The sequence below is a fragment of the Anastrepha ludens genome, chromosome 3, assembly GCF_028408465.1.
Source record: "Anastrepha ludens isolate Willacy chromosome 3, idAnaLude1.1, whole genome shotgun sequence".
NCBI classification, from domain to species: Eukaryota; Metazoa; Arthropoda; class Insecta; order Diptera; family Tephritidae; genus Anastrepha; species Anastrepha ludens.
Genome location: NC_071499.1, coordinates 7719296 through 7791384, shown reverse-complemented (window position 1 = coordinate 7791384; position 72089 = coordinate 7719296).

Sequence of the window (72089 nt, the reverse complement as noted above, 5' to 3'; positions counted from 1 at the left end):
GGTATGTAAACGCTGAATAACTTTGTCATTTACCAACCGATCGACTTCAACATACATGTTTTCGATATGTCAATTCAGTACAATTTCAACCATGGATCGCTTTACATCGAAACAAGGACCTGAAATAGTGACGCTATACATCGAAAATAGTCGTTCTATTCTTCTAACTCAACACGCATATCGCAAAAAGTATCTCAGCAAACAGGCACCGTCTGACAATACTATTCGTCGTTTGGTGTCGAGCACGGGACAGTAGGCGATCCTCAACATGCCGTTCATCAACGACCAAGACGTTCCAATGAACTTGTTGAAGCAGTGAGGGAGAGCGTTGCCCAGGAGCCAAAAGTGTCGTATCGTCGTCGCGCTCAGCATTTTGGCGTCAGTAAACCACAATGCGGTGCATTTACACGGATGATTTAAATTTGTTTCCGTATAAAGTGCAATTGACACAAAGAATATTGCCGACCGACCATTCACGTCGCTTGGAATACGGCCAAACAGTCGCTCGAATGGTTGACACTGAACCCAATTTTTGGAAGCAAATGCTAATGACTGACGAGACACATTTTAACCTCACTGGCAGCGTGAATAAACAAAATTGCCGCATTTGTGGAACTGAGAATCCACACGAGATCCATGAAAGGCCATTGCATGACCGGAAAGTAACTGTTTGGGCCGACATTTGCGCCAAAACAATCATTGGGCCATATTTTTACCGAGAAAATGAAACGGTCGATGGAAACCGATATCGATGGAAATGGGCTCATTATGTCTGCCCGCAAATGCGTGAGAAAGGTTTAGACGGTTACTGGTTTCAACAAAATCACCTGACTTAGCCCCACCGAACTTCTTTTTGTGGGGTTATCTAAAAAGTAAGGTATACGCCAACAAGCCGCAGACTATTGACCAGCTTAAGGCTAACATTCGTCCCGAAATCGACGCTATAAAACCCGAAAAGCTTGACAAGGTGATGACAAACGCAGAAAAAAGATCGCAGTTTGTGAGTGCTAAAAAAGTGGCCACTTGATTGATATTGTATTAAAAAAAAAATATTAATAAATTCTAAATAACCAAACCAAATAAAAATACCTCACTTATACAAATCAGTTGTTTTTTTTCAAAGTTATTCAATGTTTTCATACCTACATAAAGGATGGCGACATAAAAGTTGGAGAAATTTGCGATCTTATTGAGTTACCCTGTGTATGAATGGGGTGCACCACCTTTGTTAGTTGTTTGGCCGAGCTCCTTCGCCAATTTGTGGAGGGCGTCTTGATGTTATTCCACAAATAGAGGTACCTACAGTTTAATGTCCCCTACGAACAGAAGATGATTTCTTGTGAGAATCCTTTTCGTGACAGAAATAAACGTGGAGGTTTGCCATTGCCTACTAAGGGTCGACTGGTATTAGAAAAAAGAAAACCATTTTATCATTTGGTGAGCGGGCTTCGAACCCGGTTCTTACTGAATGGCAGCCACGTAGTCCCTATGCAAATCATACTACCACAAGGCTGCTTATATTAACGCATTAAGGACCTTTTAATAGCCAAAGTAGGCTTAGAGAATACCTCCAATACAAACCGCACTGCACTTTTCATCAATTCATTTACATTTTTGCAATATGCAGCCTTTTCGAAAACACTACACATCCACACAGACACACACACACATATATTCCAATTTGTATGCAGAATTACGCGTATACAAGTTGACATGTTGCTGGCGGCACGCGTTGTTCACGATGCACGACAACAGTGGGTTATGAAGCGTGCGCAGTGCCAACAACTAGCAACCATCAGCCACCGACCGCTTGCCGCGTATGCCCCGCTGCTTATCTATAATATGCGTGCATGCATACGTGAGCATGTGTTGCCACAAGCTGTTGCATATGAATTTGACAATGATTGTATGATTGTCCTCTTTTGTTCTACACACACACACACACATACGCATGTGCAGATGGCTGTGCGCGCTCGCATATTTTCTTTGCTGTCAACATTGCGTATTGTACATGCAATGATTTAATTTTGTTCGTAATTGTGCTGCGGCAGGCAACAACCAAATAACCACATACATACACACACTCATACATACATTCATACATACATTCATACATACATTTACACATACATACATTTGTACTCACGCAGCCAGCAGTGGCAGTTGGTTGTTGGTTGTTGGCAGCTCAAAGTGTTGCTGTGGTATTTTGCATTATTTCTTTCGGTTTGCTGTCGCTGTATTAATGTATGTATGTATGTGTGCATATTCGTAGCCACAAGCTCCTTCTTCATCTTTATATGTATGTAGTTTCCAGTCTTTGGAGAATGGCTGTTGGTATGCAGTTTGTTTTTTCTGCTGATTTTAATTCACTTATTATTCAAATCATATAATTTCATTTGACGACTCCTTTGTGTCAGCAGGAAAAAAACACATAGGTACACATATGGCCATTAAAATAGGTACCCTCCACGTTCATAATACGGAAAATGCAGGCTTTTCCATATATACTTAGTCCTGCCATAAATTCTGTGACAACTTTTACAATGCATACCGCAAGAACGAATTTGGAGAACAAAATTGTGTTATTTTTGGTTGTGTTCGTATGCATTGTCTATTCAGTTTCGTGGTAAATTTCGCTTAGTAACAATAGAGTGGGGAACTAAGGATGATAGCATTGCAGTGATTGCAATAAAACGTGTGGTAAAAGTGCGGCATCAACGTCACTGTTGACGGTTATATTTTCGAGGTTGTACGAGACTTCGTTTATTTAGGAACCAGCATTAACACCGATAATAAAATCCAACCTAGAATTTCTCTTTCCAACAAGCGCTATTTTGGACTAAGTAAGAAATTGAGTAAGTCCTCTCTCGACGAACAAATCCAACACTCTACAAGGCTCTCCTCATGTCCGTCCTAACGTTTGGCGCAGAAGCTTGGACGATGACAACATCCGTTGAAGCGACGCTTGAAGTGTTTGAGAGAAAGTTTCAGCGGAAGATTTTAGGACCTTTGCACGTTGGCGACGGCAAATATCGCAGGTGATGAAACGATGAGCTGTATTACGACGTCATAAACATAGCGCAGCGAATAAAGATCCAGCGACTACGTTGGCTGGGTGATGTCGTCCGAATGGATGCAAACGCTCCGACTTGGAAAGTATTCGATGCGATACCAGCTGGTGGTAGCAGCGGAAAAGGAAGGCCTCCTCTGCGTTGGAAAGATCAGGTGGAGAAGGACTTGGCTTCACTTGGTGTGTCTAACTGGCGCCGGTTAGCACGAGAAAGAAACGACTGACGCGCTTTGTTAAACTCGACCAAAATTACGTAAGGGGTTATCGCGCCAATTAAAAAGAAGAAGAGAAAAGTGCAAGTGAGATTTACGAATTGCTGAAAAAACGGAATATATGAATATAATGCTTGTTTTCCGCACGATCAAACGTCTGAAGTGACAGAAAAATAAGTGCGTTTCGAATCAGTGGAGCCATAAAAGCCCTTCAAGAAAGAATTCGCAGAAATCTCCTTAGAAAGCAGAAAATCATGTCCAGGGAAATGAATGTATCGACCAAATTCATGTCAAGACTGTTTAGAGAAGATCTCCGTAGCTCAACTGGTAATCTTTTGACAACGCACCTGAAGAAAATTAGACTCGACAGATGCAGCTTCTTCGGTGGCACGCGGTCAACGGCCATTAAAATATTATTCACAGATGAGATAATTGTGACTGTTGAAGAAGTTTTCATTAAACAAAATGCTAAAACTTCTAAAAACGCAAAAAATGTTGTTCCAAGGATTCAACGTGGCCACCATCCACCTTCTGTAATGGTTTGTCTGGAAAGTGTCTTTAAAGGCGTCACATCTCTTTATTTCTGCAAAAAAGGAGTTAAGATCGGAGCAAGAGTATACCAGGAGAATGTTTTAGAAAGCATGGTGAAGCAGTTGAGCAATAATCTCTTCAATGGAGAGCGTTGGATCTTCCAGGAAGATTTCGCTACAGCCCATTAATCAAAAACTACCCAGCAGTGACTAAAAATCAATAATTATGGGTTCATAGCTGCAGAAGATTGGCCGTCTGGAAGTACAGATCAGAACCCAATGGACTACAATTTGTGACCAGAATTGGAGAACATACCCTGTCGAAGACCGCACAGAAATTTGGAGAGTCTCAAAGAATTTTTAGTTCGAGCAGCGACGGCAATACCTATGGAAACCGGTGACCATTTTGAATGAAAGTTTAATATTTTTTTTAAGTATTTACATGAATAAACAAAACTAACTTCATTAAAAAAATGTTATAATTTCATATCTATAACGGTTTTAAGTTGTAACAGAACTTAACAAATACAATTCAAGGATCTTTATAACTTAAACTAGTGATAGCAGCAACCCTGAAAAACCACAAAACGCAAGGCCCTGATGGAATCCCATCGGAGGTGTTATAAGACATCGCAGTTGAACGCCCTCATGTACTTCTCAACATCTACAATGCCTGATTATCTGTAGGAACTTTTCCAAAAACCGGAAAGAGGTTAAAGCTAGTTCTCATTAGCTAAGGTAAAGGAGACCCTGATACCCCTTCAGCGTACCGCCCTTGTGCAGGCTTGACACGGCAGGGAAGATGCTAGAAAGAATGCTGCAACCACGAATAGCAGCCGCGATAAGTGAATCGGGAGGCCACTCGGATAGGCAATACTGTTTTATGCCGCAAGGTCTACAATTGGAGCAATCGATGATGTTGTGCAGATTATAGGACAAACAAGGAGCATAAGCCACTTTTACCGACGAATTGTGCTCCTGGCCACAATCGACGTAAGAAATGCGTTGAACAGCGCAAAGTGGGTGACAGGCGCACTGGAGAAGCGGTTCCAAACACCTTGACATTTGATGAAGATGATCTGCAGCTACTTTAAGGGCGGGGGGTAGGGTCACAAAATCGAAATTTTTTTTCTTCACTCATCTTATAGTAAATCATTTCAAGAATGTTGTGTCAAAATTTTAAGTGGATCGGAGCAGAACTCTCAAAGTTATAGCCTTTGTAGGCACTTTACCTCGAATGCGGAGCATCGATAATTTCTCAGAGTCATTTTTTCAGACGCATTTTTCCCGAAACGACTTCTTAAAAGTCGGTGCCAATCACAACTCCGAAACTATTCAACCGATTCTTTTCAAATTTGGCACACATGACGTTTGCATTACGTCATACTTTAACTGAAAAATTCGACTTTTTTGGTGTCTGATGATTCTACGACGAATGCCGATTGGCACCGCAGAGCACCTCTCGAAAAACATATCTCCAAAAATACTCTGTCATGGGCTTATTTGTCAATATTTTATTATTAATATTTTTTAAAAACTTATTGAAAAGATGTACAATAACATGCAACTGATTTTATTAAAGTATCTTAAGCCATATTTCTGTAAAAAATTCAAAAAAAAAGTGTTTTTTTTTTAGCGCTAAACCCTACCACCCCCTTAAAGATCGTGCACTTATCTATGATACAAGAAGAAGACAATGGATAAAAGCGTGCTGGACAAGACTTAATTTCAGGCCCTGACCTAGGAAACATCAGTTATGACAACATCCTCACCTTCCATATGCCCGCCGATTGTTATATTGTAAGATGCGCGGATGCTATTGCGACAGTTATTACTGAACGTGACGTATAGTAGACTTACACAAACCTTGATAAGGATCAAGACATAGCTCGACTAGCACGATTTTAGCTTGGTTACCGAAAAAACATAACCCATCCCACTTACGAGAGCGCGCATACCTCTGGAAGTAACAATGTCAGAGAATATAACGACTTCAAAGGTGCTGAAATATCTGCGCATCAGGCTCGACAATACTTTAGGCAGACTTATTGGGCTCAAATTCAAAACGCGGCTGAAAAATCAGCCAAAACAATCTCAGCGCTATCAAGATTAATAGCTAACATTGGAGACCCCATCGCAAGCAGGCGGTAGCTGCTCTTGGATACGACGGTAACTATCATATTTTATACTTAGAGCTGAGTGTCACCGCCAAAGCTCAAAGAACTGCTGCCCTCCGTGTTATTTCAGCCATGCATGCCATTGAATGATCCTTAGAAGGTACACGACTAAGCCCAGTAGAGATGCCTGGTAGATTCAATAGACGAGCACAACTCTCTCCATATCTCTTTCTTGGTGACCCTATTTGCTTCTTGTACTGTCTCCGACTAGTTCTGTACAATTCCCAATTACGTATCTGGTAGCTGAGGTTAAAGTTACATCGATATTCTTCTCTGAATTTCAAGAGCTCACTACCCGCCCAAGGAGGATGAGTTTTTTTGCTATATTTTATAGAACACGACGTTTTGTAGGCCCTAATAAATGTTTGCTCTAAGGTTATAATCCTGCTCTCAAGGTTTTCTGCGCGAGTAATTTGGCTGTTCGGAACTCTTCCTATCCTATTATTTACTTAAGGGCGTTCAAAACCAAATTTTTTGACCGTCCAAGTGACTCAGCGATAAACTTGTTCGATTTTGTTTTGTTTTCGAAGATTGACAATAGGCCTCCGCTCCTCAACGTTGCAATGCTGCGGACGACCAATATCTGAAAGATATCTTTGTTAATTATTAGTTATTAAATGAATTATTTAATTCGCTACTTTTTTTCCTTGTTTCTCATTCACTCCACTTGGGAGCATAGGGCCTCGATAAGACTCAGTCTTGCGTTGGTTTCGTTAATCTATTTTTCTTTCTGACAGCGTAGGTGATTAGCCTACCAGTCCTAAATAGTGGGAATGCCCACCTGTCGTTGCTTAGGATCAACGCCTTCTTACTGCTTGGAGCGCCATCTGTGTTTCACATTTTTCTGTCAGAAGGATCACACAGATGGTTTATGACTTCGCTAAATTTTGGTGTGTCTGCGCTATTACTGCGATTGCCGTTTCCTTCTTGCTGGCGCCACTTATACAATTTAGATTACATTAAATATTTTCCACTTAATTAGTTAAAATTTAAGAGTTATTCGCAAAATACCTATTTTAGTGGCCGCGAAAAATTACACTTTATGAGAATAACCGAATCCTTCAACCAATAACACAACTTAATATAACGGGTCTTTTCTAAATTCACAACGAAGCAATGTTGCCATTTGTAAATGTGAATTTTAAAAAAACTTTAAATTTTTCCGAGCCGCGTAAGGAAATCGAGAGCGTACCTATTTTAATGACAGTACGTGTACATTATAACTCAATCATGCATATACATAAATACATACAACACAATATACCATATTTCACACAGAGCTAATAAAGTAATGAAGAAGACAGAATTAGCACAGCGTGGCTGACGTGCAGCGTAAATGGAATTCCGTGATTATTTCCACAACAATTTATTTCTCATATTATTTGTGAAAAATGGCATGTCGCCACACTGATGATGCACGTTTCCAACCGATTTTAATAAGGAATGAAAAATGTGCACAAATCTGGTCACAAATACAATGTTGTCATACAATTTTGTCAAAAGTAACCATCCATGGCTCCATATTTCCATTCCCACCCGAGGCGAAATGCGTTTTCGCTGTGCTTTAATTATTATTCATTATGCGTTGCCGTTAGTTCTTCATCGCTCACTCGGTCGCTGCCTACAGTAGCATTACCTCACTGCATCTTTCCAGTTTATGTCGCGCCTTTCTCGAGGTCATTTATGGCATCCATAAGACTGCTTATAATGCCGGCGACATGTGGCGGTATAATGAATTCGCCTGCACGAAAGTGCGGAAGTTCGAGTTCAATATATTTAATTGTGTCACTCTTTGTCATTCTGCCTGTCGTTCATTACGCCTAGCCAATCTGGCTGATTGTCGCGTTGCCGCTTCCTGGGGTGCAGTTCCTCATCATTCACTCAGCTTATCATACTGCTGGTGCGAATGGTGTTGTTACAATAACAATACCAGTTATTAGCGATGCTCATTGTCACTTCCGGGCTTGTTTGGCTGCTGCTCGGCGGCAGCAACGCTCTTTCCTACTTAGAGGGGCGCATATATGTATTGATAAGCTTCTCTGTGACAGTCTGTCAGATGCCAGAAATCACACATTTCTGTCAAATCTTGCATATTTCGTTAAAGAAAGTAGTACAGGTAGAATGCAGCAGGATATAATTTAATTGTAATTTTTAGAAACTTTTATTCTTACAATTTGCTTCCAGGCCTGAGCGACAAAAAGTTAAGGGAATGTACAATAAAAATAATGTTATAATAATATTAGTTGATAGGTAGGTGAAATGGTTGAAGTCCCAGTCTGGTACGTGTCAGGCGTTTTGATACCATTATGAGACCTCCATCTGGCAGATATCTAAGCCAGCCAGAGTTGTTGATGTAACGGAGAAGATTGATGGGGCTTTGGAGGAGCAGCGACTTTAACTTAGCTTCCAATGAAGTCTGGAGTCAAGCATCACTGCAAGATACCTAACTTCCGATGATAGCGGGAGGACGTGGTTGTTTAATTTGAGAAGTCTAAAGGGTGGAGGTTTATATTTTCTGGTAAATAGGGAGAGTGCAGAGAACTACATGTGTGGGCATCACTGGTGCATGTAGAACATGCCCCACTGCTGCTTTCAAAGTCATTCTGCACTTACTTCCCGTGGATCTTCAAGCTAAATTCATTGCTACTCAGTGTGCTATTGGTTGCAGGTTGAAGTAGTTTGGCCTCTGGAGACAACTTCCTGTAGGACATAGTAGCATCTTGAAGCAGATCTCCCTTCCTTCTTTGTACTTCGTATTAATCTCTTTATCCGCAAACTGGGTTTTGTGGGGTGTGCTACGGCTAACTTCCCGAGCAGGCAAGATTGGAAAGACGGGAGAGTCGGCACGGATATAGGTGCATCTGTTTTCACTGACGGATCCAAGATGGAATCTGGAGTGGGAACGGGGGTTTTCTCTAAATCAACCAATATTTCAGTCTCCTTTAAACTGCCAGAAACAAGCAGTGATTTTCAAGCAGATGTCTTCGCGATCCTGCAAGCATGCAAAATGCTCCAGCCTAGATCCCTTTTCTCTCCTCCACTACATCAACAACACCGGATGGCTGTAGATGGTTTTCTCATCCCTAAAATTTTTCGCTAGTAGTGGTCCACATTATGGTATCAAAACGACACGTAAATGCTACGTGAAGTATACTTGGGGTACTCTTGCCATCTACAGCTTCGTATTGTCAAAGTTGACTCTGAGGCCGCAACTGGAAGCCCAGAGACTGAGTATAGCCAGAGATCTTTCCAAAATCTCAGCCATGACTGAGGGAAACGGTCCCGATACCATTGGCGGATGCTAATACCTTAACCCCTTAACCCCATTTAAACGAATTTAGGTTTAAATGTGTGTCGATTCATCCCGATGAGGTTTGGGTCAGTCACCATGATGCTTAATCAAAACAAGAGGCTAAAGAGTTGTGTGAACCTGTTTTTTTGCTCTGAAACGAGTTCGTGTCCAAAGATCGGCCGAGAAGGTGTTAGCATCAGTTTTTTGGGATGCGAAATGAATTTTGTTTGGGGATGACTTGCAAATTGGTAAAACAATAAATTCTAAATATTATTGTAACCTTTAGACCAGTTGAAGGAAAAAAATCGTGACAAGAGCATGATGACAATGACTGAAATCCATAAATTAAAGTTCGAATTGGCGACTTTCACCTGTTTCAATCAGATCTAAGAAAATTCATGCGTTCAGAATCGTTTTTCAGCAAATGATTAGGTCATAACAGCTGTGGAAGCGTGTTTTGCAGTCCTCCCAAGTTATGCTTTGCAGTGACAATAAATTAAGCTCAAGGACAAATACTTAACACTTATCCTGTATTCAAAAAAAGTAACGTACGTGACATAAGTGGGTCAATTTTGCCCAATGGACGAATAGATAGAATAGGATAGATTTTGATTTTATTTCAAGGTTTAAAGAATTTTTTTATTTAATAAATTCTAGAATTCAACATTTTTTATTTAAAAAATTAAAAAATTCAGTTAAGTAAGTACAAAAAGGTGTTCTTATGGCGATTTTAAGCAACAACTACATAAGATAGATGTTTCAGAATGAGTCTTACAAATAAAGTTTTCGCATCTTCCGCATTTACGTACTATTTGATCGACTTGGACAAATAAAACAACGACCAGGTTTTAGATTTGTAGGTTTCGGAGTCTTTTCAGTAGTTTCTGTTGTTTTTTGAGTGTTTATAATTTTTTTTTCCTGTTTCCTATTTATTATTTCCTGTAAAATAAGTTCATTTCCGAGCTCTTCTAGGAACAAACGACGCTTAATTTTTTTATTCTTGTTCCATTCAGTGTTTATATCTCTCAAAATTACAAAAGCATTGCATGCACTTATATCCAACATATTGTAAAACAAGGACTGTGGCCATCGATTTGTCCTTCGCTTGCAGGTGTATGCCTTAATAACTTGGTCTAGTATATCGACCCCGGATTTGGTTTTGTTGTAAAAATCTATGATTTCTGGCTTTTCAGTGTTGGGATTGATTTCAACATTATTGTGGAGAGTACTGAGTAGATATACAGCTCGATTCTTTTTAGGCACATATCCAACTATTGTGGGTTTGTTCTTGTTATCAAAAAAGAAGTGTGAATAATTTTATTCTTTCGAACCGTACCAACTAGGGTTATCTTACGTTTCAAAAGTTCAATCCCCAACTCGTGAGATGTAAAAAAAATATCGCACGTGATATTACGACCTTGTATATCCTTCACTAGATCGAGTACAACACGACGCCCCTGTTCTTTCTCAGGCTTACAATTTCGATCTTTACCTCTATACACCTGCGGCGACCATGCAAAACTTGTTTGGCTATCACACAAGGCCCAAATTTTAATTCCGTATTTTCCAGGCTTCGATGGGATATATTGTTTGAAAGGACAACGTCCGCGAAATGTAACCAATTATTCATCGACTATGGTGAATTCTCCAGGATTATACATCTTTTGTATGTTACATTCCCAGTGATTCCAAACATCCCTGATTGGTGCCAGTTTATCTCGCGCTCGCCTCTCATTCCGGTCAGATTTCTTGTCGAACCTCAGGACTCTGGAGATATTCTGAAATCTGTGTAAAGTCATTGTTGATCTGAAAATCGGACGGCCCTCAGAATCATCCCACAAACTTTCGAGTGCTTCTCCATGTGATCGAAATACACCTGCTAGGAGCAAACGTCCAAAATATGCTTCCAAACTAATACTATCTATTTCGACCCAATTATTTTCAAACACTGATTGACCTGAAATAAATCCCCAGGTATTACTTTACATGCAGGTACATACTTCTACTTATATAATTATGGCTTTGAATTGCAAGTGAGTACCTTCCATAATAGTCATTTCAATGATTATTTTCACCACATCGGGCGGCATAAATAACATAAATGTAGATTTTATACCATCGGTCCGAGCAATGGCATACCGTGTAGTACCGGGTGCGGTGGTAATAACATTTTCTGCAGCCCGCCTGCCAGCTCCGCTTGCAACTGATTGGTTATACCACATATATTTTCCATCCTTAGACGGAAAAGCTCCTGAAACATTATGCTGAAGGACAGAATTGTCCTCTTCGTCTGTTTCATCTGATAATTTTGGGATCGTAAAGGGATTCCACTTCTGATATCTGGTCTTCTTCATCATCACTTTCGGTATCGTTTAGTGCTTCATCATCCAAATCGGAGTTCTCTAGAAGGGCTTCAATTTCTTCTCTATTCATATTCATACACATGTACATACATACATACATACATGTCAGTCACCCGCGAGGTTCATTGATATTGTCCGTAATGTACACGGGCATATGTACTTACAAACATATGAGTACACTACTGCTTTTACTAGTGGGCAATTTTGACCCACTTATACAATATATGTAACTATTTCTGCCCAGCCTATCCTGTAGATGACACATTTAAACGAAAACTTTTTTCAAGTTCAATTTTATTAAATAATAAAAGTCGAGAAGTTTCACCAGATTATATGAAGCATAAAAAAAGATATGCAACTTTTAAAGTCGTTTGGGCAATTTTGACCCACTTATACAGGATAAGTGTTAAACGCGTTTTTCTCAAAATGGTGGTTTCAAAGTCGTTGACCAACCTTACTCGAAAGCGGCTTAACCGATTAGTCTCAAATTTTAACACGAGCTTCTTAAATATATTTTTTAGTAATAAATCAAAGATTTTTTCTTACCAATAATTTTTTTTATAAACAATTTAAGGCCGAAATTTTAGTTAAAAATCAATTTGTTTTTTGAGAAACCGCCATTTTGTCAGAAAAATGTATTTTGCTTATTCCTTCGATTAATACTAGATTTAACATTACTTTAACGAAATCTGTACGGTTTTTTAATTTCAGAGGATCCAGTTCAGAGATATAGTGGTCTCTGCAAAACGTCTTCCAGTTCATAAACACTCAAAACGATCGTATTTACTTGACCGAAGGCTCATACGAGAATTTGAGGCCTACGTATGGCCACTCGAAGCAATTTCCCATCGCAAGTAATGGTTTGGGCCGCAGTGACCGCTGATGGACGCTCTCCAATCGTTTTTATCGAGCCTAGTGTCAAAGTGAATGCGACTTATTATCAAGAAAATGTTTTAGAAGCTGCTTTAGAGCCGTGGACACGCAAACATTTTGGTCGTAGACCATGGACGTTCCAACAGGACTCGGCACCGTCTCATAAAGCTCGTGTGAACCAAGAATGGTTAAAAAATCATGTTCCACACTTCATTTTGTCCACTCAATGGCTTTCGAATTCGCCAGACGCAAATCCGATGGACTATTCCATCTGGCCCATTTTGGAGAGCGTTGAAAAAAGTGATTATACGAGAATGTGCCAAAATACCTCAAGATCGCATTCGTGCAGCACGCAACTAATTTTTTGACCGTTTGAAGGCTATAGTCAAGGCAAAAGGTGGTCATATTGAATATATGTTAAAATTGTATCGTATCGTTCACCCTGTATATATGTTTTTCAGTTACTACGCTGATTATTTATGCATTAGCAAGATACAATTTTTAGAATATCACTTCCAAGATTTAGCATTAAACAGGTTCACCCATGGACTCAGAGGAGAAAGATTGAATTCATGTTGTTTTGCAATATAAGGAAAACTACGCAAATCACCATTAAAAATATCAAGCTTTACGAAAGAAATGTCAAACTTGGATAGCCACTTTTTTGCTTCCATATCTAAAAACTTAATTAGCAACCCTCGTAGAGATGCACGCAATTTAGGCTCACAGTTATAACTTAATTGTTATCCTCGGCACTGGCTACACATCCCTACATACATACATACATACATACCTACATACATACATACACATGTACAAAAAGAAAGAACTGCGCTCAAACCCAGTAACTTTTCAAAAACTATCGGTTGACAACATCCATTAAAATACTGTCGTGAGCAGCAGCTGCAGAACACACAAAAAATTACCACTAATAGTTAAAACGAAATGGAGGGTAAGGGCGGTAACGCATAACAGAAGGTGCAAAATGAAAATCATCCAATCAAATGTAACCAAAATGTCAACAGTTATTAACTCTCTACAGCAGCAGAAGAAGAGACTAAGAGACGACCAACGGCACGAGAAAATATGCCGTTTGAAATGCAGTGTAAATGTTGTATGCAAGAATCATATAATAGAAGGCAGGTGGTGGAATGAGGGGGCTACATAACTATGCCGAGTTTATGTCTAAATTTGTGTGAAGATATGTATGTATACATGAGCACGCTGCTACAGGCATATACACGTACAAGCATACACATGCAAATATGGATAAGCCCTGCAGGGAAAAGTAACAGCAGTAAAAAAAACCTTGATCTTATTCACTATTGCTGAGAGACGCTGAAGACGTTCAACTTCACACCTTTTTTGATGCCGGGGAAAGCGCGAATGCAGCCGTTTTCTACTTGCGCGTGTCAAAGGGAAACGACGCCACGCTTAGTCTGGTGGCTGGCAAGTCCAAAGTCGCGTCGCTAAAGCCAACGATACCCAGACTAGAGCGGCAGGCATACGTATTGACATAATATCCAAATATTCGTGGACAGACTCAAAAACGATGCTAAGATGGTTGAGAATATACTAAAAATGTTCACCAATTCGTGATGTCTAGAATAGACGGAATTCTAGAGGTATCAAACGTAAGCCAATGGCGGTGGGTTTCTTCGAGATATAATCCCGATGGCTAGGTACAAAAACAACTGCACGACATTGCTACCAATTGTGGTCTACCGGACCAAATTTTTTAAAGTCGAGCGCGGAAGTTTGGCCGCAGTGCGACACACGGCGATTCGGAAATTAAACTTTTTGTTCTACATATGAAAAAAGAGCACATGAACAACCTGACGCTGAACGTGGAGCACTTTTCCAGCTGGAGTATTGGCCTGAGGCTACATTTTTATTATACGTGAACCGATTACGCTCAGTTGTGGTAGCAAGGTAACAGAGAACAGCCATCGACTTTGACATGATTCAGGAAGCTCTATGTCTTCTTCTCAAGTATGGCAAATCCCTTGATTATTGTGAAGAGAACAGGTGCCTGAAACGTGGTAAGATAATAGAAAGATCTAGCAAACTTTTTACTTTAAATGTGTACTTAGACACAGATGGCATAATAAGATGCAAAAGAAGATGTTATAGTGATGCCGAACTTTCATCATATCACCTTTTTAATAGTGCGCTGGACTCACGTAAATTTCCATCACTAGATGCATGAGTCTGTAATCAATCAAATTCGTGATATATGCGTTATAAATCCACTGAGGGTGCTGTATAAAAATGTAAAACTGATAGCTCCATTCCTCAGTCGCCCCAAATGACAGCGCTGCCCGCCACGAGAGACTCTTCACGTATGTAGGTATCGACTATTTTGACTCTTTGCCTGTCATCCTGGGAAGAAGGCGAGAAAAGAGGTGGGACGTTCTATTTACATGGTTAACGCTTTGTGCTACATCAGACATCCCGTGCCATGGCGATACGAAATATTGTATCACGACGCGGTTATCCCAGGCATTTTCAAGGCATCTGAAAAAACAATTTGCGAGAGTCTAAAAAATCTCGACTTGACTGGTATCATCTCATCCTTCGATAGTGAGTGATCCGATTGCGTGAAATGGAGATTTAGTTCACCCCCATATGAGATACTATCTTCAACGAGTTTCAGCGATGAAAGCCCGCAGAGTGCATTGAATGAAGTAGAATTTATCCTGAACGCACGGCTGCTTACCTTCGTTTCTTTCGAAAATTGTGATGACGAGGATTTGACTCCCAATGACTTGCTGATTGGGGCATCGGATAGCTACGCGCCAATTTACAGCGATGACGATAATCTGCGTTTACGTTGTCAATTGCCCCAACAATTCGCTGACCGCTTCCGACAGTCATCTCTCGACACACGAAGTGGTTCAAAAAATAACGCCCAGTACATATTGGCGATGGCATGGTAATTGCAGACCAAGACCTGCCGAGGAATTCTTGGACTTGTAAATGTGGTAAAAGCGACAGTGATTGCATTAAAAAGTGTGGTAAAAACGATTTGCTGGAAAAACTTAATATTTCGAAAATGTTTGTTTACCGTACAATAACAGAAGTGACAGATAGAAAAAGTAGTGTTCATCCTCGCCTGATTCGTACCAATGCAGCCATAAAAGCCGCTCGAGAGAGAATTTGCAGAAATCCCCTTAGAAAGCAGAAATTCTTATCCAGAGAAATGAATGCATCGACCTATTGATGAAGACTAATTAGAGACGATATCCACATGAAAAGCCTTCCATCGCTCAACTGGTCATCTGTTGACAACGCGCCTGAAAAAATTAGACTCGAGAGGCAAGCAGCTTCTTCGGTGGCATAAAGTCAACGGCCATGAAAATATTCTTTTCACAGATAAGAAAATTTTCACTGTTGAAGAAGCTTTTTTAAGTAATCCACAAAATCTGAAGACGTAAAAAATGTTGTTCCAAGGGTTCAGCGTGGCTACCATCCCGCCTCCGTAATGGTATGGTGGGGAGTGTCTTGTAAAGCCATTACATCTCTTCAATTCTGCGAAAAAAAAGGTCAAGACTGGGGCCAAAGTGACCAGGAGGATGTCTTAGAAGGCATGGTGAGAGTACTCCTCAACACTCTCCTCAATAAGGGGCGTTGGATCTTTCAGCCAGATACCGCTCCAGCCCATTAGGCAAAAACCACGCAGCAGTGGCTTAAAATCAATATTTCTGGGTTCATAGCCGAGAAGATTGACCACCTGAAAGTCCACATCTGAGTCCATTGGACTACAGTTTGTGGTCAGAATCGGAGAAAATGCTCTGTTGAAGATCCCACAGAAATTTGGAGAGTCTCAAACAATCTTTGTTTCGAGCAGCGATGTGAATTTCTATGGAATAGCTGGCCAATAGCTGAATGGCCTAATCGTTTGAAGGCTTGTGTAAAAGCAAATGGTGACCATTTTGAATGAAAAGTAATTTATGTTTTATATTTACATGATTAATTAACTTTAATAAAAAACATTATAATTTGATATCTTGATATCTATAACGAACTTAGGTTAGATTAGGTTAGCCTGGTTGGCTATAAGCCACGCATAGACCTTTTGGTCCCTAGCGATACCAGATGGAGAATAACGATGGATAACGAACTTAACTCGTAACAGAACTTATGGTAGGACTGAGTACATAACTCATAAATCCCGTCTGGTATTGCTATGGACCGAATCGGCCTATGCGTGACTGCAAGTCAAACAGCTCAACCTAACCTAAACTAACCTAACCTAAATACCAATATCTGAACTAGAATGTTTCCATACTCGTTAGACTTTTCCCTGCAGGGCGATTACAAGTGCCTTTGGATGTGTATGTGTTTGTGTGTATATGAGATTCCGGCACTGAAAATTTCTCATTTAGTTGAAAACACCAGTCGAGTGGAATTCGCCGTATCATTGTGCGCTTTCACCTAGGCGACTGCTCCAGAGAACTAAGTAACTAACTGGTTGACATAGTGACTGGCCAAGCAACTCACCTACACGGGAACATAACTGGTCATGACCAGCGCTTACCATGCAGGCCTACTACTAAGCTATTATACAACCATTTGTCGTTCGGTCGGTCAACCAGAACTTAAGGCCATTTCATGGAACTTGCAGTACTACAACCAGCAACAGACAACAGCATAACGGAAGATAGCTGCTTTATTTGAAAATATGTACATAAGATGGTGTCGGCGTGTATACAAAACATGGTGAGCGATTAAGAGAAAGTGGGGATGTGGTACTTTGGGAGGAAATAATGCAAAACAATAGGCTCGAAAAGTTGAAGTTTGTGTGGTTCTTTTTTGTTTTTGCTTTATGTGTAGAATTAGAAGTGAAAGCAGTTGCTGACTGCTACTGAATTTCAAGCAAGCGAAGGAAAATGAATAAAGTTGCAAGTGGCAATGAACGAGATGTACTATGCACTTATACATATGCAAACTCGAATATTTACATGCAACTGAAGGCGCCTCAGTTGTGGATTTAGAAGTAAAGTCGAGTGACGCCTGTCATTTGCTTTTATTACGAAAGAGTTGCAGTTGAAGGGAAGTAAGGATTCGTTGCAAGGAAATGTTTGCAACTGCCGTACACTTGTACTCGTACACGCAAATGCGCATAAATAAAGATGTGCCTGCTTACTTGAAATACTTATGTGCATAGTCGTATATACCGACATAACTATTTGAGCAGGAATGGATACATGAACATTAGGGTGGCTTATTTATGCAGGATAAAGCATTTTTATAGAAATGTTCCTGTGGCTCAAAAGTGTAAAAGTGACCTGCGAATTCGTTTATTGGTGAAATGAAAGACGCATTGCCAGATAAGGGAATGTAAAGACATTTGATATGGGGAATTACATGCACAGGCAAGCAGGCTCTTCATGGCGAGTTATGTTACCTGAATTGGCTGTGAGCTTGGGCCATTGGTGCATAGATGAGCATCAAAGGAAAGCTAATATCTGTGACCGCAAGCCGTAAACGCTTTAGTGCACTTAAGAGAGATAGTTTTCTTCTTCTTCCTCTTGATTGGCGCGATAACCGCTTAAGCGATTTCGGTTGAGTTTAATAAAGCGCGCTAATTCTTTCTTCCTCGTGCTATCCGGCGCCAGTTGGGTTTACCAAGTAAAGCCAAGTCCTTCTCCGCCTGATCTCTCCAATACAGAGGAGGTCTTTTTCTTCCTTTGCTACCACCAGCTGGTACCGCAACGAATATTTTCAGAGCCGGAGCGTTTGTATCTATTCGGACGAAATGACCCAGCCAGCGTATCCGCTGGATCTTTATTCGCTGCGCAATGTCTATGTTGTCGTAAAACTCATACAGCTCATCGTTGCATCGCCTGCGATATTCGCCGTTGCCAACGTTCAAAGGTCTAAAAATCGTGCGCAGAATCTTTCTCTCAAACACTACAAGTGTCGTTTCATCCGATGTTGTCATCGTCCAAGCTTCTGCGCCGTACATTAGGACGGGCATGATGAGAGCCTTGTATAGTGTTAGTTTTGCTCGTCGAGAGAGGACTTTACTGATCAGTTGCCTACTTATTCCAAAGCAGCACTGGTTGGCTGGATCTTTATTCGGGGCCTATGTTTATGGCGTCATAAAGCTTATAGAGTTCATTGTTATTGCGCGATACTCACCGATACTCACTTCCACAGAATCTCTCTAACGCTGCAAGGGATGTTGTCATCGTCCGAGCTTCTGTCTCATACGATAGGGCGATCATGATGAAAGCCTTATAAAGTGTTAATTGTTTTGAAAGTTAAGGTTTACTAAAGAGTTATTGAAGATGTGTTGACTGGTATTCAGTAGATTGTTCACCGAAGAACCAGACCATCCAATATCTATGTAAAATCTCACACCAAATTTGAAAATGCACTTATATTTTTTTGACTGCTTGTAGTTTTCGAGATGTCGCCAAATAACCATTTTGGATTAAAGTAGAAAAGGGTTGTTATTTTTTTTTTCCACTGCATGAGAACTATCGATATGGATAACTATGCTGCGACAGCTCAAAATAGTAAACTGTGTTGACATTTCGATTCAGTGTAAGGTTCGGCAAGTCATCATGAATCGTTTAACGCCAGAACAACGCTTTCAAACTGAGGAAATTTTCTTTGAAAAAAAAACATCTGTTCGCGATGTGCATAGGCGACGTGTTGAAGAAGACGCTGAAATGTCGATTCATCACCGTTCTCAACTTGTTGAGCTTTGTCCTTCGACTACTTGAAAAAAATTACGTTAGGCTGAAGCGCTTTTAAAATACAGCTCATGCAAGAACTGAAGCCAAATAAACATCGTTTGCGTCGTATTTTTGCTGACTGGGTTCGTTTAGATTTATTGTTTAGATTTATTGGAAAAAGTAATCACAAACTGGAATTTATCAGTGAACGAACAGCGACCGAGGAAATTCATTGTTCCAGTTTTTTCGACGCTTGCTCGCCCTATAATGATTTTAGTTCATCGATGTATTCTTGTCCTGTTCGCGGCTTAGTTAAATTTTGTTGCCAGGTTGAATCTTTAAAGCCAATGATAATAACGCAAATACGGCTAATATCTCTAAACGTGGAGTGCGTTTATGGTAATATATGTAAAACTTTCCACTGTAAACGTCTGTCTAACAAAAATCTATTATTGAACAAGAATTAGTGAAATGTACTAAACGCCGCACTAATTCCAAATTGCGTTTACTCAATGCTTTCAGTTGAATGCCAATATCTCCGTAAGTCTTCCTCTAATTGCTTGAAGTTTTCACACAAATCTATGAGGGCATTAAGATTTAGAAAAATGCAAAACACACTAGAACTGCCCAAGGTTAGAAATACAAATACCAATCCTCTTATCGGAGAAATGCATTAACAAATGAAAACGAGTGATATATCAAATTATAGGTAATTAAATTTGTTATCTTTTTTATTCTTTATTTTTATTTGAGTTTTTGAAGTGATTTTATAATACATAAGAACTGAATCACACCATCTTTGATTTTTTTTCAGTTTACTGTTTATTTTACTAGTGTTAGTGTTAGCGCTAAATTTCTAGCAACCAGCACTATTTGGTGGCAGGCAAATCAATCGTAAATTTATTGAATTTTGCATGCCTGCCTTAAATCAGCATCTTCACATGGAATTTTCGACAAAGCCACTCAAAAAGTCACTCACCTTTACGTTCTTACTTATTCTATACCGGTTTCACTATTATCATCATCATTATTGTTAGCTTAACCAACCGGTTCCGGTCTTGGCTTGCTGTAATATTTGCCTCCAGTTCGTTTTATCCCTCGCTTGAGTTCCCCAACAACGTATTCCAAATAGCTCAGCATCCAAAACTACGCTATCCAATCACCAAAGTTTTGGTTTTCTCTTGCCTCTATTTCTTCTGCACGTAGCCAGTCGGATTTTCTTTGGTGGGTATGTTTCGTCTGCCCTTATAATGTGACCAATCCGGGTATTTATAAAGCCTTTGAAGCTCCTGATTGAATTTTATTCTACGAATATTGTTTTCGCTAACAGCACCAAATAATTTTTGTAGGGTTTTACGCTCAATGGTCACCTGTTTATTGCCTCGTCTGGTGTGCTTCAGTATAGCAATTAAACCATGTGCTGTGTTTTAGTGATGTATTTTATTCAAATATAAAAAAAAATGTTCTGATGTACCTACGATTGTCAAAATCTCAGTCATCAATTCCAACCTCTTATTCTACTAATAATGATCTGAGTGTTATCATTACCGTTATTTATATAAAGTCTTTGAAAGGATAGATTCGTATAGACTATATCGTCCCCTTAGTATAACAATAGCCTATGTGCTCATAGGCTATTATTTTTTTATTGAATTTTTGGATTCTCCATCGTCGATTTTATATGTGGTCAAAATTTTGTCAAATTCTAGTTCCACAAAGTGGGTCAAAACGTCAGTCAAAAAATAATAAATATTTACAGACATAACGAGATTTGAGTAAAAGCTACTTTCGACAAAAAGTTTGAAATTCATTTTCTCAAAACATCAAAAAATTTATAGGCTATTTTAATACTAAGGGGACGATATTAAGCTACTGCACAATAGAATGATAATCGCCCATGCCTTAGAAATCGTAGCATTAATTGGTTCTCAAGAATCTGATTTTCGAACTTTCATATCATCGAAGTTTCTTATTAGGAATATTAAATAGAGTTTTATTCAAGAGGGAAGGAATATCAATAGTTCCAGTAAGGATACTAATAATAAATGAACTTTGTAGAATCGATAGATCTTATGTTATCAAGTGCTTTTAAGTCTATCAGTTAACACCGAGAGCGGCACGATGGTAAAGGTTCTGAAAAGTTTAAAGATTAAAGTGCAAAATGTGGAAAAACTTGTTGAACTCTTTCAGATGGATTAGAGAAACATTTTTGGTATTGTCTTCATACAAAATCGGCATACTCTAACAAAAGCAGAGTACAATGTTTTGAGAGTGAGTGGGTTGGTAAATATAGAAATATTTTGTAGTGCGAATGCTAGCATCAAATATTGCCGTGTTATGACATTTTTAACCTGACTAGCGAAATTCAACCTAGAATCAAAAATAAAGACCCTAAATAAAGCTTTTAGGAGAAGCTCGGTTGCAGTAATCAGTTCAAAAAATTTTACAATAGTAAAATAAGTGCAAGCTTTAAGTGGCTGAAAAATCGCGATGTTTTTAAACACATTGGTTTTGCCTATTATGAAAGTCTAAGCAAGTATTTTTTTAATGGTTAAATAAATATTATAAAATAATTGAAAACTCATTCGGCTTCCATCAAAATATGTAGAAAAGGAAAAATAATTTCATATTTAAATTCAACCCTTCCTCTTCATGCTGCGCACTGTTTAATCTCCGCTTGTAGATTATCAGGCAAATATCTCAAGATTGCACCAAAAAATGTTGGCTGATATGATGCAGTGCTCATGGATCAAAACCATTAAACCATAAAAATTTCAACGCTGGCTATTCATGGATTGGAAAAATAGATGGCCCACCCTCATGTACGTATATACTCATATATGGTGGAAATCGCAGACATACTTCATACCAGAGTCTTTGCAACACGTTGCATGTTGTAGAGCAAGAATTTAAAGTAACAAATGCACTACACATGTCCTTTTTACTATTTACAACAAGGAAAACAAACGAGAAGCATAGCATGTGTGTGATATACGGCTTTAATTTTCTTATAGTAAATGTGTGCACGTACCTGTGCGTGTGTGTTGGTGCATTCAAATCTAAGTTCAAATTAGTACTACTCAACATCAGGCGACAACTCGGTTTGAATTTTGGAGAGGTGAACTCCACACATGAGCAATTAGTCGAAAATGTGGCTGGCATATAACGCAAAAATGCTTAAATATATATTTACTGTCAGGCTTTGCCTTTCCGCAGCGCTATGTGGCCACACTAATCATTTCTGCCGTCTACGTGTTATACCTTAGAGAGCAGCGAGTTGAAATTAAATCAATTATGCAAGTATTATCACTTAAATGGTCGGTAGGGAGGCCTGCGAAGGGGAAGAGTGCAAATACAAAAGGTCGTGTGATGCAAAGCAATCTATTGCCGGTGCTTGAGAGGTAAGCACTAAAATAATATATAGGTGTGAGTAGCAAAAGTAACAAAAAAAAGGGCAAAAAAAGCAAAAAATAAAAAAATATGAAAAGCGTTATACTAGCGAGAGTTCGTACGAATTTTAACTGATACTGTTGTTTTTAGAGTCGGTTGTCAGTAACAAACAAGATTGATCATAGGCAATGAAAAAAAAATTGTTATTTCAAGTTGCAAATATAAATTCATATGTTTACTTGGCTGAAAGGAGCTTTCACTGTTCCCAAATACACACTAAAGATTCTTATCTTAAAACAAAATAATAAATTTTTCAAAAAAACGAAGAAAATTTTCGCCAAAAGTGTCAAAAAAAAAAATATTTTAGAAAAAATTAAGAAACTATATTTTCCAAAAAAGGAAAAAGCGTTTATAAAAATATATTTAAATATTTTTAAAGGAGTATATATGCTATCCAAAAAAAATGAAAAAAATTATAGAGCGTTAAAAAGAACGTAAAATATTTCATTTTTAAAATTTATAGATTAAATTAAATTTAAAAAATTAAAAAAAAAATAATCATGAAAAAAATTTAAAATTTAAAAAAAAATTTTTAATTTTTTCATTTTAATTTTTTTTAATTTAAAATTTTTTTCATAATAATTTTTTTTAAATTTAGAAAAAAATTAGTAATTTTAAATAAAAAATTCATTGTGTTAAAATTTAAAAACAATTTTTAAAATGAAACTGAAACTTTTAATAATCAATAATAAAACTTGAAAAAATTTAATAATTTTGAAAAAAAATAATCATGAAAAAAATTTAAAATTTTGAAAAAAATTGAAATTTAAAATTTCTTCATTTTTATTTTTTTCAAGTTTTAAAATTTTTTTAAAACTTTTTCATTTTCATTTTTTCACAATTATTTTTTTTATCAAAAGTATTAAATTTTTTCAGTTTTCCCCAACAAATTTTGAAAAATTTGAAAAACATTTTTTTTAAGAAGTTATGTTTTCCAAAAATGTAAAAAAATATAAAATTATATTGAAATATGTTTTAAGAAGTATATGCTAAACAAAAAACTTGGAAAAAAGTGTTTAAGAAGTTATGTTTTGCAAAAAAGTAAAAAAAAATTCCAAAAAAAAATTTCCAAAAAAATGTTTTTTTAAGAATTATATGTTATGAAAATAAATTTAAAAAAATGTATCAAAATGTTAAAAAGAACCGAAGATATTTCATTTAAAACTATAGCAAAATTTGAAAACCTCAAAATAATGAATTTTTATTTCATATTTTTTATTCAAAATTATTACTTTTTTTCAAAATTAATAATTTTTTTTTTGAAAATTTTTATATTTTTTTAGTTTTCCCAAAAAAAAAATTTTTGAGAAATTATGCTAACCACAAAATTTTGAAAAAAAATGTTAACAATCATTATGCTTTCCAAAAAATTAGAAAAACATGTTCAAAAAAAATGGATCAAGAAGTATATGCTATCCAGGAAGTAAAAGAATTGTTAAAAAAAAATGGTATAAGAAAGAAAGTAAAATAAAAATTTATAAATGTTAAAAAAAATCGAAAACATTATATTTTAAAAAACTATGCAAACATTTTAAATCTGTTTTCCAAAATTATAAAATTTTTTTCATAATTATTATTTTTTTTAATGATGAAATTTTTTCATAATTATTATATTAGTTTTTTCAGAATTAGTAATATTCTTACAAAAAAATTTTTTTTTTATTTTAAAATTTTTAAAAATTTTCTCAGTTTACTTCTTAATATTCTCAGGGCTACAAAGGAACCAATTTTCAGAAGAACTACGACAAAGTCGAAATGATTTGGATCAGTTGACATTGTACTGCTCTAGTACTGCCACTTTTCAACATCAAACCGGAGTGTGTCATAGCGTATGAGTAACATTCAAAAACGAAGTCAGAAGCATCGTTGCAATTCAAATTCTGTCTTCTCCGATCATTGTTAATTTTGCTGTTATTATTCTCATTACCTTTGACTGCGTTCTCGCATCCAATAGTCTGTGGCAAAAGTATGACGAAGTTGTAAGCTGTGCCAGGTAATGAGTTTGATCATTAATTCATTGTTGCAGATGTAGGAGCGACCATTGCTCTGGCTCCATTCAAATAGTACAAAATTGCTGTTTTTGTTGTAACTAATGCAACTGTCGTTGACCACTCATTTCGCAACATGAAATTTCAATTAGGCTTTTAACCAGTTTTTTTCCAGGTTACAGCATTCGATTTGTCTGCGGCGAATGCTCTGCATCACAACTGCTGTTGTTGTAACCATTGTTTGCATTGTTGTTGCCAGTTAAAGTAGCATTGCAACATTAGCTCTAGGGTGGTCGAATGGCTGGTCGGAGTGTGCAAGTGTGTGTGTGTGTGAACGCATTGAGCATGCAAGGTTGTGCCACAGCAGTAGCGGTCGTAGAGGATTTTATGCCTCAACTCTGTGCTTCCTTCGTCCCATAGTTTCCGAGTAGAAAGCCTCACTGGCTTTTATTTAATTTTTCCCTTCATTGTTGATACTGTTTTCGGATATTTTCACTTACCAATGCTACTGACACTGCCACTATTATTGGTGTTGGTGTTGATGTTGATGATGTTGTTGATGTTGTTGTGGCTGTAGTCGGCGCTGATGTTTGAAATGATTGCATTACATTCATTGCCTCTTAATCCGGGGCATTGGAAGCGCCAACACAACAGTTGTGGCAGCGGCGATGACACCAACCGTTTTCCGTTTCTGGCCGGATACGCATACATATGCATACATTTACCGTGAATTTCCCAGAAGGTATCACCACGCACACATGCACACACACACACACGGAGATTTACGGTCTACGATTTGCAAATGTTGAAATGGTGCAACCGAATATGCAGTGTTCGCCAGCGGTGGTAATTATTGTTGCCACATTTGCCATCATGTGGCACCACTGGCACAGTTGTCGATTTCAGAAATACGAGTACAAATTTCTGCTGTTCATTTGACTATTTTTGCACCGTTTACGTTCGTTTAACACAATTCGAATTGCCGAAGTCTGTTCGAAATCGAAGCAAAAGCGCGCGGTGCCTTAAGACAGCAACAATGCCAATGTGTAAGTGCAGTGTAGAACACAAAAACATCAGCAATGAGACCCGTTTTCAAACTAATCGTCGACTACTCGAAAATGCGAGAAATGTTGTGCCACTAGGGTTGTGTTGGTCGAGCGAGCTTAGCTTTTCCAACCGCCAGCCTACGGGCGAAAGCGCGCATTCATTGTTTGCCGTCCAAATATTTACAATGTTATTGTAGCACCGTTACGGCCAGCCTATCCACATTGTTGTTCCTACTAGAGTTGTTGTTGCTATTGTTGTTTTTATTTGTTGTTGCTCGAACGGTTGATTCTCTGGGTATTTGCATAATGAATGACCTGCCTGGACGTCGAACAGCATTTCACCGCCTACTCCTCCCCCATTGCCCCAGAGTAGGCCTGTAATGTCCAGCGCCAGTAAAGTGATATATTCAGATTTGTTGCATAGCCCTGCTGCATGGATGTGGCATTCACTGGGTGTGTGCAAGCGAGCTGTGATGCGATCATTTACACATCGTTGAAGCTGCCGGCCAGTGATTTTACGAAAATTGTTCAACAATACTGCAAGGGCTCGCGTTGTTGCGCTGCGTTGTTGTTATTGCATGACGCACTGGGTGCTGTCTTGATTGTGATTGCGTTTTTCGCTGTTGTATTTATTTGTAGTTTTCCTTTCACTCTTAATTTTCTGTTGCCGGATGCGTGTGCTGCGTTGCTAATGAATTGTTGCTGGATATTGTTTATTTGCCAATGAAAATTTACCTCTGATTCTCTTTGGTCGAAACAAAGAAAAAAGCTGAGGTAACAGCATCAATATTTGCAATAAACGTATCAACAGTCCGGGATGATAAGATGAGCAAAATAATTGATAATATTTACACTGGTGTTGCAGGAATTTCTTAAAGCAGCAGAGGAAAAAATTGTGCAAGCAAAAGAGAAGAAAATACATTGAAACACAAGTAGGTGAATTTTGAGGAAAATCACAAATCTTATAGCTTTTCAACAGAGCAAAAAGTTGTAAACCGTAAAGTTTGCTCTGTGCTTGCGTGCATTGCATCTAGCGCGTAGTTGACGGGTTATGGGTTCGATCCCGATTACCTGGATATACACAAAATACAAATACAAAAACCCAAAAAAAAAAAAGAAAACCTGTTTTGATACCATTTCTGAGACCTCTAACGGACAGATATAAACAGCCAACCAGAGCTGTTGATGTAACGGAGAAGTTACGGTGCATTGGACAGGGCTAGTTTACTGGGACGGCAGCTCTTGGACGGGAAAAACCTGAAGTGTTGCTCAAAATGCTCAACAAGCAGTTTCTACTCGGGTGCTACCGTAGTTTTTACTCCTGTAGACACCTGCTAGAACCCGACCCACCTCCCAGGCACGTCAGGCGGCATCTCTTCCACGACGAGATCCAGCACAAAACTAATCGACAGGACTCGATAGTGTTTAGACATACGCTAAATGACAGTCATCGGGAGACACTTACCACCTTCATAAACTACTGACCCCTGAATGCCGTAAGCGAAGTCCAGATGAAGAGCTTCAGCTACGCCGAGAGATCCGCGTAACTTAGCGCAATTACGCTCCGGATATTGTAGCAGACCAAACTCCTACTTATCCAGAATTGCCCCCCACATACCCAACATATGTCCAGCATGTGAAGGCCCTCCACATGATACTAACCACCTTTTCAGATGCTATCAAACTTACTCACTTAGCACCCGTTTCCCTCTGGACCCAACCTGTCGAAACAGCAAGTTTCCTGAGCCTATCGTTAAATGGGCTACACGAAGATGACCGGTAGCTACTTTGCACGACAGGTTTTAGTAAGCTGCTACAACAACAACAACAACAACATGTAACCAAGAACGGAGTTGGGATCTAGGTTGGAGCACTGTCCCAGCCTGTCGAAGAAAGGAGCACCCAGTGACCTTAGTCGTCTAGATACCAATAGTCTCCTTCTCTGAAAGGTCAGCTTCTGCAATGGGGATTAAGTAATAAACCCAGCTTTTCTGCATGTGTGCCGATCATCCAATGACGGTAAACATAGCTACGGGTTTGGAAATTGAATGACGTGGAGTGTCCAGAACTTTCTGCGTACTACGTCTATTTTACTGGAGCCGAAGTGTTTTCGAAATAGCACATGAAGAAATGGAGCTCCATTTGTTCTGCGGCTTTGTGAGAAATAAATTCTGCAGTTCCCCTTTAACAGTCAGGTGATGCCGATGACCGGTTGTAAAGGGGTTTTCAATAAGGGCGGGTAGATGTTGAAATGGAAATGGATGGCGTTTGCTGTGTGGCACGTAGCGCCGTCCTGCTGGAACCACATGTCGTCTAGGTCCATATGGTTTAATATGGGCCATAAGAAATGGGTTTTCATCGTTGTGTAGCGCTCGCTGTTGACGGTGACCGCCTCACCAACGTCGTTTTCAAAAAAGTACGGACAAATGACGCCGCCGGCCGAAATTCACACCAAACGGTAACTTTTTGAGGATGCATTATCATCTGGTGAACATCGTGTGGATTGGTGTCGTCCCATATACGGCAATTTTGTTTGTTAACACAGCCATTCATCCAAAAATGCGCCTCGTCACTAAAGATGATTTTTCGCCCAAAACTGGGGTTCTCTTCCAAACGATTCGAAGCCCAGTCAGCGAACTAACGGCGTTGTCTATGGTCATCAACTTTGAGCTCCTGGGTCAGTTGGATCTTGTACGGGTGTAGGCCCAAGTCCCGACGCAAAATTCGCCAAGTTGAAATCTGCGAAAGGCCAAGTTCTTGTGCACGGCGAGGAATAGACTGCCTCGGGTTCTGCTGAACACTTTCACGGACCGCGGCAATTTTCTCTGCTGATCTTGCATTCCTTGAACGTACGGGTGTTGGCTGATTGTTTACTGACCCGGTCGTCTCAAATTTGGACACCAAACGTTGAAGAGTCGACTTTGAAGGGCCCCCACGTCTACCGAAAAATCGGCGAAATGCGCGCTACGATTGCATTAATGGACACTCATTTTAATAATAAAGTTTTATCATTTGAACGTGCTGTTCAATCGTGTAACTCGCCATGATGATTTGGCGTAAACAACTGAATACTAAACAAAAGATTTGACTGATGTCACCAAAACAAAATGGCTGCCACATGGCGCCAAAACCGACCCGCGCCAATTGAAAAACTCTTTAAAACCTCTGAGATCAACGCAGTTGACCGTTTCCCATAAGCTTATCAGCAATTTCATGTTCTTCTTGCCCCGATGTCCTGGAACTCAGATTATAGAAATGTTACCTGTCTTGTTACCTCTTCCTTACAGGAGTTGACCAGTTTTGGTCTACACAATGGCATCGTCAGTGCCTTGATGTCAGCTGGACTATCGGAAAAAATGTTGATACCTCCCTTGCTTCCGCATTCCCTAAGTATTTTGCATGCCTGAAAAATCGCAAAGACTGCTGCCTGAAAAACACTAGCACTATTCGGTAGTTTTAAGGAAATAGATAATTGATAGATTGCTGATTTGGAGAAAACCACTGCTCCGACTTCCGATTCCATCTTGGAGCCGTCAGTGAACACAGAGTTACCAGTTTCGGTACAGATTTTTCCCTCGTTCCAGATCTGCTTACTTGGAAAGATTGCCCTGGTTCGACCCTCAAACTCCAGTTTGCGGATGAAGAGATCCGTACGAAGTTCAGACTCTGTTGGATAAATAAGATTTCAACCGTTGAAAGAAAACAGAATGAAAACCTAGTTTGCGTAATAAAATTGTGCGAGACATTCTATCAAATGCTTTAGGAAAAGTCCGTGTAAACATATTCGCCTTGAAAATCTTCCACAAAAGTTGAGAAGAAATATTCACCAGAGGCATCTATATTGGAAAATATATTCCTACCCGTAAACTTTTAGACGCAAAGCACATCTTTTCTTTTATAATTCCCCCGAAAAGTTTGGATATAGTAGAAAGCTTCGAGATCGGCCTATATCAATATTTTTGCCACTTTTGCAAATTGGGGTAATAGTTCTGATTTTCCAATAATTGATGAAAACTCCAGAAGATAAAGAATTTTTAAAAATTAATTTGAGAGGAGTAACAATTACCTAACAATTTACGGCGATATTTACTTAAAAGTTGAGATGAAGAATATTTTTAACCTTTTCAATTGGATTGATGGTAAAAGGGGCAGGAAGAGAAACTATTTAAGGCTGTAGAAAATTACATCTCTGAGCTACTAAAAGTGAGTGAAGCTATCACAGAAGATCGGTAAAAAACGCGATTAAAGTATTTGAGCCGGACACTGAAGAAGAAATGGGCACAATATCAAAAGAAACGACAAAGTTATCCGCCAGCATGATAAACTTCGGCCTGATGTTATAAATTACACATACTTAGAAAAAGGGAAACAGCACACGCCGTACTCCCAAAACATTGATCCTTCTAACTACCATTTGCTTTGATCGATGGTGAGGCCCAATGCTTCAATGGGAAATAGAGGAAAGATGATGATGATGATAAGTTCCATGCTCTGGCTGTGTATTATTTTCACTCTATTGAAGGAAATGATGGAAATGAAGGAAAATAAATGAAAGGGACAAAAAAATTGCTTGAGTTTAAATTGAAATATTACAAGCAAAAAAACAAATAGACAACATGAAGAACGAGCGAATAGAATCAGAATATTTTGTTGAAGGGCCTCAAAGGGCCCAGTATTAAAAAAATTATATGAATTCTATAAAACTAAATGGCACATATTTATTAAATTCAAAGGAAAGAAAAGTGTCAAGAAAATTCAAAAATTTTCTTTTCACTATCCTTTTCGAAATGTGTGAAATGAAAAATATTTTTTGAATTTCTCACCTTTTTTTGCATTTACATTTTGCGGAGACATAAAAATTTTTTCATGTGCGAGAAAAAAAGTTAAAATTTGTCGCACTGTGCTATGCCTCTATTGAGAATAGATTGCCCCACATATACATGCCCTATATATATATGTATGACATATACGAAAATGGAAGTGAAAACCTTCAAGCCAATAAAACATCTACCGGCAACGTCTTACGAATGCTCACCTAGAACGTATGGCGCTGAACTTGCAACAACTTCAATTATGCATAGATCAGATATTTTCACGTTCACGTTAATACAACCGCATCAAATGACCACAAATTATATGCATTTTAAAGCAAATCCGTACCGATATTAGCACATTTAAGTTCACTGAGTTTCAAAAGCTAGAAAGGCAGCACTGAGGCAATGCTGCAAGCGAAGTGATTGGATTTGCGGAAGTGTGTCGCCGTAGAGAGAATGCGTTTCAATTTAACTGAGTTAAGTAAGTACATAAGTACACAAACGTAAGTATTTAAGCATCGTGCAACAAATAAAGCATGTGCAAGCTCATATGAATGGGTGCACCACTTCGGGCAAAAAGTTCCCGGAATATATTCGGAAAATTCAAAATGTAAGCTTATTCCTCAAAAGTGATTCAAAGTACTCTCCATTAACTGCAACTCACTTATGCGTCCGGCAAACACTATTTTTGCATTTTCACGGATGGCTTCAGGACTGAGCATGGCTCCGGCTCTGGGGTCTACAGGGAATCCAGCGGGACAAAACGGCACTTTGCTCTTGAAATACATGCATCGGTGTTTCAACCGGAGGTGTATGCTGTTCAAGAAGCTATGAACTTTGTTATAGAAAACAGATGGAGAGGCAGATCTATATGTGTCTGCAGCGACAGCCAAGCTGCGCTCATGGTCTTAGACAGCGCCCCAACCACATCAGGGGTAGTCGAGTCCTGTAAATCCAGACTAAAATATGTCGGTAGACTTGATAGTCTGATGCTAACATGGGTCCTGGGATACGTTGGTATAGTGGGTAACGAGACCTCTGCCTCCTTAGCTAAGATGGGCTCTGAGGCCAACTTCATTGGCCCGCATCCTGTTCTGCCACTCCCTTCTGCATCAAAACCACTGTTAGCGAGAGGGTTACTATAACCGAAGCGAGGCTGAAAGAGGCTACAGGTAGATTAAACTGATGTTACCTGTCTTGTCCGATCGACTGTCGCAAGCCCTCCTGTCATTAAGCAGAAGGGACAGCAGACAGCTGGTTGAACTGATGACGGGCCACTTTCTGTGGGCGAAGCACATGGAAAAAGTAGGTATCTCAGACAATTTACTCTGCCCAGCTTGTGAAGAGGAGGATGAGACGGCGGACCACTTTCTATGCGTCTGCCGGTCTTCGCTCGAGTCAGGGTCGAGGTCTTCGGAACTGATGTGTTAAGAAGCGACCACCTTGGCTCCTTGGCACCACAAGATCTAATCAGATTTCTTCGGATGTTGAGTAGATTTAAAGAAAATTAAAAGGGAATCCGAGTGCAGTACAATGGACTTAATGGTGGCTGAGTGCTGTACTTGATAGTTGTCTCGACAAAAAAAAAACTTATGTCAATGTTTGATAAAACTCTCGCCACATTTCTGGAACTCTCTCTTTTTGGTGTAGCCATCAGAGCCGTCTTCGATTTTTTCCATTAATGCCTTTTGGCTGATAAAACGCATTCCGAATAATAGTTTTTCGACAAACAGAAAAAACGCAGGCAGCTAAATTAGATCAATTTCATGGCTATGGAGTGGTATTCCTTTCGTTCTTGGTCAAAAAATTCTTGGATAATGATGGCATTGTGTGGCGATGTGTTATCTTCTTCTTTAACCTAGTCTTATCCTTTTCCGGGTCGGCTCTCCTTGCACGAAGTCTCCGAGACTCACAGGTCGTCTCTTTGTTGACGTTTCTTCACCGCATGTCGTTTTAAATGATATTTGATCAGGTTTTTGGTGCTCTACCTGGCCACCTTGTCTCTATCTTCATCTGAAACACTTGCCCCACTGAGTGATCCACTGGTGTTTTCATTACATGACCGTGGGCTGTACGTTATCATAGTACAGAATCCACGAGTTGTTTGAGTTTTTTACAATTTATTTCTTCTTTGTCGAATTGCTTCACGTAAACGTCTCCTAATGCCCAGATAATACCATAGACCTTATAACCTGTTTGACCTTCTGGCGAAAATTCGTATGCAATACCATTGTACTTCATTAAAACCGTGAGCTTCGTTTTTTTTGGTAGAAAATGACGGATTTTTTTAGTCTCGGTTCATTCCGAGCTCTCTATTCACTCGTCTGATGTCTGGATTACGTGTCGTACTCATAAACCCACGTCTCGTCTCCAATAACGATACGTTTAATAAATACTGGGTCGGACCGAACCTTGGAAATCATGTTTTTGGCGATATCAACGCGGTTAATTTTTTGCTTGAAATTCAGCTCCTTGAGACCAGCCTTACAGCAACATGACGCAAAACCAAATCATTAACTACAATGCCCTGAATGGATTCACAAGTAAGCTTTGAGTCCTTTGCCAACTCTCTTATGGTTAATTTGTGGTTATTGATCAACTTTTCTTGCACTTCACTTATGTTTTCACCAGCTTTCGATATCGACGGCCTGTCACTATGTTCGTCATTCTCGATGGACTCACAATCTCTTCTGAAACGTTCATGTCACTCGTCAATGGCTGTTTTCCTGGGAGTATCATTACCGAAAGAGCTTCTTAACAGTTCTAAGGTTTTCCCATAATTTTTAAAGCAAAATTTTTTACAAACTCGTTGTTGCAAATTCAAATCCGTTTTTAAAGCTGACAAAATCGGAAACACGTGCAGCGGTAGATTTATTCAAGAATGCTAATTAACAATATCTTCTGGGGCAGGAGGGGCTAGAATCACTAGGTTCATGCATAGGGCTGCATCGCAGGGCGGCGTCCTCTCACCTCTCCTTTGGCTAGTAGCTATTGACTAAGCTTTAAGTTGCTTAAACAGGGATGGCATAAAGGTGGTAGCATATGCCGATGCCTGCGTTCTAATGGTCTCTGGACCCTTCTCATCAGTAATGGTTGAAATTTTGGAAGGCGCACTGGTGACACTCAGTAGTTGGGCTGACAGTTGCCGTCTCAGAGTGAGCTCTGACAAAACGGAGTTGATGCTATTCACCAGGAAATACAAGCCTCCACCTTTTAAGCTTTTTTACACTCTCATCGGAGGTCAAGTATCTTGGTGTAATACTTGACCCCAAGATCCACTGGAAGCTGCACATTGAAAATCGAGTTAAGAAGGCCAGTATAGCCTTTTACGCCTGTAAACCTATGTTCGGCAAAAAATGGGGTCACGGATATACGCACCTCTGTTTTCACTGACGGATCCAAGATGGAATCTGAAGTGGGAGCCGGGGTTTTCTCTAAATGAGCCAATATTTTGGTCTCCTTTAAATTGCCGGAAACGAGCAGCGTTTTTCAAACAGAGGTCTTCGCGATCCATTCAATTTCCAAACTCATTGCGGTGTTCACTGGTCATTGGGTGATCGGTACTCGTGCGGAGAAGCTTGGAATTCCGTACAAACCCTATTGCAGAAGCTGTGAGGATCCTGCAGAGAAAGAGACTGTTGAGCACTTTTTCTGCAAATGTACGGCTCTGGCGGCTAGGCGATTCCTTAGCGTGCCCTTTGGGGATGGCTTAAAGAAATTCTCCGGCCTAGATCCCTTTTCTCTCCTCCACTACATCAACAGCACTGGATGGCTTTAGTCGGTTTTCTCTTCCCTAAATTTTGTCGCAGGTAGTGGTCCACATTATGGAACAAAACGGCGCGTAAGTGCTACTTGTAGTGTACCTGGGGTATTCTTGCTATCTAATCAACCTACCTACCAACTTAACAAGAAACAAAAACAAAAAAAAAACAGAACTCAAATTAGTTGACTTAGAATATCACCTTTCGTTTTGTCCGGGAACTTTTTGATCAAGGTGGTATGCTATATGAAGTTTAGTCATTGTTGTACCTGAGTGCATTAAAATGTACATATCTACGTATGTGTGCATATTAATAAGTCGTGTCATGAAATATGAGTAACTAACTGACTAACTGACATTGGCACACAGATGTGGCCACCATTTGCCACCACCTGCATTTTGTATGAGTGAAGCAAACCTGACATAACTGCTTAGTTGACTTATTGTCATGTATACACGCACACACCCTCACATACACAGATGCTTGTACATAGTTCGAGTGCTGCTGTGTGTGCATAGCATTCCGGAAATGTGTCAATTTGTACATAATTTGCTGTTTATGATACGCCGCTTGTCAAGTGCAGCCGTTAAGCCGTGGAACGCTGCTGCTGCTGGGCGACGTAGAAAATTTACAAGCAGAGATTTGCGGCAGCTGCAGCAATGCAAGTCATGCGTGCAGCGTGACAATCACAAGACATTGCACACATACATACATAAGAAATTATTAAGCGCATTTGTGAAGTTGTGCGCGCCACGTCAGCAAAATATGAGTTTCATTAATATTAGTATAAATTCTTCACTCCGTCGCCGATTTGTCGCACCTCCAGCAGCTTATTAACTCAATAATAAAGTTTTGCATAGCATTTCGCATGTTTTGCTATTAAGCTTTAAATGCGTTGACTCGCACGCTATTCGCATATTCGTGTTAAGAATCTCAGCTATGCGACGCTTTATTTGTAAATATTTGCTCGCTCATTTATGTTTGCATTTTAGTTTGTGTGCCAGTTGTATTTCGCTGCCGCTGGAATTTAATTCCTTAGCAAATTTGTTCTTTCAGTATATTTATTTACTTTAACAGATAAAGCGCGACTAAGCAGGGTAGAGTTCAGCGCAAATAAGTATTTAAACACTCAATAATGTAGTAAATATTTTACCCTAGACGATTAAGCTGACTTAGGATTCACGTACAGTGATGAGCAAAAGTTTCCGATATCAGATCATATTGGCTTAGAAGCATCGAATATGCGAATAAAACTCCCTAAATATTAATTAATTACTAGAATTAATATTTATTAAGAATAAATGAAAAACCTTTGAGAATTTTTTTTATTAAAATATTTAAACTAAATTTTAAATAATTTAAAGCCTCAAGGCATTTCACTTTTTGAATGGATAAAATTATTTGGCATTTGACATCAATGAATATATATATTTGCAGCCTCGGTAGTCTAGCGTAAGTGCACTAGCCTGATCCCAGAGGTTGTGGTTTCGAATCCCACGTAAAATCGGTCCTCGCACTTTTCCAAACTCACCTACATTCCTAGTTTCCATAAAAAAATTATAATAATAATAATAATAATTTCATTATTCCTTAACCTCAACAACCTTATCCTTTCAATCCTTACTCACGCTCAAAACTCAGCACACTACGCTGCTGACAAAGAAAAAAGACATAGCGGGCGATCGCGGTAATAGCACAGGCACACCAAATTTAGCGAAGTCCTCAACCATCTGTGCGATTCTTTCGGCAGAAAACTCTGAAACACAGATGGCGCTCGAAGCAGTAAGAATGCGATGTTGCTAAGCAACGACAGGTGGGCATTCCCACTACTTAGGACTGATAGCGGCAGGCTAATCACCTACCCTGTCAGAAATCAAATAGATTAACGCAACCAACGCAAGACAAGAGTCTTGACGAGATTTTATTATTATTAAATACTAGCAAACCCGGCCCGCTTCGCTGGGCACACTAAAATAGAATAGATATGGTTTAGAACAGAAAAGATATGGTTTTCATATTATTTATTTCTTTATTCTTTATTCAAGCGCTTTGGCATAAACAATATTTTTTGTTTTTCTATTTGCTTTTGAGTAAATAATTATATAATGTTGTTGGCTTCCCAACACGTGAACAGCCAACGTATAGTTGACCATGAGTGAATACTGGTTCTTGTAAATTCATCCCGCATATTTCTAAAGTTCACCCTTGTGATTTATTGATAGTTATTGCAAATGCTAAACGAATGGGCAGTTGCAAACGCTTGAATTCAAATGGCAATTCAGGTGGAATCATAGGAATTCTGGGTATTAGAACGTCTTCATTCTTGAATTTGCCAATTAAAATAGTTGCTTGGATAGCATTATTCATCAATCGTTTGACTACTTCATTTTGTTCTTGACGTTCTTCTGATGTCGCGTTATTCCGGGCATTTCTCATGCGCCTATTATTATTTGTCGAACGACCAATATGATTACGTGATTGTCTTGGCATTTGTACTGTAATAAACATGATTGTAATTATGGTATTCTGAGATTTTAAAATATGTTTTTTTTCAATTTTCGATGAATATGTGTTTAAAAGCCCAAGTCCAAAAATAAAAACAACACAAAACATAATTTCATTTGAACATTCGGATTTCACATTAAACTCTAAAATTTCGTAAGAAATTACTCACTGTTCCAAAATCCACTCCAAAAAAATTCACAAAAAATGTTTACACTTTGCACTTACATCTTCTCCTTATGGCGTCCAAATCTGAAAGAAATATTGACACATTGTAACTCACACTGTCAATTTGACAGTTCAGTTCCGCCCTAAGCGTTAAAAAAGTAAGCGACATTATGGCTGGTTCAAAAGAACGCTGTACGCGTTGCCAGTGCTCCGAATTACAACCAAACTTTACGAAACCCATTTTCAATACTTACTTAACAATGTGCGTAAGTTTGGTTTAATTCGGTGCAAAGACACGGCGGGTCCACGTTTTGGCATATATTTCGAGACCTTAGTGATCAATAGGTATGAAAATGACCCCGTATTAAAGCACTTATCAACAGCTTTCATTTGATACCCATATTGTACATACACAACCAAAGGTTACCCGGGTCCACGTTTTGATCTATATCTCGAGACCCCAGTCACGGAGCGACATGAAAAATACTCTGTACTAAAGCATTCACCAACAGCTTCCATTTGATATCCATATTGTACAAACATATCCTAGGGTTACCCGGGTCCACGTTTTGGCCTATATCCCGAGACCCTAGTCACGGAACGGTATTAAAAATACTCTATACTATAGAAATCATCAACAGCTTCCATTTGCTACCCATATTGTACATACACGTCCGAAGGTTACCCGGGTCCACGTTTTGACCTATATCTCGAGACCCTATCTACCAATAGGTATTCAAACTATACGGAAACCATCTTCAATACCTACTTAACAATGTGTGTAAGTTCGGTTTAATTCGGTTTAAAGACACGGCGGGTCCACGTTTTGGCATATATTTCGAGACCCTAGTCATCAATAGGTATGAAAATTAACCCGTATTAAAGCACTTAACCACAGCTTTCATTTGATATCCATATTGTACAAACATATTCTAGGGTCCACGTTTTGGTCTCTATCTCGAGACCCTAGTCACGGAGCGGATGGAAATACTCTGAACTAAAGCATTCACCAACAGCTTCCATTTGATACCCATATTGTACATACACATCCCCAGGTTACCCGGGTCCACGTTTTGACCTATATCTCGAGACCGTATCTATCAATAGGTATCCAAACTATACGTAAACCATCTTCAATACCTCCTTAACAATGTGTGTAAGTTTGGTTTAATTCGGTTTAAAGACACGACGGGTCCACGTTTTGGCATATATTTCGAGACCCTAGTCATCAATAGGTATGAAAATTACCCCGTATCAAAGCACTTATCAACAGCTTTCATTTGATACCCATATTGTACATACACAACCAAAGGTTACCCGGGTCCACGTTTTGACCATTTTCCCGGCAATTATTCGAATTTTTCTCACCTTTTAAACCTTCCCTAGACCTCCACGAATAATTCAAGACCAAGATAAGATAAATCCGTTCAGCCGTTCTCGAGTTTTAAGCGAATATAGGGACAGATTTTCACATTTATATATATAGATGTCTTTTCGATGTGTTTAAGATATATTCAAAATATGCGCCAAACCAGACCGTATATAACAACTTTATGAGCTCGATCCCAGCGCCACGTAGTGGGTTCAAATAAACTCGCAAACCAGCCCTGTACAATAACTCAGCGCAGTTTTTCTCTGATCCAATGAACCGGTTAGACATATAAGTATAGTAATTAGCCTACAATTGATACTTCAAATGTATATGGATGAATAAATTCGAACGATTCGTTTGTGGTAGAGGCGAGTGGCCCAGCGGCTGATTTTGGAAGGCACAGGTACAATTAGGTCCATATGAATTTTGCTCTACAAATTAGAGGAGCAAAAGCCTATAAGATTACGAAACAACCAGATTACAGAGTCTCTGTAAAGAGGGGTTCTTATGAACTAGATTTTTCATTTGAGTACCAAGGGTAAACAGCAAAAAGAAAAAATCCGAAGCTTCCACCATTTGGAAATACCCCTTGAAAGTTAACGCTTTAGTTGCCGGACGGTATACCCTGATGCAAACTGACTACAGTCTGCACAACTTTCGGCTGTTGCTGGAGGAGAATAATATTTAATTTTTCATACTTAACTTTTCAATTTGCAACACTCACCAATCTTTGTGGAACCTTTTCTTACTTAAAGTCGACTTAAATAAATTCCGTTCAGAAGTCCGTTCCATACAGAAGTCTCCATTAAGTATGTATGTATTTATCTTTTACACCTACATATGCACTTGTATTCCCTCTACCAGCCACTGTTGCATGCCACTTCTGACCTCGTTCCCAATCAACACTGCCACTTATCGTTATCCACCCACCACTTGGCTGGCTGAGCGTCATTTGTGTATATCGATTACTGAATACAAATGTTGCCAATGCTGTTCAATAAACCAATAATCACTTAGGAAAACGTTCCTGGCAGTGCGATAAACAGTAACGACAGAACAGCAGCAACGATAAGCGGGCGCATTTAAAGTAATAGCTGCAGCAGCTACTCGAATCTACAACGGATGAGATAAGTTTAGAATGGAAATGCGGGCAAGTGCAGTAGGAAATACATGCAAACAGACTTACATATACGAGGGCTGGCTTTTATGTTTTGCGCCTTGCAACACTGTCTGGGATGAGCCGTGATTCGATGTTTTTGTGGAATAGTTTGGTAAGTTCTCGCATGAACTTACTTAGAACATTTTCACTTACGAGCTTTATTTGTTCTTTTTCAGTGATTTGAAAAATTCCTCTCGCCCAAATATGGTACTTACTCGTGAAAACTTTCGTGCCATAATTTATTTTGACTTTCGACGTGGATTACCGAAACAAGAGTCATCGATCAACTACAGCTTCAACTTTTGGTGTTGATGTACCACAATTAGCCACTGTAAAATGCTGGTATATTGAGTTCTATTCTTGCAGCCTGAGTTTCACGATTTTTTCCATATCCAAAAACGATTGCCGCGCCAGAAACAATCGATGCTGTGCGACAATTGACAACGAAAGATCATCGTGACGAATCACGAGAGGTATCCTTAGGCATTAGTCGACCTACCATACAAAATATTTGTTCCCAGTGGATATCGAATAACTAGGTAATTGCCCAAAAGAGGACTCTAACATCATAGCAGGTGAAGAATCTTGGATATGTGCATATGAGCAGAAAGCAAGACAGTAACCTACAGTATGAGTGTTCGAAGGAAAGCTTAATCCAAAAAACATTGGTCACAGAAGAAACACCTCAAAACAAAGAGTGGTTTGTTTTTTCAGAGATTCCGAAACTGAAATTCCAAAAGACAAACTTAAAGCAGTCAATTCTTTTATTCCGAAGGGTACACAACCAATTGTTTTTGGGAAGTTTTCGGAGAATTACGGAAAACCAACTGCCAAAGAAGAGAATCAAGTGGCATCCCCGCTTTACAAGTGATTGAAATCCATAAGGAAACCAAGGAAGAAGTGGCCCCTCGCTGACCTGGACAAGGAGTTTAGAAACGAAGATAAAGAAAACCAACAAAAGCTGGAATGAGCTGAAGAAGATTGCTTCTGATAGAGTTGAAGAGAGAGGAAGATTATTGTGGCTTTTTAGTCCCTCGCGAAACCATAGAAAACTATGTAGTATATATATTAGGGCGGGTCGATTTAAAAATCGCTCATTGCTCTGTGAAAATCGTATTCTAGGGATCAAAATAAGAAACTTTGCCGAAGGAACCATACCTCTAAAACGAATTCTGATGTCCCCCAATTTGGGTCGAACGAAAAATCCCACTTTGACCCATTTAGAGCGCTCCAATCGAGTCCAAATGTAAGACTGACCCCCACTAACATTGGACGGCCGATCCACCCATGCTAGTGGCACACCCCCTGGAACTCCCCTGGGGGGTTCCCCATACAATCATTTCAAAATATTACCATTTTTGGCCTTTACATGAGAAAAGAAACTAAAAAGTTCGACCCAAATTGGGGGACATCAGAATTCGTTCACACAAGAGAGTTAGAGAGTTTTGGAGCACTCAAAAGCTTGAATTAATGGGTCATTCACCTTATAGCTCTAACTGGACACCTAATGATTTCGTTTTGTTCGCGAGCATTCAAAATAAAATGCGAGGTCAATGTTTTTCAACGCTCAAAGTAGCTATTGAAGCTTCTAGACAGCTCGTTTTAGAGGTGTCCGCTTTTGAGTGGCGAAAGTGCTTTGAAAATTTATTCAAGCGGATGCAGAAGTCGAACTTTTGGCTTCCAAAGAGAATGTTTTGAATTGGGGCGCAAAACACAAAAGGCTGCCCTCGTAATATTAAGGAAGTAAAGACGGAAAGAAGGGTGCTAAGAGCAGGGAGGACGATGTACTTGTAGCTCAAGTGCGCAAGCGAAGTGTTTTGTAAATATTTATTGTGGTGTTTTGTGTAGAAATGTTAATGAAAGTGCAAATATTCGCTTCTTAATTATGATATATGCCCATCTACGAATATATAAATAAAAATTGATTGATATAAGATTCTTTAGCCACTGTTTGAGTTTAATTTATTTAATCCATTATTTGCAGATTAGGGAAAATTTAAGATATCTAAAAAGCAAATTGGGAAAAATTTTATAAATCAAAGGCTACATTTACATATAAATTGCAATATAATATATAAATATTTTTACTTGGAAGAGAATACCACTTAAAATCGATTATCTGATGTATTTAGGAAGTTATAAATTACGTAAGATGCAACCTGAGCCGTTAGATCGTCAATCATGAAGAAGTTAAGGACGAACACAAGAATGCGTTTAACCAAATATTCTTCAAATCTTTCAAATGAGGGTAATAATGACTTGAATTAATAGCCTCCGCGCACATAATTTTATATTAAAAATTTTAAGTTTTTATAAAAAATACTTAGCCCAATGATTATACAAATATTGGGGCAAAAAATTTGTCTCAAAATTTAAGCAACATATAGCAGTTCCTTAATGAATGCCCACTAGTAAGTAGAGGTACAAATCATCGTGCTCACTTATAAAGGGGAATCAATTTAGAGTTTTCGGAATTTAAATTGAAATAAAACAATGAAAATTCAAACTGATTGGTCAATCTTTATTACTTTTGTGTAGAACCACTCATGACATTAATTTTTTAAAGATAATCCCTTTGAAATGTTGGCCGCAACTGCGCCGTAATTCGGATATTCTTAATACCAATTTTGAATGACTCGCTGGAGGACTTCGATCAGTATCTTGTGAACAACTTTAGTAATGTTGGCTTCCAATGTCTCAATCAAAGCTGGTTCCTCCACAAAGCATTTAGACTTCACTTACCCCCAAAAATAAAAGTCCAAAGGTGTGAGATCACACGATTTTGATGACCAATTCACTGGCTCGAGACGAAAGAGGAATTGCTCACCGAAACGGCGACGCAGTAAATCCATTGTTTCACAGGCTATATGGCAAAAGAGACGCAATATGGCTGGCACTGAGTAGAAAGGGAGTTCTCGCCAAGATAATCCGGCTCATCAAAGCCCTCTACGAGAATTCCGAACTGGCAGAACTTCAAAAGGACATATAGGCGATCCATTCACAAGGTTGTCCCCTGTCGCCCCTTCTCTTCACCATCGTCTTATATGACGTCTTGATCCAGTTGATCCTGCACCAAAAAGGCATCGTATGGAGTGTCACCAGACATCTTGAGGACCTGGACTTCGCCGATTACATCTGCCTCCTCTGTCACAAACTCTCTGACATGCAAGCGAAGGCGGACAAACTAATCATGCTGGTGGTCAACATCGCCAAGACCAAGGCTATGAGAGTTAACCACAATACCGCAAGGCAGATATTGGTTGACGAGTGCCCGGTGGAATTCGTTGAAACCTTCTGCTACTTGGCTACATCATCACGGCAGATCGTGGAACAGATGAAGATGTGGGCGGTATTCGGGAGAATGCTTACAGTATGGGGGAGTTCGCTAATCTCCAGGCGCACTAAACTATGAATATTCGTCTCATGCGTGAAGTCCGTATTGTTGTACGGAAGAGATGCATGGCTGGTTTGTAACACCATTACACAGAGTCCAGAATCTTTTGTCAACAAATGCCTCCGCATCATCTGCAGAATATTCTGGCCAAACGCCATCAGTAACGACGCACTGCGGAGGTTAACGAATGAAGAAGCCACCCTGGGCAAATCAAATGCAGAAAGTGGCGATGGATAGGTCACACATTGAGAAAATCACCAGATAGCATCATGCGAATGGCTCTGGACTGGAGCCCGCAAGGCAGCAGAGGTTTCTGTCGACCAAAAAACACTTGAAGAAGGTCGATGCTGCGCGAACTACCAGATGCCGACATCTCATGGGTCGGTGCAAAAACAACAGCACAGACTGTGTACGATGTCAGAGTCTTGTCTAGGCCCTATACCCCTGAGAGGCGGGAACAAGGGGGAAAAATGGCAAGTAGCGCCATCTTGTTGCTGTGTGATGTTGTGGATAGCACGGGCTTCAATTTCCGACATCAGAAAGTTAGTTTATCATGGCGCGCTAGCGTTCACCATTTCACTGTTACTTTGGCGCCGGCTTGTCAGCCAGTCTTTCTGTGATGAAATGTCAAAGAATATTGAAAAAATTATATATTTAGTTTGACAGTAGTCAGGAGTGATCTGTCAAAACAACACTCTATTTCGAAATGGACCTCTAATCTGACCACCCTTCACTTCAAAAAATCGTATTTATGCTCCATTTTGGAAATATTTATTAGTAACGTAAGAATAGATGTTTTTGCAAAAAAAATGTAGCCGCAGTTGACTCTTTGGTTGGGATATTTATAGAAATCTGTCAACAGAGAACAGTGAACCTATTTATCAGAATACAGAGTGTTTGTTTGTATGTTTCCAACAAGAATTACGTTTCTAAGAAATTATTTCGTTTCACTTAGTTCGCCAGTTAGATGTCGCATGTGAATTGAGAAGACAATAGTTAATAATATAACAGCCAGGACGGCTAAAAAATCGAGCATGTTAACTCCCATACTAGGGCGTAGCGCAACTTTATTAATTGACTTCTGGCACACACGAAACTATAGTGCAACGAGGTATACAATTCGGACTCAAAGTTTTCAAATTATAATCCAAAGCTGGAGAAATTCAAATGCGATGCAACAGACAGACAATTCTAAATTCTTATTCTCTTCGCAAGTAAATTTTCCACGAAAATCTATACAAATCCAAGTTACAAACTTTGCGCAAACTTTAGAGAAAAAATGCTCCGAAGTTTCATCTAAATTTCAAAATTTTTAAAAAGAATTTTTAGAAAAACTTTGAGTATGCGGTTTTATGGCACATTGAATTTTGTCATAGTAAAGTAAGACGGCCGCCGTAGCCGAACGGGTTGGTGCGTGATTACCATTCGGAATTCAAAAAGTAATAAAAACATTTTTCTAATAGCGGTCGCCCCTCGGCAGGCAATGGCAAACCTCCTTTCTGCCATGAAAAAGCTCCTCATAAAAATATCTGCCGTTCGGAGTCGGCTTGAAACTGTAGGTCCCTCAATTTGTGGAACAACATCAAGACGCACACCACAAATAGGAGGAGGAGCTCGGCCAAACACCTAACAGAAGTGTACGCGCCAATTATTTATTTTCTTTTAAGTAAGAATTTGAATTTTAATTAAAAATTGAGCTGATTTAATTTTTTTTTATTTAACGATTCTGCGTGTTATCTTCACTCGTGAACTATATTTTTATAAAAAAATTATCAAAATTAAATAAGAAACAAATACATTGACAAAACTTGTGAATAAGTCTCTCTAGTCTAGTCTCTTAGTCTCTCTGCTATAGTTATTGGCGATTGCCGTAGCGGAATGGGTTTTTGCATGACTACCATTTGGAAATCCGAGGTTCGAGTCTCCGGATATGAGACATCAAATAATACTTGTAAAGAAAATTTTTGAAGTGAAACTTCTTAGGCGTCGATGGACGAGCGAGAATGGAGAGTAAATTTTCAAGGCCATGCAACGTTTTGGGCATTTCCGTTCCGCGAGAGAGAAAAAAGATATGACGTAGAGGAAAGGGGGAGAGAGAGCTATACCTTATATATATCTTAGCTACACTTTAGGCTATTTTTCCTGAGTTTTCCTTGTGGTTGCTAATTTCTAGTGAGAAATAACACTGCCAACTTTTTGGCGCTTGTTTGTTGGTGCAAACTTGTAGGAAATATATTTTTGGTGCCTACTGTTTGGGGCGTTTTTTGGTCCCAATTTTTTTTGGCGTTTTTTTTTTGGTGCCTTTTTTTTGGCTCTATTTCCGTTTCCTGGCTAGTGCTTGTGCGTACTATAAAGTGCTATCCATTCCGGCGTCGGATTTATTGGTATTGCCTTGCGGTAATTTGTGCCGTTGCTGCAGTCCCGGAATCGGTACGTTAGTGCGGGTGATAAACGCTCGAAGTAGTGCCCGTTGTTGCCACGGTTTGTGTCCGGCGTTTACCTACACCGGACGACCCTTCTCCGGTTTTATAAATTTTGTCTATTTGTATTCTCTGCAAATGTTGTGAATTTATTCAGATATATATTATTTCTCTCTCCCTCTCTCTCTCCCTCTCATGCTCTCTCTGGTCTCTCCCTCTCTCTCTCCCTCTTATTCTCTCTCTGGTCTCTCCCTCTTTCTTTGTCTGCCTTGAAAGCTTCACTTCCGTTATGTGTACTACGCCACACGCACTTTTTTTCTATTAGCGGTCAACCGTCGACAGGTAATGGCAAACTTTCCGTCCAAACAAACCGTTCAGAATCAACTTACAACTGTAGGCCCCTCTAATTGTGAACAACATCAAGACACACGCCAAAGAAGAAATCCATTATTTTTGTGTAGAATGTTTGCGCAGGTGGTTTAAAATTGTTTTATGGCGATCCTTAGCTCCCAATCGATGCTACGACTACTAACAATCCGGTCAACTTCGATTATTTCTGTGAATTATCTTATTTATCTTTAGCATCAAAAATGCCTGAACGCAATCGACGAAACCAAAATTGCACGTAGATATTAAGTTGTTCGGAATGTAATTTCGTTTTCTGCCGACGGAGGATTTAATTGTATTTTTTTACAGCTAAGTGCACACTTAAATCGCATTGTCATTATATGTTTTAACAACTGATATAGCAAGGCTTGTGTGTGAATAAGTTCAATTGATTTTACGCAGTAGTTTTTGGTCGGTGCCCTTTTAAATATGGAGAGCAATAACTAGTAGCTGTTCAAGCCAGAAACAAATTAACCGATGTGTTGACAAAACGCCAGTGCCAACTGGTTTGCAAAATAGCAAGCGTGAGACTGGTGAGAGTTTAAATTTATCGAATTCAACTATTTATGACCACCTGAAAGGCCTGGGCTCGATATATGGATTCCCCATGTACCTACGGAGAGAAATTTGTATCGTCGCGTTGACGTCTCTCCTCAAACGTTACAAAAATGATACCTTTTTGAAGCGCATCATTACTGGTGACGAAAAATGGATTGTATGTATGTATATAAGAATGTCAAACGCAAGAGATCATGAAGCAGAAAAGATGAACCGGTTCAAAGCATTTCAAAAGCCGATAACCATAAAAAAGGTGATGATTTTAAAGGGGATTTGATGGGATTTTGAAGGAGTCACTCTTTTTGAGTTTCTACCGGATAACATAACAATTAATTTGGAAGTCTACTGTCATCAGCTGGACAAACTGAATGATGAACTTCAACAGAAAAGGCCAGAATTAATCAACAGAAAAAGTGTAGTGTTCGACCTCATACAAGTTTGACCACTCGCCAAAAGCTTTTACAGCTTGGATGGGATGTACTGCCACACCCACCATATTCTCCAGATGTGGCCCTTTCGGATTATTATTTGTTCCGCGTGCTGCAAAGTTTTTTGGACGGTAAAATCTTTACCTCAAATGGACACGTCAAAAATCACCTGGATCAGTTTTTTGCCAGCAAAGATCAAACATTTTATGAGCGTGGAATCGTGCTATTACCAGAAAGATGGCAAAAGATGTTGGATCAGAATGGCCAATATAAATACCTATGATACATATATACCTATGAAATGAGACTCTCAGCTATTAGTCCATAGATATCGCTAGGAGTATTTTTAAACCTTCCCAAATGTCTTGTTTTTTTCGTCTGTCATCTGTCAATAATATTCAGTTCATTGGTTGTTACGTTTCGTAAAACAATGCATTTTTGTCGCTCTTAAAAATGTCGAATTTCGTGCCTTCAAACTACGATTTGCGGACATCGTTGATTTTCTGTTATCAATTGAAGAAAACCCGTTCTCAAGCTCCTCAAATGCTTATAAATAGAAGCTTATGGTGGACATGCTCTAAGTCGAGCACAGTGCTTCAGGTGGTTTGAAAAATTCCGAAATGGTGATTTTAGCGTGGAGAACGAGGAGCGTGGCCGGCCACCGAAAAAGTTTGAGGACGCCGAATTGCAAGCATTGTTGGATGAAGATGATGGTCGAACGCAAGAAATGATGACAGAGCAGTTGGGAGTGGCCCAAAAAACCATTTCCAAACGTTTGAAAGACATGGGCATGATGTTAAAGGTCGGAAGATAGGTGCCGCATGAACTGACTTGATGACAATGCACCGCCACATCGAACAAGAGCGACCCGGGAATTGGTGGAGACGTACGATTCGGAATCGCTGGTGTATGCGGCTTACTCACCAGACTTGACGCCTTCCGATTATCATTTGTTTGCATCGATGGGTCACGCACTTTCCGAGCAGCACTTCAATTCTCACGAAGAAGCCAAGAAATGGCTCGATGATTAGTTTGCGGCCAAAGACGGCCATTTTTTTTGGCGCCGCATCCACAAATTGCCTGAGAGATGGGAAAAATGTGTCGCTAGGGATGGCTATTATTTTCAAGATTAAATTTGTAACCATTTTTTGTTAATAAACGTTTGAAATTGAAAAAAAGTCTCATTTCATAGGTATAGGTATTCGTTATACGAAGATCGTCTTTCATTTTCACCATAAAAAACGAAATTACTTTCCGCCTTTCTGCATTTTGCCTTTATCAAAGAAAATTTGTAAAATGTACTGAATTGTCTCTTTGTTGACTTCCATTGTTAACACCTTGTAAGTCACAACTGAATGGAACATACAAAAAGCAGCAACATAATTTTTTTAGTGTGAAATGTCACCTTCACAATGAGCACGAACTTTAAATTGTTTGATCGATACTTTACGAGATGTCGATCATTACATTCATTTACCGTAAAGATAATGGGTTTCTTTTTCCTTACACTAATACGTAATTATTTGACGCGCTGTGCATACCCCACCTTCATCGCTTTAAAGCTAAGGCAGTCTCTTTCAGGCTGTGCAACACGTCGTATGAGTAACTTCTCTTCTGTGCTATAAAAGATACAGAAGGCAAATAGAAAAAAATAAATATACAGTGCACTCGCGATAACTCGAACTAATTAAAACAGGCGCTGTTCGATGTATCGAATTTGTTCGACTTATCAATTGAGTGTGCTATGTTAAAAAAACAGTCATCGATATCGATTTTTTTCAATTAAATTTATTTATTTATTTACATATGGATATGAACATGAATATGTTTAAAATAATTAATTCGTTTCAATATTTTTCATCAAATATTTGGCAGTCTTTGTGTCAGTTACACAAAAAAAGTCAGCTTTAACAGAAAAGTTAGGCCGAAAAGAAAGTTGTAATGTGTGTTTGTCTTTTCTTGCCTGCAGCAATGTTGAATATGACTTTTTCACGCAGCAATTGAAGAGTGTTAACCTTTGCGGGGCTTACTTGTTCAGTTGTGGCCCACTGAATTACCTTATTGATAGAGCTAACTGCCTCCTCAGATGATATCCGCTCACATGTCTCAGTTGTGTTGTTAAACTCAGACTCAGAATCACTAGTTTCAATTATTACTTCTGTGTCGGTAAATTCGGCACCATCATTCCATTTGATAACATCATAAAGCGTAAATTCGACCTGTAAATTATGTTTTTCATGTTATGTTCTTTCAAGATGAGTCCACTTATTGGGTAATTCTTTTTTCTTTGGGACAGAAACCATTTGTATAAAGCGGCTTTCATTTTAGGAAACTCAAAAGCTTTTAAAGTTCTCCTCTTCCCAGGACCCAAAAACGTGTTGTTTACTGCTTTTAAAATTACCTTGTCTTTCTTTTTTATAAGACTTATGGTGGACTTGGCTACCCCATATTCCTTCGCTAGAGAAGTAACACTACATCCACGTTTAATTTTGTTAAGGACTTCAGCCCTCTCTTTTAATGTTAAACACTTCAACCTTTTACGATCCATTACTCACATGCACTGATACACTACAAATGACAAATTTAAAGCAATTTGGTCAATGCAAGATGTTGTTCCCAGAAAACTAACGGGATATTAACGTCGAAATATTCATATGGACAATACACTAGTATACATATAATTTATATACATATACTATTACATATGTATGTATGTACAAAATGTATATGTTTGAAAAGAATGTGTGTACAAATAAATTTGTTTTTTTGTTCGAGTTATAGCGCTTTAATATTGTTCGAGTTACAAACTAGTCAATAGGGAAAAAAATGTGTTCGAGTTAGCACGTCGTTCGACTTAGCGGCTATTCGAGTTACCGCGAGTGCACTGTATATAAATAAATGCTACTCGGTGTTTAATGAAAGATACAAAAGTAGTGACACTTTCACTATTAATTAAATGCCATGCAGCACTTCTGTGCACAACTTTTTTTTCAACTTGACGTCGCTCAATTGCCGCTTCCGATGCGATGGGGGCAGCGCCACTCGTTGACACGAATATTTATTACATTCGAATAAAAACGACATTTTAATAATTTACACTGCACATACACAAATGCAAGTACTCACACTATAGGAGAGTACAAATTTATAAATTGTAAGACATCGATGCACATCTATGTGTGAGTGCACAAACTCTATCTAACACGAACGGCTCAAAATGTGGCATTGCCACTGTGCGTCATTATTCTCTTTCGATCCATTAGTTTTCAATGAGTTTTCAATTGAGTGCACCAGTGCGACCAACCAAAGTCGAATGGGCGGAGTGCAGGAGGCAAGACCAGCGCGTACTTCCACGACATTCAATGGCACATAAACTTCCGTGGCAAACATGAAATTTTATTTGTAGACATGAGACCCGGAAATAGTGAGAATCGTGGTAGAGCGAGTAAGACGTGGCCAAATTCGCGTTCTCCGTTTTTGGGGTTTTTTGGTTATCACTACCATTGGCAAGGCTATGGCGGTTGCGTGGCGCCTTGCACTTTTGGATTATCAAATAAATATTTGTATGTATGCGTGTCCAATAGCGATTTTCGTAGCATAATCAGCATCAACATTATTTGTACTTCAAACACATATTTTTCCATACCAAAGGAGCCGAACTATAGTAAACCTTTGGGAAGTGTACTTAGTTGCCTGCCAAGAAGTAAATTCAATAAAAATTCGTCGCTTTTGTTGTCATTCCCGTTCGAGTTGGTGTTGTTTTTATTGTTCGAGCGCTCATTATTCATAATCTTCGTGCAAAGTGTGCGAGCCAAAGTGGAAGCAGATGAAGCAGTGGATAACGGAATGGATGAACCGCATCGATGGCAAAACGAATTGCATGCAACTACAACAACCCAAAAGAAAAAAAAAAAAATAAAAGAAAAATTACAACTCCTTGCGAAATCTTAAACGCAAGGAGGGACACTTACAGCGTGAAGTGTGCAGGAGGCAGCGCATTTGAAGGCACTTGGCTATTGCTGCAAGTGCAAAGGCATAGAAAGCAACTTCTCGCCGCTTTGACTCTTTCACTTCATGCTTTGAAGCACTGACTTCTTATGCTCGAAGTTGAAAGCACTCCTCGGAATTCTATGGTAGTTACATCTCTGTATGCTTGCGTTTAATTTTCTATGCTTACTTAAGCTTTTTGAAGATTTATGCAAATCGATTATTCCTGCCTTGTTGCAGCAACATCGATACTTGAAATTATTTCTGAGCGCACTCGATGCCATTGACTTGCAGGCGACTTGACTTAAGGTCAAAGGGTTTGGTTTGACTAAAGCGCAGTTGTTGCTGCTGTGCTTCTTACTTACACACACAAGCACACATATATACATATACATAAGATTATTTGTTGCACTCTGTGTTGTTGCTGCATTTAGTGCTTTGTTGCTTGTGCTATAGCTGCCGGGTGTGAAGTAGCAACATATATTGGAAATTAATTACATTGAAAATTTATGTAAAGTGGCTGACGCAGAACACTGAAGCACATAAATTTATTGAGACAAACTTGATGTATACGTACTACTAATTGTGCTTATATCATTGGCCATTGAAAATTGATTATACTTTTTTGCAACTGGCTTTGCATAGAAATTGTAAAGTTTGGGAGAAATTTAATATTTTACTGCAATTTATTTCTTGTTAGCTGCCACTGTATCGATCTGGGTAAGATATTTTTGCAACAAAGTATGTATAAGTTGTGAAAGTAGGTAAGTGATGATTGGGTAGAATAGGGGATGATTAAGCACCACCCTAGTATTACCAAAGTTGCGTTAAAGCGCCCATTTGATACCATTATGAAACCTCTAACGGGCAGATATCTACAGGTGGCCAGAGCTGTTGATGTAATGGAGAAGATTGATGGGATTTAGGATGTTGCACAACCCCAGGCTGTCGGAGAAAGGAGCACTCAGAGACCTTAATCGTCTGGCTGCAAGCTCGGACATTTACGAAGAAAGAGCTCAACAGTCTCCTTCTTTTAAAGGCCCCCACAGCTTCTGCAATGTGGATTAAGTGGTAAACTTAGTTTTCCTGCGTGGGTATCGACTGCTAAATGACCAGTTACTATAGGCAATCTTCTGTAGGACATAGTAGCATATTGAAGCAGATCTCTCCTTCCTTCTTAGTACTTCGCGCTGATTTCTCCATCCACAAACTGGGTTTTGAGGGTTGTGTTAGGGCTATCTTTCCGAGCAGGCAAGATTGGAAAGAGGGGCCGGTCGGATATAGGTACCTCTGTTTTCACTGACGGATCCAAGATGGAATATGGAGTGGGTGCGGACGCTTTCTCTAAATCAGCTAGCATTTCGGTCTCCTTTAAGCTGCCGGAAACGAGCAGCGCTTTTCAAGTAGAGGTCTTGCGATCAAGCAAGTATCCAAAATGCATCGGGATCGCTGTTGGGAGGAAGACATTAATATTTTTTCCGACAGTGAAGCTGCGATCAAGGCGCTGTTGTCGCCGTATTGGAGCTCTCTTCTCGTAAACTCCTGTAAGGAGGAACTCAAAGGTCTGGCACGTGCAGGAAACATTTCCCTTATCTGGGTTCCTGGGCACAGAAGTATAGAGGGAAATGAAATTGCCGATGAGCTTGCCAGGAAAGGGGTCGACAGAACCGGTTTCAGTTGTCCCCTTCTCAGACATCGGTGTCCCCTTGACCGTTATTAAAGGGAAACTGCACAATTTCTTACTGAAAAAAGCGCAAGACAGATGGAGGTCTGTCTCATCGTGTACTATTTCGAAAACACTATGGCCTCAATACGATAAAAACAGAACGCTTAAGGTGATGGGACTCCCGCGCCATTCAATTTCTGAACTCATTGCTTTGTTCATCGGTCACTGGGTGATCGGTACTCGTGTGGAGAAGCTTGGAATTCCGTACAACCTCTATTGCAGAAGCTGTGGGGATCCTGCAGAGAAATAGACTGTTGAGCACTTTTTCTGCAAAAGTCCGGCTCTGGCGGCTAGGCGCTTGAGATTCCTTAGCCGTCCCCGTGGGGATGGCTTAAAGAATTTCTACAGCCTTGATTCCTTTTCTTTCCTCCGCTATATCAACAGCACTGGAAGGCTGTAGTTGGTTTTCTGTTCCCCAAATTTTTTCGCTGGTAGTGGTCCTTTTTATGGTATCAAAACGGCAAGTACGTGCTACTTGTAGTGTACCTGTGGTAACCTACCATAGCCGCGCGTATGGAAATTGAATGGCGTGGAGTTCCCAGGAGTTTCTGAGTCCTCCGTATATTGTATTGGGCCTACAGGGTTTTCGAAATAACACCCGAAGAAATGGAGTTCCATCTGTTCAGAGCTTTTATGAGAAATAAGTTGTGCAGTTCCCCTTTAACAACAGTCAGGGGGATTCCGATGTCTTGGCAGGAGACATCTGACACCAATTCAGTTGATCTCTTCCTGGCAAACTCATCAACAATTTCATTTCCATCTATGTTTCTTTGTCCTGGAACCCAGATCAGTTTATCAGTTTGGATCTGCACCATGGCGTCATCAGTGCCTTGATTGCAGATTGACTTTTGGAAAATATTTTAATATCTCCCTCGCTTCCTCGCGCCATGAGCATTCTGCGTGCCTGCAGGATCGCAAAGACTTCTGTCTGAAAAACACCAGCAGTGGGTAGTATAAAGGAAATAGATAATTTGCTAACTTAGAAAATCCCTACCGCGACTCCCGATTCCATCTTGGAACCGGCAGTGAAGACAGAGGTACCAGCCTCCGCACAGATTTCTCACTCGGTACAATCCTGCCTACTTAGAAAGATTGTCAGGGACGACCCTCGAACTCTAGTTCGCGGATAGAGAGATCTGTTCGAAGTTCGGAGAAATACGGTGTTAACTGCCAGAAAATGCTACAATGTCCCTTAAGAGATTGTCGTCAAAGGCCAATCTTCTTTAACTTGATTGAAATGATGGAAAAGTCTAAGGGAAGTAAGGGCAAAACGGGATTAAGGTCAGCCTTGGGACAAGTTCTAAATGCTCCGGTCGTGCCATAACAAGCAGTCCTTTGCACTCTCTAGAGTTGAGTGATGTTGTGGCCCTTCTGAAGAGCTTCCCGCCAAACTACGCCTCCGTGTGTTAAAATTGTCAGAACTACTGCGTTTTACATCCAAAGAGTGACTTGCGGCTTGAGTTCGCATTTTTACCGAACATAGATTTGCAAGAGTAGAAAGCTATGCTGGCCTTCTTCGCTCGATTTCAAATATGCAACGTAATAATAGGAATATGAAAGTTGTTTATTCATATGTAAATAAATATACGGTGTGCTTGATAATTGTAGCTTAGGGACTTAATATATTAGCAAGTTTTGGCAAAACCGAGAAGTAGAGCACTCTCTCGAAGGACTAAACTGAACTGGCACTCTACAAAACGCTCATCATTCCCGTCCTAATATATGGCGCAGAAGCATGGACGATGTCAATAGCTGATGAAAAAGTGTTGGGAGCTTTCGAGAGAAGAATTCTACCTAAGATCTTTGGCGTTACTGAGGAGTATCGCGTACGGTGGAACAGCGAGTTGTATGAGCTATATAGGGATATGGACATAGCTAAGGGTGTAAAAATATAGCGGCTACGCTGGCTTCGCCATGTCACCCGTATGAAAGAAGACGCTCCAGCAAGGCGAATTTACGATACGCTACCCCCAAAAAGGAAGGTGAGGAGAGGAAGACGACATCTCCGTTGGAAAGACCAAGTGCTGCAGGATCTGTCTTCACTCGAAATTTCCAACTGTCACCAACGAGCACAGGACAGAAACAGATGGCGCGCCATTTTGGATTCGGCCAAAACCGACACACGGTTAGCAGTCGGCTAAAATCATTATAATTAAGAAATCTAATGGGGACTTTGTACCCATCGCAATGCTACCATATTTGTTCAAGATACTTGAGAGCGCATAACATTGCGACAGTGAAAATATACTTTTATAGAGACCTAGTACAACTTGTAGGTATAGTAAAACTAAGAAACATGGTATAGGAGAAATTTCCAATACACCCCCAAAATCTCATTTTATGGCCATAAAACCGTTTTTCAGTAGGTTGATGTGAACAATCACTCCTAACTTCGCCAATTTCCATCCGATTTCGAATTTGTTTTTTTAGTTCGAAAGAACAAAAACAAGCCTTTTTTACAGTGTGTTGACATTTTTTCTGAAATGACAACTGACGAGACTGTAGACGGAAGTATTTGGAATTGACCGATTGACCGCAAACTGGTACCGATTGACCGTACCAGTCTGGTTTTAGATCCAACAGCTGTTGTACAGCGGCGCTATGACGGTAATGATCGCGTAATTTTATTAACTCTCCTGTACTGGTCATCACGACCTTGAAACTTAGCAACTGTTTTATCTTCTCATCGACTGCGTTAGTTTTAATAAAATCATACCTCAGTGATCGTTAGCAAACCACATCCGGCATTAGATTCTCTTAGTTTACCACTAAGTGATGCTTTCAGACCATGAAGGCCATCTGCAGACTGAAACATAATGGAAACTGGTACGGCCCCTGTCTGGCATTGGAAAACAGAAAAGGCATGGACTTCGATCCAACGATTCTCTCCATATCCTTTGACTCCATGCCATCAAAAGTGGTACTTGATAAGAGATACAGAGTGATGCTACCAGAGGTGCAACTGTGGTCAATCTCAGAAAATGAGCACGGTAACACTGTTTTCGCATTTTCGCGAATGTCTCCAGGACCGATCACGGCTCCGGCTCTGGAGTCTACGTGGAATCCAGCCGGACAAAACTGCACTTTGCTCTTGGAATGCATGCATCTGTGTTTTAAGCGGAGGTGTATGCGGTTCAAGAAGCGATGATTTTTGTTGTCAAAAACCGATGGAGAATCAGATCTATATGTGTCTGCAGCGACAGCCAAGATGCGCTCATGGCCTTAGACAGCCCCCAAACCACTTCAAAGGTAGTCGAGTCTTGTAAATCCTGGCTGACTTATGTCGGTAGACATAATAGTCTGATGCTAACATGGGTCCCGGGACACGTGGGTATCGTGGGTAACGAGACCGCTGACTCCTTAGCTAGGATGGGATCTGAGGTCAACTTCTTTGGCCTGGAGCCCATTCTGCCACTCCCTTCTACAACCATCAAAGCCACGGTTAGCTAATGGGTTACTGCAACCAACAAGCAAGCTTGGCAGGCTGAGATAGGCTGCAGATGGACTAAATTGATGTTCCCTGTCATATCGCAAATCCTCCTGTCATTAAGCAGAAGCGACTGCAGACGGCTAGTTGGACTGATGACGGGTCACTTTCTGTTGGCGAAGCATATGGAAAAAGTAGGCATCTCAGACAGTGTACTCTGTCCAGCTTGTGAAGAGGAGGATGAGATGGCGGACCACTTCCTGTACGTCTGCCCCGCCCTCGCCCGAATCAGGCTTTAGGTCTTTGGCACTGATGTATTAAGAAGCGACCACCTTGGCTCCTTGGCACCACAAGATCTACTCAGATTTCTTCGGAGGTCGAGTAGATTCAAAGAAAATTAAAACCGAATCCGAGTGCAGTACAATGGACTTAATTGTGTCGTAGTGCTGTACTTGCTAGTTGTCCCGACAAAACAAAAAAAGGGATCGTTAACAAGTTGTTTGTACCGGTGACATTGGGTTATATTTATAGTAGATGTGCTTTAGCAGGACCGACTCATTGGATGTCAATTTAATGGAGCTTAACCAATTGGACTTTATTAGTTGCATCAAAGCGAGGCTTCTGAGTTTTTGAAAACCTTAACTACAGCATTTGGCCAAGAATGTGAATTATGCAACAATTGGGGCTGTTTGATAATCAAAAGAGAGTCAGTTCGCCAGAATGCAAAGAACGTATAAAAAGCAATGAATGTAAGCTTGGAGAAAATGTTATTTCCTAAATGTGCCTCTTTATAATGGGTTTTTGAGAGCTCCGTGTCAACTTCTTAAGTGCAATTCACCAATTAACCTTAACCTACCCTAACCCAAATATGACTACCAACATCCAGATTTTAATTGAAAAATGAAAAAATTCATTTAAAAACAAAAAAATGCAATTAATTAAATAGAGCAAATTATGAAATGCTTATTGGAATTTTATTTAAATATTACTTAGTAATATGCTACTTTTGTAAGCTATAATTAAATTTGAAAATCTAACTTAACTCCTCAGCAAGAAAATACAATTAATTTCCATTAGTAACAAAAAATTTGCATATTTAAACAAATAAATATGTTTTCAAAATTACAACAAACTTACAAAAGGCTTATTTGCCTCACTAAACATTTTAGTTTTCAATTTTGTTAATATACAATGACAATTTGCACATACGCGCGCAGATACATTTGTAAGTAAATATGCGCAAAACCGCAAAAAGCTCACAATGGCCAAAAACGAAAATATCAACCGAATTTAGAATTCACAAGGCCACATATCCACTAGCGTAGTTAAATCACTGTTATGCGCTTCCGAAAAAAATTGTGTAGATATACAAGGTGGCACAAAATTAATCACGCTGCAAGAAGATCTATAATTTTTGCATATGTCAGTCACATTTGACACTTGTGAACCAGAAAGTTGCAGTATATGAAGATTTCATTACTCAAAATCCCTTTTTTTATTTCGTGAAAAAGTTATTCAAAAACAAAATTGCATGATTAATTTTGTGCCACCTTGCACTATTTATTAACATTTTTTTATAAATACAATAAATACATTGTAATCGCCAGCTTTGTGTGCATAGAAAGTGATTTATGGTTTTTACTGGATTTTTGCATAATGAATACCAATTAAATTTGAATAATTAATATTTTTTATAGCTCTATTATCATATTTCTGAACTATTTTTTGATAATCAATGCGGGATGGTTAATAGTAGTAAAGGGTTAAGGTATGGGCCTTTAGCACTGCGACCATATTGATCTATTGTGCACCCTATGCTGTCTATTGACTGTTAAGTATGCTTATGAATTGTACCAGCTTCTTCTGAGGGAGTGATTGTAGGTCTTCATCAGTAAGCATGAACTTGTTTAAAAACTTTTTCCTTCTATGCGTCAACCCCGGACATTCGATGATGAGATGTTCTATAGACTCCTCATCTTCGCAGCAAAATCTGCAGGTGCTGGTGTTAGTTATGCCTAATTTATGTAAGTGTTTGTTGCAGGTGAAATGACCCGTGAGCGCCTGGGGGAGTGCGAATGCTCTTTTTGTTTAACGTGAGGGCCATGTTAGCTCTTTTAGCATTGAAACTTAAGCACTTTTTGGAGTGTCTAAGACCCTCTACGTTGTTCCAATGCTGATTTATTTGAGTTTTGGCCCAGTATTTTACTTTTTGTTTTGGGCTGTTTTTGTTAAATCCAAACATGGGATCTGATGAAATTTACATCTGCCCCTTTTTTGGCTTGAAAGTCTGCCTTTTCGTTGCCGTCATATCCCTCATATCCTGGTACCCAAATTAATAAGACATTGTTTTTCGATGCCAGGTTATTGAGTGCCTTGTGGCATTCTAAGAGAGTTTTTGAGTTGTAGGTATAGCTATCTAAAGCTTTTAGAACTGATTGGCTGTCCGAGAGTATTTTAATCTTTACTCTCTTGTGGTTTCTACGTAGCATGATGTTTGCTGCTTCCATTATTGCGTATAATTCCGCTTGGAAGATGGTGGTGTCCCTGGTGGGAGTGAATGATTTGTGGATTATGGGCCCCACTACTTCTGCTCCTACACCATATGGTGTTTTTGAACCATCAGTGTACCATTTTTGTGAATCATAATTCATCCATTTTGGTTTGTTTTCCACTCGATCCTCTCAGGAAAGGTAACTGTGTATCCTTTTGTGAAACAGAGGGTTGGGTCAATGTGGCCATGCTTATGGTGTTTTTGATTTTATTTAGGATACTTTGGCGACCGGTGAGGTTGCCTAATTTGAAATTTTCTTTCATGTGTAGCATGAGTGCTTGCGTAGCTGCTTCCTCTTCGATTGCTATATGAAGTGGTGGGAGATTAAGGAGTGCTTCCATGCCAGCTGTTGGGGTAGTGCTCTGTTCTGTTTTTTTAATAGATTTGCCCCACCATACTAGTGCCCCATACAGTATGGTTGTTTTAACCATTTGGGTGTATATCCAGAGGGCCATACTAGAGCTGAGGCCCAGGATCTTCCTAGTACTTGTTTGGTTATCCACAAGGATTTCGTGGCTTTTTGTGTTTATTTTCAATATAGCAAACTCCAACTTTTTTTTCTTGCGAAGGGGATAATTGTGGTTTAGATAGGGTTGATCAACAGCCTCTCCTTTTTATACCATTCTCATGTTGCGATCAAGGCATTTTGCATTAAGTCTGTTAGAGTCCTTTCATGATTGCCTTTTATTATAACAGATATGTCATCTGTATAACCAATGGTTATATATCCCTTATTGTTTAGTGGAGAAGGAACTCCTCCTTGCGGACATCCCTTTACGGTTCTTACATTAAGTTCAGCTTGGCCTAACGAGGCTATAATAATCCTCTGATTAAGCATTTGGCTTATCCAATGTGTTAGTATAGGGTTTGCACCTCTTTTCTCGAGTGCTGTTTCCATGGATTTGTAATTTGCGTTGTCGAAGGCTCCCTCTATGTCCATAAAAGAACAGAGACCTATTTCTTTTTGATTTAGAGCCTTTTCTATATTGATGACGAGTGTGTGCAGTGCTGTGACTGTGGATTTACCTTTTTGGTAAGCAAATTGCAGCTTATGGAGGAGTTTTTTGAAGATTACTTCTTCTCTTAGATGGTATTCAAGTAGTTTTTCCATTGTCTTTAACATAAACGACGATAGACTGATTGGTCTGTAAGATTTTGGAGCATCAGGGGGTTTGTTACCTCCCTTAGGAATAAATATTACCTTCACTTTCCTCCATATCGTTGGAATGTATTCCATTATTAGACTAGCTCTGAAGATTTTGAGACCGTCGATCTCTGTTGATGGTGAGTTACCATGTCTATAATATTGTCGATTGATAAGTCATGACTTTTACAATCTGGGAAGTGAGTCTTTAGAAGAAGCTCTAGTGTTTCTGAGAATGTGTTGGTAATAGTTCCGTTTGGACCTTTTAGTATGCGGCATAAGGCAAATGCTTTCATATTTTAAATTAGTTGTATATACACATGCAGTTGGCGCTTACACCCTTTATTTGGTATTCCGATCCACATTTATGTTTCTCTATTTTCCTTAGCGTAGTAGTAAGGCAGAACAGTTACTCATACGCCGTGTTGTACATATTATTCTGAATGAGAAAGCTTTAGCTTTTGAGTGATAACGGCAGGGTAAACATAGCGCATCAAATAACTGTATAGCGTCAAATACTATATATACGAGTATTCTTTGATGTTTGGTCGAGCTCCTCCTCCTATTCGTGGCGTGCGTCTTGATGTTGTTGCCCAAAAGCAGTTACGTAAACTTTTAAGTCAACTCTGAACGGCAAATATTTTACTCTGCCTCCGGGAGTATACCACAGCCAAAGTTGTAAAGACGAAGAAGAGGAGGCAACAGTAGCACACTCTCCGTAATTTCTCAGCCTTAACTAGGAGTTGGGCAAGATTGTTAGGAAAACACACTTTTGAAACTTTTACGGAACTATCGGGGGTTGGGGTAAAATCTATCCTACGCTTCATAAGAGCGTCTAAATGGTTCCAGTGGTGAATAAACGCTTACGTATGTAAATAAGAACCCCAACTAAGAGAGTTGGCTACGCTAAACCGACTGCCACAAAAACTTAATTTAACCTAACAATCGCTTAAAAAAATTAAATTAAATAAAAAATAAAAAAAAATAATACCAAAGCCATACCAATAAATCCGAAGCCGGAATGGATTTCACTTTATAGTCCGCACAAACATTAGCCAGGAAACGGAAATAAGCGGCAGAAAGTAGGCACCAAAAAAAAAACGCCAAAAAAAATTGAGACCAAAGAACGCCCCAAACAGTAGGCACCAAGGAAATGTAACGCAACAAAGTAGACACCAAAAATATATTTCCTACAAGTTTGCACCAATAAAGAAGCGCCAAAAAGTAGGCAGTGTTATTTCTTACTATCATCCTTTTCCTCTACGTTATATCTTTTTTCTCTCTCGCGGAAAAAAATGCCCAAAACGTTGCATGTCCTTGAAATTTTACTCTCCATTCTCGCTCGTCCAGCGACGCCCAAGAAGTTTCACTTCAAAAATAAGTAAATAAAAAAAATCACTTTCATTTTGTGGCAGACACTTCTGCCTTAAACCTTTAAAAGTATTTCATTAAAAAAATGTTTCATCACCTAAAAATACACTGAATTTGTATAATCCCTTCTTCTTTTTCTTGATTGGCACGATAGCCGCTTACGTAATTTTTGCCGAGTTTAACAAAGCGGTGCAGTCCGTTCTTTCTCGTGCTAACCGGTGCCAGTTGGATACACCAAGTGAAGCTAAGTCCTTCTCCATTTGATCTTTTCAACGTAGAGAAGGTCTTCCTCTTCCTCAGCTATCACCAGCTGGTATCGGATCGATTACTTTCCGAGGCGGAGCTTTTGCATGCATTCGGACGACATGGCCCAGTCAACGTAGTCGCTGGATCGCTACGCCATGTGTATGCCGTTGTAAAGCTCATACAGCTCATCGTTCCATCGCCTGCGACATTCGCCGTTACCAACGTACAAAGGTCCAAAAATCTTGCGCAGAATCTTTCTCTCTAACACTCCAAGAGACGTCTCATCGAATATTGTCATCGTCAAAGCTATTACACCTTAGTCAAAACTAAATCGATATTAACCAGGCCTCAGTAAGCCAAAATGCAAAAACACGAGCACTTTTGCGCTCATTTCCTCTCCACTCGCAGGCACTTGTCCCGGCAATATTGGAAATGATTGACAAATCCGACTTGGAAATAATAATCAGAACTCTGCAAATAAAAGTAGCCAACAAAGCCATGACGCCGTGCGCTGCACAATAACACTAGCAATACTGTTGCGTGATAGTTGGTAGTTGGCCATGGTCAAAAGCCTACAGGCGCCTGCCATCTACCAGTCAACCACAAGCTGCCATATCCAAAAAGTCAGAATCCAAATGCTTTATGCTAAATTCAATGGCATTCTAGCATCCTTGTGCCACAGATACGCCGACACTAGTTGGGATGTGGCAATTGCATACACATTTGCTTACACATACAGATAATGATTCCGTATAGTAGTGTGTGTGTCACCAAATCGAATGTGAATCCTTGTCGGCTGAATTGACTACCATAGCTGCGAGTACAACGTCGGCAGTGCGTGCAACATTGCGGCAATGACTATGTGGAAATTGAAGTGTTGCCCTTTGTTGTTGCCGAAGACGGACAACCAGCTAGCAAATCTATTCGAGCAATATTGTGATTGAAGGTGCGGCTGCAGTTGCACACGTACAATAATGATGAAATGAAAGCAATCAATAAGGCATTGCGCAGCGTATCGACACCCAGGCAGATAAGATATTTTGAGACGTTGGCAAAAGCGGGGTGAAGTGGAAGTGGTGGCGCTGAAGATGAGGTGTCGTGGCTTGCATAAAAGAGCTGCTGTTCGCATTAGCGTTGGACGTGTTGAAAATCTCGAATGTGAAATGAACATGCAAAATCTAATAGAAAATATAATCCGACCGCAGACGGCTGAACTATTGTGAATTGCGCAACAGGCTCAATGCAGTCATGGATTGGTTGATAGGAACGTGTTGAAATGACAAGGCTCTTGGAAAAAAGAGCAGCACATGAAAATCGTGAAATGAGAAATGAGATTGGATGGGCTGACGAGGGTGGATGATTGCAAAGATTTTTAATAATCTCGGCTTTAAATTCATGCCAAGGTGTTCAATGGGCAGCAAAATTGCTATAAACCAACACTCGTCATATCGTCTTGCTGAAAACTGATTATTCGACGCTCATTCCACATATCTGTATGTGTGTATGTGTGCTATAAATAGGAGTGTACAATAACAGCCGCTCCAAATGGAATAGAATAAGCTGAGTGATTGGAAAGGCTTATATATTTAGTATGTCATTATGTGCGGAATATGACACGGTTGAAGTGCCCAGTGTGATTTGCACGAGAGATGCAATTTTTAATAACTCTGTTGGATAGATACTAGACAGGTAAAGTGAATTGAATACAGGTCGCATTTATCACTTCGAACAAAAACTTCCCGGAACAATCGCTAGGTGACGCTCTGATTTGAGTGCTGTGCTGTTTTTTGTTACGTTGCCACATCTGCGATATACAGTCCTACAAAAATTGTATTACCATGGCTTGAAATTTGTAAAAGTTACGTCGTCTTGCGTAAATCTACCTCTTCGCGTGTTTCAGATTTGTTACAGTTTTTTGCGCTAAAAATGCGATGCAGATTCAACGATCCAAAACCTTAGAAATATTGGGATACTGTAATGATAGTCCAAGGAAAACAGCCGACAGCCGTTTGCGAGCGGCATGAACACTTCATAAGAGACCGTGAGTCCATCGAGAATGACGAACGTAGTGGCAGGCCATCGAAATTGCAAACTGATGAAGATATCAATAAAGTGAAAGAAGCAACCTCAGAGAGCTGACACAGGATTCGATAATTGCTTGTAGATCCAGTTAGGGCATTGTAGTAAATGACTTGGGTTTGCGCCGAGTTGCTGCAATGTTGTTCCCAAAGTAGCTGAATTTCATGCAAAAGAAGGATCGCTTTGATATCGCCAAAAGACTTGATTTGCCAGGCAAAATCCGAACCAACATTCACCAAACGCTTCATTGCTGGAGGCGAGACTGGGGTTTATCCAGACATCAGGCGTGCCTATAAAATAGAGCTCGGGCTAGAGCTGAAGCCAAATGACAATTGTTTGCGTTGCATTTTTGCTGATTTAGATATATTATTTAGACTGATTGGAAAAAGTAGCCTGATCTAATCTATATATATAAAAAGAAGTTACATTTCCTTGGTAATCTTATAACTCAAGAACGGGCTCTCCTATCCAAACCAAATTTTTAGGCTTTGTTTGGACTATTCAGTAGATGGTTTGTGTTTTAAAATTTTAAGAATCGGATACCAGGGTCTCGAGAAATAGGCCAAAACGTGAACCCGGGTAACCCTAGGATGTGTTTGTACAATATGGGTAGCAAATGGAAGCTGCTGATGATTCTATAGTATAGAGTACTTTTGATGCCGCTCCGTGACTAGGGTCTCGAGATATCGCCCAAAATGTGGACCCCGATAACTAAAGGATGTGTTCGTACAATATGGGTAGCAAATGGGAGCTGTTGATGACTTCTATAGTATAGAGTATTTTTCATACCGTTCCGTGACTAGGGTCTCGAGATATAATCCAAAACGTGGACCCGGGTAACCCTAGGATGTGTTTGTACAATATGGGTAGCAAATGGAAGCTGCTGATGATTCTATAGTATAGAGTATTTTTTGCCGCTCCGTGACTAGGGTCTCGAGATATCGCCCAAAATGTGGACCCCGATAACTTAAGGATGTGTTCGTACAATATGGGTAGCAAATGGAAGCTGTTGATGATTTCTATAGTATAGAGTATTTTTAATGCCCCTCCGTAACTAAGGTCTCGAGATATAGACCAAAACGTGGACCTGGATAACCCTAGGATGTGTTTGAACCACATGAGTATCCATTTCGGAAAAAATGTAAAGCAATTATGGATTTAATTGTGAAATTATATGTATTTGGGGAGGTGCGTTGCCATATGCACTCCATCGAATGGCAGAAAAGGGGATTGCCGCACGCACATCTACTAATTTGGCTGGTACATAAAATAACTTCGGATCAAATCGATAGCCTTATATCAGCTGAAATTCCTAACCACACTGCTGATCCTGGGTTATTTCAAGTTGTTGTTATACATTACATTTCCTTGGTAATCTTATAACTCAAGAACCGCGGAACCGATTGACACAAAAATTTTAGAGTTCTTTTCTATCTTTAAGGAGGTGGTTTGTGTGAAGTTTGATTGAAATCGGTGCAGCCGTGCCTGAGTTATGATATTTTATGTGAGTAATGGTTTCCTCTCATACGAAATGCCTGTATGGGAAAAACAATAACAAATACACAGCCGCTTATGAGCGTTTCTGTTGTACTGTTGTGGTTGTAAGTGTATTATGTTAATATTAATTTTGGGCGAAAATATAATAAAAACTGGAGCATTCAAGGAACTGGAAAAACATTTTTAACTTTATTTATTTTAGCATAATTTATTTAGCGTAAAAAATTGAAATGGAAATTAAAGAATCAAAGTATAATTACAAGTTTTTATCGGCTCTTTCACCTTACCTGTATATAGGTGACCACCACAATCAAATTTTAAAAAAGTACAGAAAAGGCTATTGTGACATCTTTAGAAAGTATGTTGAATGAAAAAAATCAACTAATTCAACTGTTTAAACATTTTACGAGTTCTATAAAGAAAACTTAATATGAAAAATTTCTTGCGATATAAAAAAAACATTTTATGTATGGTGGTGCGAAGCCTACTGGGTGATGCTAGTTTTTTATAAAAAAAAAAAATTACATGAAATTATCTACCAGAATATAATTAGGGCGCCTTTTTGGGCTAGGGACGTGGAAATTGAAGGCGTTGGAAATTGAAGAAAAACAATCAACAATGGTATCAATTGAAAATCGTTTTTATTCACTTGGTCTTTTTCATTACAAAACAAAAACATATTTTTTCAATGACAACAATACAAAAATTGCTCCCTCCCCTGACGTAACACATGCCACTGGCGTAATGATTGGGCTGCTCAGGCACGTCTGAAAAAAAAAACTTCGGTCGATTATACATCGGAGATATGTCGCTATGGTGGGTAGCAGATTTACAAAAAAAAAAAAAAATTCTAGATATTTTATCTGTTTATTGGAAAAACAAAAAAAGGATTTTTTTCACGTTCTCGCTCTTAAAAAAAAAAGAAAAATTGATTATAAAACTATATTTCTGCTACCCGCAAGAGCCACCAGTCTACTCAGTAACATATTAAAAATTCAAATCAATCACTTTACACAGTACTTTTTGAGAAATTACCAACGCCAACTCGGAAAAAATAGTTTCGAGAAAAACACGGTTAAAATTTCAAGTGCAAAATTATAGTAAATAATCACTTCTTACACTACCTCGAATGCCTCAATTTCTGCAACCTTGGCTTCTTTTTTCGCCATCCTTGCCTCTTTTGAGTATTCTGAGGCTACGCGCGTGGCAGCGCATTTGTTGGCCAAGTCTCTGTTTGCGGGCCTATAGACACTCCCATTGTGTCCATAATTTTCAAGAGACGCTTGAAACCCTCATTGCATGTGCACACAACAGAATATGTAGCGATGTCCACAATTTTTCGTCCACAGAAGACATGTTTGGGAGCCAATTGCCGCACACAGGAGTTAAAACTCTCATTATTATTTTGTCTATTCACTCCTAAACATCTTCTAAGAAGATCATCGCTGGTTAGATCTTCATAAATTGGTTTGATAATCATTTGGTAGCCCTCATCTAATGCAGGTGAATGGACAAAATCTTCGTCTTTGGCTTGCTGCCATTTACACCACGAGAGGTCAGCCATTAACTTATTAGTTAATTGTGCAGATTTTATTTTTGGAAGTGACTCTTCTTCATCAAAATCAAGTAGTTACCATTTGGATAAAGTTGTAATATCGATTTGAAGGTCTTGGTATCACAGACACCGATGTACTGAGCATATTTTACTCCGTATAATGCCAGCGACCTCTGAAACATCTTAATCATCCCATCGCCCTCCATTTTTCCAACACTTTCAGTGTGGTTTGCATCACAGATCTCTTTGTGATCTTCATACCAAGCGTCGTATTCAAGAGTATCTTTTTTTATTTTCGCACGGTTCAAACGCTTTGCACTTACTGCATTTCACGACGACAAGAATTTGATTGGCATTTTTCCCAATTAGTTAAGCAACGCCCAGAAGAGATGAAAAACCTTGTTTCGTCCAGGATCCATCGCCGGAAACAGGAAAAAGATTTTCTTCTTTTCCACATTCCACATTTTCTGGAATTACTGAAACCTTGGTACGGATCCATCAGTCCACAAACATTTTTAATGCCATTGATACCGACACCGATAATCGTCAATACGAAAACAAAATTTCGATCAATTTCGAACGCTTTGTCAACCAACCGACAAGAGCTTATCAAAGTCTCTTTGCATGAACATTTCACTTGGAGTTTAAAACCAAGACCACGGTGTCCATATTTCAGGAAAGTAATGTCACCGTCAATCCCTGCACTTCAATAAACTTTGTTCAGTGTACTAACACAGTTACTTTATTAAATTTTCGATCCATTTCTCAATACTTCACGAAGTAACTGCCTTGAAGAACGAAACAGAAATCTGGGACTAGAGCATTGAAAAAGAGGTACGGAGCCAACGAAATAGGACACCGTCGCTTTTTTCGGGTTTGTTATATGACCCTGAATATCCGAAGAGAAGTTACAATAAATGAAACACAATGCGGATTAACTAAATGGCCAGAATAATCTTCCAGGAAATCGACAGTTAGAAGTCCCATTGTTAACGACTCTTCTTAAAAAAACACCCGATACTACAACAGAGAATACCATATACTGAATATAATAGTCTTTTATAGTTTGACTTACCCGATCAAACTAAGGCCTTAACGGCTTACTAAGTGACTTGACACGAAAATTAGTCCGGCTTTTGAAAAAAAGTGGTTTATGTTTCGCTCATTTTTATTAAATTTGTAGGGAAGTTCGAAAGCATTTTAAGCAACATTCAGTTGAGCGTGTGAAAAACTTGTTCAAACTCTTGAGGATCTAAAATGTGCGCGGCTTGAGATTTCGCCTACCTTAGAAAAACATGGCTCTGGTATACTTTTACCAGCGCATCACAAAGCTCAACGCAAATACTACATATTGCAGATGTACATACAATTCACTGCATTGATATACGCAGGACCTCAGTACAATGTGAGCTCATGGGAATTTTGTCAGCCAACACTTTGAAAATCGATTAATTAGCGTTAATGAAATATTTCATGTTGCACTTCATGTGGCATACATTGCACGTGTAATGCAAATGTTTATTTGTAAAGGAAGATTACAATATAGATACGATTGACAAAAAAGATGTTCTTACATTTTTTTAATTGCACTATTTTTATATATTTATAATATTTTTTAATATTAATTTTTTTATTATAATAAATATTTTCTTAAATACCGGCGTATAGGCGACCCCCATGTACAAATGGGTTCGTGCGTGACTACCATTCGGAATTCCGAGAGAACGTAGAATCGAATTTCGGCGAAAGACCAAAATGAAGGAAACGTTTTTTTCTAATGCGGTCGCCCCTCTGCAGGCTATAGCAAACCTCCGAGTGTATTACTGACATGAAAAATATCTGCCGGAGTTGGCTGTAGGTCCCTCCTTTTCTGGAACAACATCAAGACGCACACCAGAAATAGGAGGAGGAGCTCGGCCAAACGTTCTGACGAGCCCTTGGTGCAGATCCAAACTGATCAACTTCTGTAAGGAGGATGCTGGAGAGCTTGCCAAGAAGGGACCAACTGAACTGATCTCAGAGAATTGCTCTCTCACTTGGTCGTCATCATGTTGTTAAAGGTGAATTGCATAATTTATTTCTCGGAGAAGCACCTTAGTGCTACTTGGAGAGTGCCAAACTGGTGCTTCAGTCATTCCTAGACGTCGTTCATGGATTTCCTTCAACTGTCTTTTACTAGCAGCGAATTTTGCGATTAAATTAACTATTACTTCTCTTTACCTTTTCGTCATATCATTTACAATAATGCAAAGCGAACCTACCTTTTTATTCCTGTAAGAGACCTTTGGGTAAGACCTGGAGAATTAAACCTAAGTTTGCTCATTGGCTTTACACTGCTGTCATCAGACCCATTCTTCTATATGGAAATGTTGTCTGGTGGAGTGCTATGCAGAAAAAAACGTTTCTAATTTATTGAAAAAGGTGCAGAGATCAGCGGAATTAGCAATAAGTGGCGTCATGAAATGGCTTTGGCTATCATATTACATCTGCCACCCCTAGCTCTCATCTGCAAATACGCAGCGGCCTATTCCGCTTGAGGCTCAGAGCGAGCTCACAATGGAAGACTATCACACATGGACATTCAACCATCTTAAGCACCTATACGGATATTCCCAGTGATTGTGATTATTACGATCCCATTCTCTGCTTCGAAAGGAATTTCCTAATGAAAACCCCTTCTAGACTGGAATGATTAAGATCTGCACGGAAGATCTAAAATGAACACCGGTGTAGAATCAGGGTTATATTGCGAAGATCTTTCTATTGCTGAATCCTTTAAACTACCGGATCACTGTGTTTCTCAAGTAGAAATAAACGCTATTCATGAAGCCTTAAAATGGTTAGAGATAAACAAAATATCATCAACGGATATCTGCATTCTATCAGACAGCCTAGTTGCCCTACGGGCCCTGAATGCATTCCAAACAACATCAAGGAGTGTCTTACGTTGTCACCAATCTCTAAATGAGATGGCCAAACAATAACGTATAACACTGTGGAACAAATTCAGGTTAGCAAAAATTAGGTCCATTCTGAGAGTGGCGAGTGAAAATAGAGGCGAAATTAGAAGACCCGTATCGCGCCGTTTTTTTAAGTTAGTTCGAATTTTTTTTTAATCGGCCTTCGAAGTTCGAAATCGGAGCCGATTTTCGGTATATTGTTTCATAAGTACCACAAAAATTTTCGAAATCAATTTTTTCAAAAATTATAATTATTGCACAGGTCTCTAGCAATAATTTGGCTTTTACAGATTGAAAAAATATCAATTAGTCGACGAGTTATAGCCAAAAAACCATATAAACAATTATGCTCCGATTTCGAACTTCGAAGGGCGATTAAAAAAAAATTCGAACTAACATAAAAAAACGGCGCGATACGGGTCTTCTAATTTCGCCTCTATTTTCACCCGCCACTCTCAGAATGGACCTAATTTTTGCTAACCTGAATTTGTTCCACAGTGTAATCTTATGTTGGGTTCCAGACCACAGAGATATACCAGGGAGCTGTAGGGTAGACCAATTTGCAAAAGAAGTTACCTGTATGCCAGGCATAAGTAATTTTATGGAGATACCTCTCGCAACTTGTAAGCTTCTTATTAAGGACGCACTAATCAGTTCTGCAAATCAAAGATGGATTAGCGTTAACATCTGTGAAATTGCTAGGCAAACATGGCCAAGGCTAAACTTACGTCTGTCCAAGAGTATTATAAAACTGAGTAGACTTCAAATTAGGAACTTAGCAGGGGCCCTCACAGGACATTGTCTCATAGGAAATCATGCAAGGAGATTAGGCGTTTACACGCATGATTTCGGTCTTAGCTGCAGGAATAAAGAGGAGTTGAAAACAATTCAACACCTTTTTTGCACATGTCCGACTCTAGCCAGGAGCAGGAACTGATATTTAAGATTCTACTTCTTAATGAATAAAGATAATCTATACACTTTAGGTATCAACAACCTTCGGTGCTTTGTCAAAAGCTCAGGATGGTTCAACATGGAAAAAGAAAATGTAGTCCAGCCCCTGCGGGTCACAACTGACCCATTTCCTGGTCTAAGTGGCATCGCTGTCTCTATGTGCGATGCGGCTGCCAAAACTAACCTAATAACAATGAAACAAACCAAAAATACTAAAATATTCCACCAAACAAATTTCTATGAAGAAAAACCTTTCAAAACTGTCTTGACAGCTGATTGCCAATTTTGCAACTAATCTGTTATATACGAACGGGTGACTTTATCGTTTGGATTTATTGCTAATCACTGCATATGTGAACGCACTTTAAGCTGTCATGGAACAAACTGAGATTACGATCACAGTAATCTTAATTTCGACTTTTTCAATGCTACGATTGTTGCAGATGTAGTTTAAGTTCATTCGATGGACGATTACATTAATTGCAGTCTTGTTTTCTTAGCTTTTGGCATTTACTTGAGTCATAATCATTTGGCAATCGTAATCCTTACCACTCAGCGCTTTTATTTTCTTAATACTAAGCTTGAGTATTTAAAATGGACGTACCTTCTATTTTGTTTCCCTAATTTGTAGAGCACCAAAAATTCCATAGGGGAGGAGACGATTTACTTTTGACGCCCATAGCATGCAGAAAAATTACCATTAACTTGCAAGAAACTGCAAAATTCCTGCAGAACTCCTACAATAGCATGCAAATGTGCCGTTACTGGTGCAAAGCTTCACTAGCCTCAAGTCACTTGGAGTGGCCACACTTTGTAGTTGGGCCAATTTCATACATATATGCCAGTCATGCAGCCATGAAGACTCTATTTGAATTACGTGACTTAGCACATTTGACTTCCGCATCAGTGGCGCTCCGATGCGGCTTTGAAAGTAATAAGAAAAATAAAGCATTCAATGGGAGGAAATATAGGGATTGGAAATTAAAGAAAAAAGAATTATAAAAAATATTTAAATTTTCAACCACAGGGACAATTGTATTTTAGCCAAATTGAATTGCATGCTTTAAGGCGGACAAACAAAATCAAATCGAATGGAAGTATCACACATACATAAATAAATATGTGCAGCTATAAAAAAAATTGAATGTATGTAATGTTGTTGCTGCTAGTGTAGCTGCACAAAAACAAACAACGCAAACACTGCAAGAACAACAATCAAAAAACTCTTCATTTCCCCTTGGCTTTTCGAGTGCCAAACTTTTTGCTCAACGCGTATTGCATGTTTACAGGCGTTTTAAAATTTATTTAGTTTACGCCCTTTAAATGCAGCAAACGTAGCGCATATTTCTGCGAATAATCGCAGGTTTTTTATGTACCGCTGGCACTCTAAATGCGCTTTTAAGTACCTCAGTTGCAGTTGGTCGATCCGCGCGCTGTTTTTGCTGTTGTTGTTCTTATTGGCGTGCATAAATCGCATTCCCAAAGTAATTTTTGCTCTTTCAACATCTGCCCTCACTTGGACTTGGTTGGACTATTTACTATAGTTTGTTGTTGCTTTTGCAATCTTAGTTTCGGCCGCCATTTATCTGACTTTGAAGTGGTCAGTCACCATCGGAGGAGCCCGCAAGCAGGTGAAGGGGAAAACAGTTGGTACGAAGAATAGTAATGTAAATGAAAATAGTAGGCGGGTGAGTACTATGTCAGTGGCGGCAGCGGCAGCCGCTTAGTGGGCATGTCTCTCGCGTATTTGTTGCCAATTCAATAAACGAATTTATTAGCAGCGCATGTTTGGCTAGCCAAAGCAATAACGTACGTTTTGTTATTGTTTTCTCATTGGATTTCGCGGCTCCTTCTTATTGTTGCCTGTCTGGCTGCACGTTTCATCCAATTTTGTCCCCTACTTATATGAATACGTATGTATGTGTGCGTTTGTGTGTTT